This window comes from Balaenoptera physalus, assembly GCF_965194825.1.
Source record: "Balaenoptera physalus genome assembly, chromosome: 10".
Classification (NCBI taxonomy): Eukaryota; Metazoa; Chordata; class Mammalia; order Artiodactyla; family Balaenopteridae; genus Balaenoptera; species Balaenoptera physalus.
In genome coordinates this window covers 14,845,034-14,901,415 of record NC_138889.1, presented here as the reverse complement: position 1 = coordinate 14,901,415, position 56,382 = coordinate 14,845,034, and the positions used below count along the sequence as shown (strand labels likewise).

Sequence of the window (56,382 nt, the reverse complement as noted above, 5' to 3'; positions counted from 1 at the left end):
GGGCCTGGAGGCGAAGAGAGGTGGAGCCTGAAGAGACAGCTTGTGAGACAATCAGCTATTGCAGATACAGCCATCTTACAGACTTTACGTAGAGAAAAGTTTACTCCTTGGCAGGTGGGATTGAGCAGGGTTGGGAAAGTTGGAGGTGATGTATTGAGGGGAATTTGGAGCCTCAGAGGTTTACTTCAGACACTAAGAAACTTTATTCGCCCTACAACATTAGAATCTGCAAACGTCCCCAGCCCAACCTAATTCCAAGAGAGACATTAGTTTCAATAAATGAAACTAATGTTTTTACCGTTCTATAACTTTATTGGACAACCAGCAGTTAGTTCTCATCCACATTAACTGTAGATTTTTGAAAGTGGTGACAGGTACATCGGTACCAATGTACAGAGCTTGTTTGAATCTTCATTACATTTTCTCGACAACCGCACATGGATAAGGTATGGGGCATTCCTTATTCCTTTGGTCCAGACAGCTTTGAGCCTGACGTCAATGCGTACATCTGGAGTTCCCATCTCCTTCCAGATTTCTCTGAGTGCCGGAGGGGCATCATTCTTGAAACCCACTCCGTGGACATGCTTGTGAATGTTGATAGTGTATTCTCTGGTTACCACCTTGTTGATGGCGGACCGGCCCTTCTTCTTCTTGTCACACTTCTTTGCAGGAGCCATCCTGCCGGGCCATAAAACAGACTTTTTACTTTAGAATAGATTTAGTTAGTTCTTTAGCTATGCTGTGCGGCATGCAGGATCTTAGTTCCCAGACCAGGGATCGAACCCAGGCCCTCTGCAGTGGAGGCGTAGAGTCCTAACCACTGGACCGCCAGGGAATTCCCTAGAATAGTTTTAGATTTACAGAAAAGTTGCAAAGATAGTACAGAGAGTTTTCATGTACCCCACACCCAGTTTCCCCTCTAATTAATAACTTATTGTGTTGGCCAAAAAGTTCATTTGGGTTTTTCCATTGCAGAAAAACCCAATCGAACTTTTTGGCCAACCCAATACATTTGTATGGCACATTGGTTGCAGTTGATGAACCAACGTTGATACATTATTAGTAACTAAAGTCCACCCTTTAGTTACTAAAAGATTTCCTCAGTTTTTCACTTACGCCCTTCTTTGTTCCACGAGCCCACATTGCATTTAACACCTCCTTAGGCTCCTCTTGGCTGTGACAGTTTCTCAGATTTTTCTTGTTTTTGAGGCCCTTGATAGTTTTGAGGAGTATTGGCCAGACATTTTTAGAATGTCCCTCAATTTGGGGTGTCTGATGTTCTTCTCATGGTTGTATTGGAGTTGTGGATTTGGGGGAGGAAGACCACAGAGGTAAAGTGCTGTTCTCATTACATCATATCAAGGATACATACTGTCATCATGACTTTTTACTGTTGATCTTGACCAGGATCACCTGGCTGAGTCATGTTTGTCAGGTTTCTCTGCCATCAAACGATTCTTTTCCTCTCCCCTTTCCATACCGTCCTCTTTGGAAGGAAGTCACTATGTACGGCCCACACTTAGAAGAGTGGAGAAGGTTCAAGGTTTTTAGCCTGGTTTATGTATGCTCAAATGCCCCATCCCATATCTCAGGGACTCCTCCCTCCCTCCCAGTTTTCTGTAATGTGAGAGACCTGGTAGGTTGTGCATTCCAACTGGTGCTGTGGTTCTATAATCCTTACCATCAGACCCAGGTCTTGGTCTTCAGCTGTCTGTGCCCTATGACTACTATATGACTCCTTCAAAGCTTCCCTTAAGGCCTTCTGGTTCTCTCTGCATGCTCTATTTTTTCTTAAGAGCTTTACTTAGGTATAACTGACCTCCAATAAGTTGCACATATTTAGAGTATGTAATTTAATGTTTTAACATGTATACACCTGTGAAACCATCATCACAATCAAGATAATGAACACATCTATCACTCCCAGAAGTTTCCTCATGTAACTTTATAACCTTCCGCTCCTTCCCACCTCTTCCCCAATAGGCAACCACTGACCTGCTTCTTGTCCCTGTAAGAGTGCATTTTCCAGAATTTTATTTTTTAGTTTATTATTTTTTAAAAATTAAAATATAGTTGATGTACAATATTGTCAGTCTCATGTGTACTACATGATTATCTGACATTTGCATACATTAGGAAATGATCACCATTGTAGGTCTAGTAACCATCTGTCCCCATACAATGTAATTACAATATTATTGACCATATTCCTTATGCTGTATATTCCATCCCATGGCTTGTTTATTTTATAAGTAAAGATTTGTATCACTTACTTCCCTTCACCTATTTCACCCTCACCACCTTCCCCTCTGGCAGCCACCAGTTTGTTCTCTGTACCTATGAGTCTGTTTCCATTTTGTTTTGTTTGTTTTGTTTTTCAAACCATGAGCACAGTATATTTTTCCCTCTGTTTGTATCCTCTTCACTTTCTTTCATCAACATCTTATAATTTTCAGAGTTAGATTTATTCCTAGGTACTTCATTCTCTTTGATGCAACTATAAATGGGGCTGTTTTCTTAATTTCTCTTTCTTTTTTTTTTTTGGCCGCACTGGGTCTTCGTTGTGGCATGCAGTCTTCTCTCTAGTTGTGGCACGAGGGCTGCTCTCTAGTTGTGGTGCATGGGCTTCTCTAGTTGTGGCGTGTGGGCTTCTCATTGCAGCGCGTGGACTTAATATCCCACATGCTGCGGGGCAACTAGTTCCCCCACTAGGGATTGAACCCGCAACCCCTGCGTTGGAAGGAGAATTCTTAACCTCTGGACCATGGGGGAAGTCTCTTAATTTCTCTTTCTGATAGTACATTATTAGTGTATAGAAATACAACAGCTTTCTGTATAATTTTGTATCCTGCAACTTTACCGAATTCATTTTTGTTCTAATAGTTTTTTGATAGCATCTTGAGGATTTTCTATGTCTTGTCACCTGCAAACAGTAACAGTTTTACTTCTTCCTTTCTAACTTGGATTCCTTTAATTTCTTGTGTGATTGCTGTGGCTATGACTTCCAATACTACGTTGAATAAAATTGGCGAGAGTGGGCATCTTTGTCTTGTTACTGATTTTAGAGGAAATGACCATTAAGTATGATGTTGGATATGGGTTTGTCATATATGGCATTTATTATGTTGATATGTATTCCTTCTATACTCACTTTGTTGAGGGTTTTTATCATAAATAGATGTTGAATTTTGTCAAAAGATTTTTCTGCTCTATTGAGATGATCATATGATTTTTATTCTTCAGTTTCTTAATGTGGTGTATCACATGGACTGATTTGCAGATTTTGGGTCTTTTTAATTGAGGTATAGTTGATTTACAATGTTGCATTAGTTTCAGGTGTTCAGCAAAGTGATTCAGTTATACATATATATGTATGTCTATTCTTTTTCAGATTCTTTTCTCTTATAGGTTATTACAAAATATTGAGTATAGTTCCCTGTGCTATACAGTAGGACCTTGTTGGTTATCTATTTTATGTATAATAGTGTGTATATGTTAATCCCAAACTCCTCATTTATCCCTCCCCCCGATTTGCAGATTTTGAACCATCCTTGCATCCTGGGATAAATCCCACTTGATCATGGTGTTTGATCCTTTTAATGTATTGTTGAATTTGATTTGCTAATATTTCGTGGAGAATTTTTGAATCTATGTTCATCAGTGATATTGGCCTGTAATTTTCTTCATTGTGGTATCTTCAGAATTTTATTTTTTATATGGATCATATAGTATGTACTCTTTTTGTCTAGCTACTTTTACTCATCACTGCTATTTTGAGATTTGTTCAGGTTGTTTTGTGTATCAATAATTCATTCTTTTTTATTGCTGAAAAGTATTCCATTGTTTGGGTATATCACAATTTGTTTATCTATTTACCCATCGATGAATACTTAGGTTGTTCCCACTTTTTGGCTATTACCAATAAAGCTGCTGTGAACATTCATATACAAGACTTCATATGGACAAACACTTTTGTTTTCCTTGTGTAAACATGTAAGAGTAAAATGGCTGGATCATATGGTAGGTGTATGTTTAACTATTTTTGAAAACAGACTGGCAATTTCTTAAATATTTGTACAACTATACATTCCCACAAGCAGTGTAAGAGAGTTCCAACTGTCTTTTAGATATTAATATTAGTCATTCTAATAGATGTGTAGTAGTAACACATTTAATGTGATTAATGAAAATGTTAGGTTTACATCTGTCATTTTGCTACATATTTTCTATTGTTCCATCTGTACTTTTGCACATTTTAAAAATTTTCAGCCTTCTTTTGAATGAACTGAGTCTTTATGATTCCATTTTATTTCCTTTTTTGGCTTATTAGCTATAACTCTTTGGTTATTTTAGTGGCTGCTTTAGTGTTTACAGCATGCATCATTAAAATGATCACAGTCTACTTTCAAGTGATATTATACCACTGTAAGTATTGAATAAGAATCTTACAATAGTATGCTTCCATTTCTTCTGTTCTGACTTTCTGCTATTATTAGCATATGTTTTCCTTTTACATGTGTTATAAATCCCACACTATATTTTTATTATCTTTGTTTAACAATCAATTACCTTTTAAAAGTATTAAAATAATAATTAAAATATCTTATATGTTTACCCATGTAATTACCCTTTTCAGTGCTTTTTATTTCCTTTGTGTAGATCCATATTTCCACATGATATTTCATTTTGGCTTTTCCCTTTAACATTTCCTACAATGTGGGTCTGATGATGATGAATTCTTTCAGTTTTTTATGTATAAAAATTTCTTAAGCCTTTATTTATTTATTTTTTCTTTTTTTTTTTCTGTTCCTAAGCGCGTGAGTTTTTCCTCTGATGTGAGGAGGGGTTTTGGAACTAAGTATTGTATAGGCTGTGTTCTCAGCTCCAGTTACATTTCTTGTGAGAATTTTTTTTATTTATTTATTTTTGACTGCGTTGGGTCTTCGTTGCTGCATGCGGGCTTTCTCTAGTTGCGGCGAGTGGGGGCTACTCTTTGCTGTAGTGCGCAGGCTTCTCATTGCGGTGGCTTCTCTTGTTGCGGAGCACGGGCTCCAGGCAGACGGGCTTCAGTAGTTGTGGCTCACGGGCTCTAGAGCGCAGGCTCAGTAGTTGCAGCGCCCAGGCTCAGTAGCTGTGGCGCACGGGCTTAGTTGCTCCGCGGCATGTGGTATGTTCCTGGACCAGGGCTCAAACCCGTGTCCCTGCACTGGCAGGCGGATTCTTAACCACTGTGCCACCAGGGGAGCCAAGCCTTTATTTTTGAAATGTATTTTAATGGGTATAGAATTCTAGATTGACATTTTCTTTTCTTTCAGTGCTTTAAAGGTGTTGCCCTACTGTCTTCTGTCAACAATTCTTTCTACTAAGAAATCTACATCATTTTTATCTTTGTTCCCCTGTACATAATGTGTCTTTTTTTCTGGTTGCTTTTGAGATTTTCTCTTTATCATCAGTTTTGAGCAATTTGATTATGATATACCCTGTGGTTTTCTTCATATTTCTTGTGCTCGGAGTTCATTAAGCTTCTTGAATCTGCGGGTTTATAGTTTTAATCAAATTAAAGATTTGGGGACCATTATTTCTTCAAAAAAATTTTCCATCCCTCCCTCCTCATCTTCTTTGGAGACACCTATTACACAGATATTAGGTCACTTGAAATTGTCCTATAGCTCACTGAAACTCTGTTCATTAAAATGTTTTTTCATTTTGGATAGTTTCTATTGCTATATCTTCAAGTTCATTAATCTTTCAAATCTGCCATCAATCCCCTCCAGTATGTTTTTCACCTCAGTCATTGTAGTTTTCATCTCTAGAAGTTTAATTTGATTTTTTTTAAATGTTCTTGTCTAGCTAATTCTAATATCTGGGTCAGTTCTGACTTACTGATTATTCTCTATATTATGGGTCTTATTTTCCCTGCTTCTTTGCGTGCTTTCTTGTTGTTAATCAGCTGCCAGACATTATGAATTTTACTTTGGGTGCTGGATTTTTTATATTTTTATAAATATTATTGAACTTTTTTTCTGGGAAGCAGTTAGTTGGAAAGAGTTTGATCCTTTTGGGTCTTGCTTTTTAAGGTGTGTTAGGTGGGAGCATATCAGTACTCTTTCTAAGTCTAATTATTCTCCATTACTGAGGCAAGACCTTTCTGAGTACTCTACCCAATGCCTCATGAATCATGAGATATTCCAGTCTGCCTGGTGGGCACAGGCAGTATTCCCAACCCTGTGTGAGCTCTGGGCACTGTTCCCACTAATCCTTTTGGGTGGTTCTTTCCCTGGTCTCAAGTATTTTCTGCACGTGCTTGGGCAAATCAATACTCAGCTAAATACTCAAGGGGGACCCTCTGCATCTCTGGAGTTCTCTTTCTGTGCAGCTCTCTCCTCTCTGGCACTCTGTCCTGTGGTCTCCATCCTCTTGCTCCTCTCAGAATCTTAGCTCTGTTTCCTCAACTCAGGTAGTTTGCTGGGCTCCACTTGGCTTCCCTTCCCTGCATGGTGGCTGGAAAACTCTCTCAAGGCAGTAAGTTGGGTGATCGTAATCACAGGGCTCATCTTGTCTTTCTCATCTTCAAGTTTCACTGTCTTTCATTGCCTGGTGTCTAGTGTCTTAAACTGTTGCTTCATATATTGTCCATTGTTGGCTGCTTTAGGAAAGGGAGTAGATTTGGTCACCATTACTCTGTCTTGGCAGGAAGTGAAAGGCAGAAGTCCTCTTCTCCCACCCCCACTGGCAAGCTCCTAATTGCATGTTTATAACTTTTAATTTTTCTTCCCCCATATGGTCTATGGCCCTATATTAGCCAGAGTTAAATCAAGGAAGCAGAACTACAATGGATATTACAGAATGAGGAATTATTAGAGGAATTAGGCTTTACTCCAGTGGTTCCCAGTGTATGCTCCCTGGACCGACAGCATCAAGCATCAGCATTACCTGGGGATTTGTTAGAAATGCAAATATCTAGGCCCCACCACAGACCTAGAAGCCTGGGGGTAAGACTCAGAAAGTTGGTTTTAGTAAACCCTCTAGGTAATCCAGATGCCTGTTGAAGTTTGAGAGCCACTGCTTTACATAATTGGAGGAGAGACTGGGGAAGTAATGGTCCAAATGAGGGTGTTAAAAAGCCAGGGGAAAAATCACTAATTGGCTTTCTTAATCACTAGTTTGGGTGAACTAGTTAGTGCTTTCAGGGAAGTCTGGAAGTGAGGCACATCAGCTGCTGGAACGGGATCACACAGGGAACTGGGATAGAAGACCATGGAAGGCTGTTGTCTCTTCATAGCTATGCTCTGTGAATTCACAGCCAAGTGGTCTGGCAATAGGTCTGGGTTGCTACTGGTCAGCAGAGCTAGCAAAAAAGAAAAAGAGCTGGACATAGAGCAAGAACAAGGATGTGCAGCAAAAAAAAAAAAGAGCAAGGGAAAACTGGAACTTTCTGGCACCTCTCTGTCTCTCCTCATCTCTGACCATGATGACCTTCAGATTGTAATGCCTGCTGCTTCAGTTTCACCTCCCAAATCTTGTGCAAATTTTCTTTTGGCCAACTCTGATCCCGAGCCAAACAGGGAAGGGGATTGTGGGAAATTTAATTTTAGCTTAGCCAAGTTAATACACTACAAATCTACCAAAGTCAACTTAACAAGACAGGAGAGTCTAGGAAACGTAGTTCCAGGTTAGCTAAATGGACAATTAAAAAACCCACAACATTCCGTCCCATGTTAATATGACATTCAGTCACACCTCTTTTACACCATATTTAACTTCCAAAGTAAAAAGTCCGCAAAATCATGCATCTGATTAACATACTCCTGTCCATCAAAAAATAAAAAGCATGCTAACCATCTCCCAAAAGAGGATACAAATTCCTATATGTCACTTTATTTTCAGGTGATGTTCAAGCCTTTTCTAGTGGGTCAAAACCCTCTTTGATATCTATAATATATCTTATCTTAGACGGTAGGAGAATGAGATGAGAAAAAAAGAGAAGAACTAGTTGATACATACCTGACAGATTTATAATAAAATAAGGAAGAAATACTCATAACTATTATAGTCCTCATTTCTACAACTAGTCATGTGGCCATAAATGTTATCTATAAATTCCTTCTTCCTTCTTCTACTACCCATTCCATATTTCCTTTGCCCTCTGCAAGTACCTTGGATAGTCCTGATTCCTTGCCTGATGGAATGACTCAAACCTTCATTCCTGAAGAGTCTGGACTATTACTAATCCAGCCTGTGCTAAATTGTTGTAATTTTCCGTTAACTTTTATCACTTTATATGGTAGTATTAAGAGCAGCCCCAGGAGATCTACTGCACTCCAGACAAAGTCTTACTTACCTCTTTGTGTAATCACAACCCAATTTCCCCTTTCAAATTAGGATCAATAGTCACAAAGCAGCCCAATGGTTGGTTAGCATGAGAAGCCCAAAGTAGGCAGAAGCCTGGTGTGGCAGGCTCAGTTTCGAGTTTAATAGAACTTCTGAGTTCTCTGGAGGAAGCATTTCTCTCTTGGGAATTAAGACCTCTGGGCCAGCAGAACCCAAATTTGCCTTATGACTTGATGAGTCAGGCAATGTCCAATTCATCAGGGGTAACTTAGGTTGCACGGTGACTTGGTAATGCCTGGTGGTCAAGAGTTCAGTCTCTACTAAGGCCCAAGAGCAAGCCAGAAGCTGTTTGTTTTTTTTGTTTTTTTTTTAAAATAAATTTATTTATTTATTTTTGGCTGCATTGGGTCTTCGTTGCTGAGCGCGGGCTTCCTCTAGTTGTGGTGAGCAGGGGCTACTCTTCGTTGCGGTGCACGGGCTTCTCATTGCTGTGGCTTCTCTTGTTGCAGAGCATGGGCTCTAGGTGCGTGGGCTCAGTAGCTGTGGCATGCGGACTCTAGAGTGCAGGCTCAGTAGTTGTGGCGCACGGGCTTAGTTGCTCCGCGGCATGTGGGATCTTCCCGGACCAGGGATTGAACCTGTGTCCCCTGCATTGGCAGGTGGATTCTTAACCACTGTGCCACCAGGGATGTCCACAGAAGCTGTCTTTCAAAAGGGGAATAGTTTTCTGCAGAGGATAGCGTAGCTTTTCTCAAAATCCTAAACATCTGTGCTGTCATTCACCTACAGGAGCCTGCCAAAAGCTTTATACAAGCATCACTATCTGCCACAGACACTTTGAGATCATTGGATCTGCTGGATCATAAGGCCTAAGTGGCAGAGCAAACTGTACTGCAGCTTGGACCTGCTGCAGAGCCTTCTCTTGTTCTGGGCCATTGTTAAAAAAGACAAAAATTCAGATTTCTCAGCAAACGACTTGAAGTAATACACCCAAATAAAGTATCTATTGCCTTCAAAATGCAAAGAGGCCCACTAGGCATTGTACCTCTTTCTTAGTGGTAGAAGGAGCCAGATGTGGCAATCTGCCCTTTACCTAGAAAGGGATATTGCAACATGCCCCAGTTTACTGGACCCCTAGGATTTCACTGGGGCGGGCAGGTCCATGATTTTTTGGTGGAATCTATTTCCTATCCTCTGGCATGCTTGAATTTTACCAAAGTATCCAAGGTAGATACCGTACCCTGCTATAATGTAGTGGGCCAGCGTGATGATAGCCTGTAGAATTCAGTGATGATCCGTCTCTGTAGACCAGCTAGAGAGGTAATAGAGCCCTGACACAGACCAATAAAGTGTGTTGCTGGTCCTGCCTGCTGAAAACCAACTATTTCATACAGTCTTTGCTAGCAGGTCTAGAGAAAGAAAGTGTTCACTACATCAGTAGCTGTATACCAGGTGGCAGGGAATGTGTTGATTTGTTCCAGCAAAGAACACACACATCTGGAACAGCAGTTGCAACTGGTATCATCACTTAAGTTTATGATAATCCACTGTCATTTCCCACAATCCATTTGTCTCCTGCACAAACCAGATATGTGTGTTGAAGGAAGATGTAGTAAAAACCACCAATCTTTTTTTTGTTTTTTAAAATATTTATTTATTTATTTTGGCTGCGCCGGGTCTTAGTTGCAGCATGCGAACTTAGTTGCGGCATGCACGTGGGATCTAGTTCCCCAACTAGACGCAGGATCGAACCTGGGCCCCCTGCACTGGGAGCGCGGAGTCTCACCCACTGGACCACCAGGGAAGGCCTATAAACCACCAATCTTGCATCTTCTAAATCTTCATTGGTGGAACTAATCTCTGCAGTCTCTTCAGGAATGTGGTATTGGTTTTGGTTCACTACTTTGGTAGTTAGAGGCAGTTCTAGTGGCTTCTACATAGCATTTTCTACCATAATATTTATTATTCCATGGGTCAGGGAACTAATTTGGTGATTTTGCCTGTTGCTGAGGATGTCAATTCCCACTACGCAATCTAGACCTGGGTTTGGGGACCCAATATGTCAACTGTGAGATGGACCTAAGCCAAAACTCCATGGATCACTTGACCTCCATAAGCCTTTACTCTGACCTGTAGCATTTTGGGCCCCCAGTAGTCCTCAAAAGTCTAGTTAGTCCCTCTTCCCCAATATATAGTCACACTAGCAAATGGTCACAAGTCCTTTTGAGAAGGACTTCGCTTTTATTCAAGAGGCTCTGTGTCAGCTAACTGTCTCGCATCTGGAAACTTCAGAGGACATCAACAGACTGGCTCAAGTCAGAATTCTGTTCATCAGATCCAGAGATTTTCTGTGTATACAAATCAAGTAAAACTTTAGAAGGCTGCCATCTATTTCAGTCCTAGGGACACAGTAACCAATTAGCTAAGGACAAAGCTATCTACAGATAAGGGACCCTCTTCAAAACTCCCAGGGAGGCCTTCTTGTTCTGTTTGTATGTTAATTGCATGTTCATATTTTTAATCTTATGTATGCAATTGAGGCCTTTTCTTTTTTTTTTTTACCCCGTGCCAAAGAACAAGTTTTAAAAGGCCTACCACTTTTATGTGTGTGTGTGGTTGGTGGAGGAAAGGTACAAGGAAGTTATTATTTTTTTTATTGAAGTATAGTTGATTTACGATGTTGTGTTTCAGGTATACAGCACAGTGATTCAGTGATATATATATCTATAGATATAGATATGTAGATAGATACACTTTTCCAGACTCTTTTCCCTTATAGGTTATTACAGAATATTGAGTATAGTTCCCAGTGCTATACAGTAGGTCCTTGTTGGTTATCTATTTTATATATAGTAGTGAGTATATGTTAATCCCATCCTCCTAATGTATCCCTCCCCACCTTTCCCCTTTGGTAACCATAAATTTGTTTTCTATGTCTGTGGGTCTATTTCTGTTTTGTAAATAAGTTCATTTTTCTCTCTTTTTTTTAAGTTCCACATATAAGCATATCATATGATATTTGTCTTTGTCTGGCTTACTTCACTTAGTATGATAATCTCTAGGTCCTTCCATGTTGCTGCAAATGGCATTATTTCATTCTTTTTTATGGCTGAGTAATATTCCATTGTATATATGTATCACATCTTCTTTATCCATTCATCTGTTGATGGACACTTAGGTTGCTTCTGTGTCTTGGCTATCGTAAATAGTGCTGCTATGAACATAGGGATGCATGTATCTTTTCTAATTATAGTTTTCTCCAGATATATGCCCAGGAGTGGGGTTGCAGGATCATATGGTAACTCTATTTTTAGTTTTTTAAGGAAACTCCATACTGTTCTCCATAGTGGCTGCACCAATTTACACTTGCACCAACAGTGTAGGAGGGTTCCTCCTTCTCCACACCCTCTCCAGCATTTATTATTTGTAGACTTTTTGATGGTGGCCATTCTGACCGGAGTGAGGTGATACCTCATTGTAATTTTGATTTGCATTTCTCTAATAATTAGTGATATTGAGCATTTTTTCATGTGCCTTTTGGCCGTCTGTATGTCTTCTTTGGAGAAATATTTAGATCATCCGCCCACTTTTTGATTGGGTTGTTTTTCTGTTGTTGAGTTGTGTGAGCTGTTTGCATATTTTGGAAATTAATCCCTTGTTGGTCATAACATTTGCAAATATTTTCTCCCAGTCCGTAGGTTGTATTATTGCTGATTGTCACAGCCCCTTGATTTCCCTATGCCTCGTCCTTTACCTGCACTTAATCCCATGGCACTACCAGTGAAAATCTGAATTGTGATGCCACTGTATACCATGAAGTATTCATGTTCCATCCGATCCACCAACCCCCATAAGGAGGTTATCATTGAGCTCATCAAATATAACTAACCCAATCCCAGAATCTCGTTTTAAGAGTCTGTTTCCTGGGGCCACTTCTGGTACCAATTACTCTGTCTGGGTCCCAACAAGAAACAGATGGCATAGGAAAATTTGAGGAGAGTTTATTTACATCTGGCCTATTTACAAAAGCATGGGTGTAGGGAAAATCTACCAAGGGGAGAGGATGGTTACCAGAAAATGGAGGGAGAGAGTGACAGACTCAGCTGCAGAGATCTTCAGTTGAGAAACAAAGCAGCTAGAGGCATCTTATCGGAAGGGAATTAAAGGAATACAAACTCCTACCTCACTCTTTTTCTAATTTCCTGAGGGGGAATCCCCGGTGAGCAAACCCAAATGGGAGCCGGAGAGCAGAGGAAATATTTATGCGGTTCATACAGGTCAATCTCTGGAGACAGTAAACTGAGGGAGGGTGGGACAAATCCAGAGGCAGAGAGAGAGCCGGTACGCTGTTCCGCGATTAGATTAACAGGATAATGGAAATGCACCTAATGAACTAGGAACAAACAACTGCCCACACAGCATCTACAAGAAAAATTGATCTTCGGCCAGACTGTACACATCCATTCTTTGCTCCTTAGATGAAAATGTTGATGGCATGTCTTCCTACATTTCTTCAGTGTATTGTAGTGAAAGAACTGAATTTACAAATTTCTTGACTGCTGTAGCTTCCTATAATTTGAAATCAGGTAATGAGTCCTCCAATTTTGTTCTTTTCCAAAACTGTTATGGCGGTTTGCCTTTCCATATGAATTTTAGAATTATCTTGGTGGCTATCTTGTCAATAAGCTTGCTGGGACTGACTGGAAGGAAATACTCTGAACCTACAGATGAAACTGGGGAACTGACAAAAATAGAGGTGTCACGTCCATGGATTGGAAGACTATGTCTTCAGGCCTGATTTCTCTCATCAGCATATTTTGCAGTTTTCAGCATACATGTCAGGAACATTATTTTGTTATACTGAAGTATTTCTTTTGGGGTGGGGGGCAAGGATGCTGTGTCCAGCTTTGTGTCTGGATTTCTCCAATTATTTAGGTCTTCTGATTTCTTTCATTAGTACTTCTCGGTCTCAGAATACAAATTCCATTCATATTGTTAATTCCTAAGTAATTTTTGTTCAACTTTCTAAAACATCTGAACAATTCTAGGTGACTGACCACCGGCAGTCCCCCGGACATACTGTGGACCAACATCTCTCTCCTTTCCGACTGATTTATCTGTTCTGTGTTTAGGCTATGAAAACAGAGTGAAATGCGAACGGTGGGACAAAGAATAAGGCTGGACAAAGGCGCTCACATATTTTATTCAGAGGAGTAGTGCTGAGAATCTTACTGCTTTACCAGAATGTGAGTTATTTAAGTAAAAATGATTTCAAAGGCAAGTATTCCTAAACCGCACAGCCTGCTGCTATAGACACACCACACACACATCTGAAGTTCCAGTGGGCTTTTATTGAGATAAAGTAACAAAAATCAAGATTTTATCAACCAGCTTTTCTTAACTTTATAAACTCAGCAGACACTCTGGTCCATATATGTGTACATACAACATAACACATTCCAACAAAAACAGAGCCCCACTGGAACATTTGCCAATTAACAGAAAGCCAATTTTCCCTTTCCCCAAATGTTTTCAAAATTGAATCCCCACTGTTCACTTCTCAGTGGAACTGGTCCCTTGTGGCTAGGGACATTAAATTCTATCCCATTTTGTACTGAACAAAAAATTTTTTTCAAGTTTTAATTTTGTTTCAAAAAAGGGACTAGCGACTTGGTTTTCTCCAGGGACCCTCCCTCACAACCACTGGGTAAAGTACAGCAGCCTGTACCTTAGCAACCCAACCCTACCCCCCCTCCCCCCCAACCCAGTATTGTCTACTGGAGAATTTAAACACACTTCTGTTGGAATCTGTCAGCAACGGAGGGGCAGAATCCAGGTGCCAAGCTAGCGCCCTCTTACCTCATGAACTGTTACAACCTTTGGACACTTAACTCTTTACCCCAAAGATGAGTTTTTAGATCAGAAAGGAGAGTGGGTTTTCTTTGGAAGTTTTAAAAAACTACCTTTAAGGATATAAAGTACAACTATAAGCTCACCAAAGTCCACTTAAATTCACCAGTTGACTGACGTCAGCTCCCACGAGGCCAATAATTTTGCTTGACAAAGGTATTTTGCCAGAAAATGATTCCACAATAACGGCTTAAGAGACACAGAACGTTGAAAAAGGAGCAAATTAAAATAACATGGCTTAATTCCCAAGAACTTATTTCATCTTTTTGTTACTCATCTATAAGGTCAGGAGTGTGACTAAAGGCAGTTTCTGATGAGGTTATGAGCTTCCAAAGTGTTTCTAAATCCTTAGTGCAGATACCCTCCCTTTTGGGGCAAAGTAACCTCCCTCCCACCCCTATTAAAAAAAAAAAAAAATCAAGTGATCAGAATGAGATGTTTTGATTCCAACAATTTACACTCAAGGCTTTGTGCTGGGTTGTCTGGTTCTAACCCAAGCATGACGGTCTCTAACACAAAGCACATGGCAAAGGAAAGATGCTCCCATCTCATTCTGAAAACAAATATTGATAACCAATTGCCTCCCCCCTCCCCCCGCAGTCTTTGGGGCCAACCCATATTATGATGCTGGAACCAACTTGAAAATAATTTAGAGATTATATTTAGGTTTCTCTCTCCCTTACTTCTTCCCATGGAAGATCATTTTAGAATAAATTTATTCCATTCCATTCCTAAGGGAAAAGGCAAGGAAGTTTCTCCATCGGAATGTAAGGAAAAGAGAAAGACAGAGGCAGCAAGCTGTGTAACAGTCCACAACCCATTACACAACTATACAACCACTGGTTAAACCAGGTGCTGAATGTAATTTAAATATTAAAAATAAGGCAAATAGTTTTCATCCAAATGAACCAGTGGAAAAATATTATCATTACTTAAAATAAACACCCAGTACTGCAAGGAACACAAAAACAACTTCCAATAGTAACAATGCTCCTTATTGTAAGGGCAATTAAAAAAAAAAAAAAAAAAAAAAAAGACTAGGCTTTGACCTAGTCCTTAGAGCATCTTTCCATTTAACAATTCCTATTCAAGAGACAAGCACCAAAACTGGACAGCTGCCTCTACAAGACTGTGTCCAATAGTGGTGTCCCAGATAGTTTTAAGTGCCACTCCTCATCAGAGGCTGTACTTCATTAATACTTTCAATTTAAAGTCTGTGCTTTTAGAGGGACCCACAGGCATGTGGCACCAGGCAGAGCACAGTCTGAGGATGGCAAAAAAGACTGCGCTGCTTAGTCACCCACACACTCTCTAGCGAGACACAAAATTGCATTTATGAGCATTCCTTGTTTTTCTTCTATAATGAATGATCCCTCTTATCTCGCCAGAGGTGGGGGAGAAAGAGAGCTGCACCAGTACAAGGGCAAGATTTTTGGTCAAAAGTTGATGCCTTTTAAATTCCCTCCCCCCACCCCTCCCCGGAAAAAGGTTACTTCCTTAAGTAGGCCTTGTATTTAGTAACCAACATTGGCTGGATAGACACATGTGGCTTGGCTACCAGATAGATAAATGAGTTATTCTTTTTGGGGTTTGTACTGTGCAGCTCTTGCTACAGTTTTAAGGAGTTAGGGCTATGTCTGATCAGGAGGCATCTACAGGATTTTGATCCTCAAGGAATTTTGGGTGAGTCACAATTTTGCTTAGAACTAGGCAGAGTCAAAAAGCAACTTTGAATAACTGATTTCTTTTTCCAGATGAGTTAAGCATTAAAGTTTATGCAGGACACATCTTGCAATATTTTAGGGTTTTGGAAAACAATGGCATATGGAAATCAAATTTTTTTAATTTTATTTTTTCCTTTTTTTTAAAAAAAATCCTAGATGCCTCCTAATTGACCTAGTACACTGGGTTAAAAGGGAATTAAAAACATTAAAAAAAAAAGTTCACTGGTTTTGCTTCATCTCACTCCTTTTGCCTGGAGATCAGGCCAAACATCAAGCATGTTGGGAGGGGCACAATTTAAAGCAACACTATTGACTGTAACGCATTTGCCAGCAATTTACAATGCAAAATGACAGATAATTCTTGTCACAAAGCAAGAGGATGGCAAGCAGCTTTCTGTGGCATCAAAGTTAACAGCTCTCAGGGGTTGCCCATTCCTGCAAGTTTATGTATCAAGGTGGGCAGAGGGCAATACACTTACACAGTACAGAAGATCCACGGAAAGTAAGCCCCAGAACTGCTAATGTTACCACAGCTGGTACTGGCTAATATTCTGAAATGCAAATCCATGCTTTATACATATACTGCTCAAAGAAACTGCCACTCAAACTGCCACACTGCAAGGCAAATTATTCTTTGTCCCCTTTTGCTGAGCTTGAAAAGTTTCTCAAACTTTTAAAAAGGGGGGAAGAAACATTATCAGAGAGAGCGTCTCAAAAATAACATCTTGAATTACAGGTTTCTGAAGCTTCCTTGCTCTCTCTGTCAGGCCTCCTCCAAAGGTACTATATGAGACAAAGTGTGGCAGCAGTGAATCCCAGACTTCTGGGTCCCTTTTCCAACAGAGGGTGTCCCTGTAGAGGTCTGCTCTCTACAGTAAGAAGCCAAAGTACTTTTTTAGAATTTAGTGTTGCGGAAAACTGAGCCCCTCTCATCTTTAGCTGCTCCCATAATCACTCTAATCCCCTTAATCCCAGCAACCTTCATCCAAAAAAAAAAAAAATATATATATATATATGTATATATATATATGAACCCAGAAAAAAACCTATTTACAAAGTTTATACAAGTATACACACCCAATTTTCTATGGGACACGCTTTGCCACAGAGGAAAGAGGGTCAAAGGCTCTGACACGTCTACACATCAAGTGCCATAACTGCTAATGGAGGCGTACGTAAACCAGTCTTTAGTGTTCTGCTATAGAGCACAAAAGGCTTGTCATATGGCTCCTGCAATGATAGACTGCTCTTTCCTTTGGGAGCGATGATGTTGCATCTACTCAGCCCAGAAGAAATTTTTACTTGGGATTGTTTTTTTTTTTAAATACATGTATTTACAGTGCGGATGAACTGCAGTTGCATATCAACTCCTCCACATAAAGAAAAAGAAAATGGTGTTTAACATTACTAATACGTTTCATCTTCCAGCCCTGGGCTTGAGTATCGGGTAGAAAGGGAAGAGAGAGACTTCAACTTGAAACCAAAATGGAAAGACAAAAATTTTAAAAAGAAAGAAAAAAGAAAAAAACACTACTACTGTTGATTCCTTGGGCTGTGTCTAAAAGATGATATTCTGAATGGTCTCATAGCATAAGGCACTTTGCACAAATAAGTAATAAGCTCTTCAGGCTTAAAAAACGGATGAGTAACCAGGGAGAAGTTGAAATGCACTCAAGAGTCAGCTGTTGGAGAATTCTGAAATCGCAGACAAGCTTGTGTTCATCAAGATTCTTCTCTTTTTAGGGTTTCTCCCCTTCTCTTCTTTCTCCTCCTTCCTTGTCCCCCTTCCCCAGAAAACATTTTTAAAAAACCAGCAGTTAGTGCAACTAATGTTCAGTCAGCACACAGTGCAAACAAGTGGAACAAAAAAGGTAAATTCCTTTTCAGCTTTTTTCTCTTCACCAATTAAAAAAAAGAAAAAATGTCTGAGCTCTTTTAAGTCTTCATAGTTCCAAAATAAAAGAAGATGAAAAACCCACAAAGAGAAGAGCATCCCCCCAAAATCGATGTGTCACAGATCCAAACGAGCCTTCTGTAGTTTGTCAAAACCTAAAAAAAAAAGAAGCCTGAAATTAATGTCCTGAAAGCAATATGAACTAAGACACACAGGTGTTCACAATCCCCGTGCCACTGCTCTCTATCACAGCTTCTACTGAGCCTGTCTGCCTACTATAGAATCCACTCAGGATTAAGGAATTTCTGCTATGTATCCCAGAGACAGAATGAAACCCTGAAAGTTCTAGTAACAGGCAGCAGTCTCTGTGACAATTAAAAAAAAAAAATTTTTTTAAAACCGTACATGAACTCAACAGCCTGCCACTGTATTAGCAAACATGGGCTAGTTTTATATTTGTCCAAGGGTTTTGTGTTTGACATTTAAATTAGGATAAAAAGGTTAAAGTGAAGAAAGTAATTTGAAAAATCTAAAAATAGCAACAGGTAGGATGTTCACTGCTGATTTGGAAACTATCAGCTCTCAAATCAGATTTTCCTTAGAGGAATGTAGGCTGTTTTAGAGGTTTTTCCCTACGTTAAGCCTTGTTTTAAGCATTTCTACCAGAGCCCAACAGTCACCAAAAGATGAGAAACCATCTGCAGGAAACCAGAGTGGGCATTTAAAATAAGACAGTTATCCTCATAACCTGATTACACCTTTAGCAATAAAATTTTACAGGTAATTTAACATAGTTTATTAAGGTACCCATTAGAAATTAAGAGTGAACGCTAACAAAGATGACCGAGTGATAAAGGAAAAGAGCAAAAATATTTTCATATTCAATATCGCTAAGATTCTTTTCTGCTTCCATTATTTTAGAAGTCTGAACTTGTCTTAAGTAATGCTCACATACTACATTACTTAGGAAGACTGTATTCAAGTGAACCGCATTTATGGATTTGCCAATAAGATCACAACTTCAACAGAGATACTTCCTGTTTACTGTCATTTATGCCAAGAGGTATTTCATCCTTTATTGCTAATTATATACCGTGGAACATCAAATTTCCCCCAGGAAAGAGGACCTTGATTTCCTTTCTTTAAACATTATGCTCACTTTGCTATTTTGTCGGGTACACACATGCTTGTTAAGGTTTCTCATCTTCTACAGGCTCACTGTGGTATTCTGCCACATACAGGCTCTTGTCAATGTTACTCGGGATAGGTTTGATTTCTGTTCCCAGCTGCTCCTCAATACTTTTCAGGTTGAAGCGATCATCATATGTGATCAAGTTGATGGCTAAGCCAAGATGACCAAAGCGACCTAACAAAAACCAATTTTAATTAATAAAACAGTTAAATATGGGAATCAATGTGCAAGCACTAGTGTGTAAGTGGCAAATCCATAAAGGATTTATGTTTTTGTTCACTACCATTCTGAGTATATGAACCCATACACACGTTACAACTTCAGGTTTCACAGCCTGAAGTAGTGCTTCTATTTTACCTTTTTCAAATGAAAAAACGGGTGCTCGTTTCTGTCAGAAGTTGCCAGAATATACATACTAAACAGTACAGTTACAGAAGTGAGGTTCTCATTTGTGAATCTTAAGTTAAGCATAAAGTTATTTTAACCTTTTAAAATAAGTGTTCTGGAAGAATTGGAAATTAATTTCATATATCAAACAACTAAATTAGTTTTAATTCACTGTTCTAACTGCTACCACACTCTACAAAGGAACAAAATTTAGTGATTAAACTTCTCAAACAACTTCCACGAAGAACATCTCCTTCCTTTTCCTCACCTGATCTTCCAATACGATGGAGATAGGTCTCTGCCAGCTTTGGGAAGTCAAAGTTTATTACCACATTCACAGCTTGTATATCAATACCTCGGGTAAACAAATCTTTAAAAAAAACAAAAACAAAAACTCCATTATATCCTTCAATTTGGTGCCATAATACTCTTTAACATATATTTCTAATGTAACCTAAGCTTCATTCACCTCATCAGTAATTCAAAAGCATTTGCAAATTACTGGCATTATCTGTCATGCACATTACCATAAGCAGCTTTCTGCTCAACAAGTTACCTTTTCCCAGTCCTGTAACAAAGTTTTAAAAAATGGTCTAAGGTGACTGTGCAAGTCAAGGATGACTGATAAGCTATACACTCATAAATGAGTCTCAGGAGTATAATTTTCTTCCGTCTATTTTTGAGTATTTAATCCAAGGCTAACAGTAAATTATTTTTAAAAATTTTGTTGTGTAACGTAGAATACTTCTAAAAAGACATAATCCTCTAGCAGTAATTATTTATGCTTTGTTTAGAATTCATTCATCCCGTTCTGCTAAATGATTTATAACAGGTCTGAGGTAAGCTAATATGCAAGGCTGCTATCCCTTCTCTTTTCTAGTCCCACAATTATTATGCTAATTTAGGCTTTGAAAAATACAGGTAGAAGTAATTATTATAGGCTAATAACTAGTTCTCCCTGCATCTATCAGCTCCACACTTCAAAATAATCCATGGTCAAATATTTCTAAAATACTGCTTTGAATTTGTAACTCATTATTTTAAATTGCCTCCAGATAAAATTTAAAACTGATATTCAAGGTCCTCCACTCTATACTTGGGTCCTAACATACTTCGCTAACACATCTCAAACCTTCCTCTCCACCAAACTTGTCCACTATACTTCTTTAAACATATCTTCTTAGCCGTCTATGGATTACTTTTTATACCAGTCCCCTAACTTAAAATTCCTTCTTCTCCAAGTCTGAAACTCACCTATAGCTTAAATTACAATTTCATCTCTTCTCAGATCATCTCAGCTAGTCACCTTCCCTCTCTTACGAAAATTTATTATTATTTACTGTACATACCTCCCACTTGCAAATTACCTTTACTCCCTTGTAGATCCAGCCCAATGCCTGTTTTTGTAAATAAAGTTTTACTGCCATGTGGCCATGCCCATTTGTTTATATACTGCCACAAGTTTATAACTTGTAACAGAGACCATATGGTGTGCAAAGTCTAAGGTATTTACTATATGACACTTCACAGAATAAGTCTGCAGGCCCTGCCTTAGGTTCTTAATGTTATCTTTTTATCTCTGATTAAACAACTACTCCTTGAAGAGGAGTGGTACTTTGCATATACTTATTTATACATTTTACACATAAATGTTATTCAGTACTTATTTAACGACATATTACCCACTGTTCTGAAAAATCAGAAAGAAGAAAGCATCGGCACTTCAAAAACTTATCTGAAGGCAGCCTTGCAAGTAATGCTTAAAAATAAAACCATGTAACCACAGCAGTAATTCATATCAATGGGTGAGTTCTATAAGTACTAAGAACTCTTTCTAGAAAACAAAAAAGTATTTTTCATTCTCAAATAAGGAAATGGTTAATGGCAAATGGCACTTTCTGTTTGTCTATACAGTTGACCCCTGAACAACTCAGGGGTTAGGGTCTCACAGTTGAAAATCTGCATATAACTTTACAGTCGGCCTTCAGAACCCATGCAGTTCTGTATTTATCTGTGTGTATACCTCAAAAATTAAAAAAAAAAAAAAAAATCCAGGTTCTTCCCTCTATCCAGAAGCCTAGTTTAGATTATTAATCTAGTATCAATACTAAGACTATATTCCCAATGTAGAGATGGGAGGCTACTGAATCCATTTGTTTTGTCTGCTCTGACTGTCCACCTGCCCCGCCGCAGTTTGTTTTTCTTCACAGTGAAATATACCAAAATATAAATTGGTCTGATTCTGGCAAAAACCCCCAAAAAGGCCATGATAAACACTTCTAAAACATAGTTTCTTAATTCATTTTGTGTATGCTATATATAATTCATTCCTGTATGCTAAAACTATTCAGAAAATACACAAACCCCAAAACTGGTTCAAAAGGCAGAGATGAGGTATGAGTGCCAGAACAAGTCTTCTGCAGTTTCAGGTATGGAACCTAATTTCAAAAGTTAACTACAGCTCATTCTCAACTTCAGAAATTCTAGAAATGATAGTAGAGCAAGCTGGACTATGTCACAGGCCTCACTGCGTGATACGATAGAGAAAGAGCAAAACTAAGAAGAAAAACTACGGGTAAACAAAACAAAATACTTACCAGTGCAAACAAGATTGCGGCATAAGCCATTTCGGAAATCATGAAATACACGATTCCGATGTTCCTAGGAACAAAGTAATGCATTTGATTTGATTAAAACTCACACAAGCCCCCAAACTGCCATGATTTTTTCTCCTACCCAAAGTTCTTTATACCCCAAAATTTTTTTTACATGAATGAGAAAGGAGCCAAATTCAATACACATAAATTAAAAATAAAACGTGAAAATAATTAACCATAAATTAGTTTCCCATGGGAATTAATACGAATACGTGTGTATATGTTGCTTATTATCTCAATTCTTAAAGGTATTTTTCTTTTTTGCTGGAGTGGATTTTTAGTGATAATTTTCACCATACTTCTAAAATATTTCAAACAAAAGATGTCAGAAGTTTGGCTTGACCAAAACATCTACTATTTACCTTTTCAGTTATTATATACAAAAGCTAAAAATAACTACTTTCCAATTAAAAAACAAAAATGAAAACATACACTGACTAGCAAAAAGCAATAAATCTAGCATCTGGCAAACTGGTCTTTCTTTTCAACACAATGTTCTTCCATTCTGAAATATTCTCTTCAATTTAATACATTCATTTCCTGTGATAATTTTAATATTAGGGGCCTACATGAAGGTATCTGATCCATGACACTAAGCTTCTTTGAAAACCATATGTGAGTTGATTAAGTTCTTAGCCCGTTAGCCTACAGAAACTACTTTCTTATGAAATTTCACAACGTCAGCACAAACACAAAATGTTGTCTTGTGATGGTGTTGAATCTATTTTCTGTTGAATTAAGTTCTGAAATACAGATTGCATCCTTTTCTAAAGGCAAATAGTAAAAACAGATGTACCTGAGGAGGTACACAGAAAAATCAGAACCTTCTGCAATGATGGAAATGTTCTCTATCTGTACTTTCCAAAACTGTGACTGCTAGTCACATGTAATGCGGCACTTCAAACGTGGTTAGTGTGACTGAAGAACTAAATTTTATTTTTTTAACATCTTTATTGGAGTATAATTGCTTTACATTGTTGTTAGTTGCTGCTGTATAACAAAGTGAATCAGCTATATGTATACATATATCCCCATATCCCCTCCCTCTTGCATCTCCCTCCCACCCTCCCTATCCCACCCCTCTAGGTGATCACAAAGCATGAGGTGATCTCCCTGTGCTACTTGGCTGCTTCCCACTAGCTATCTATTTTACATTTGGTAGTATATATATGTCAGTGCTACTCTATTTCGTCTCAGCTTACCCTTCCCCCTCCCCATGTCCTACAGTCCATTCTCTACGTCTAGGTCTTTATTCCTGTCCTGCCCCTAGGTTCTTCAGAATCATTTTTTTTTTTTTTTTAGATTCCATATATGCGTGTTAGCATACGGTATTTGTTTTTCTCTGACTTACTTAACTCTGTAAGACAGACTCTCAGTCCATCCACCTCACTACAAATAACTCAATTTCGTTTCTTTTTATGGCTAATATTCCATTGTATATATGTGCCACATCTTCTTTATCCATTCACCTGTTGATGGACACTTAGGGTGCTTCCATGTCCTGGATATTGTAAATAGTGCTGCAATGAACACTGTGGTACATGATTCTTTTTGAATTATGGTTTTCTCATGGTATATGCCCCGTAGTAAGATTGCTGGGTCATATGGTACTTCTATTTTTAGTTTCTTAAGGAACCTCTATACTGTTCTCCATTGTGGCTGTATCAGTTTACAGTCCCACCAACAGTGCAAGAGGGTTCCTTTTCTCCACACCCTCTCCAGCATTTATTTATTGTTTGTAGATTTTTTGATGATGGCCATTCCGACCGGTGTGAGGTGATACCTCAGTGTAGTTTTCATTTGCATTTCTCTAATGATTAGTGATGTTGAGCATCCTTTCATGTGTTGCTGGCCATCTGTATATCTTCTTTGGAGAAATGTCTACTTAGGTCTTCTGCCCATTTTTGGATTGGGTTTTTGTTTTTTTTGATATTGAGCTGCATGAGCTGCTTGTGTATTTTGGAGATTAATCCTTTGTCAGTTGCTTCATTTGCAAATATTTTCTCCCTTTCTGAGGGTTGTCTTTTCGTCTTGTTTATGGTTCCCTTTGCTGTGCAAAAGCTTTTAAGTTTCATTAGATCCCATTTGTTTATTTTTATTTCCATTTCTCTAGGAGGTGGGTCAAAAAGGATCTTGCTGTGATTTATGTCATAGTGTGTTCTGCCTATGTTTCCCTCTAAGAATTTTATAGTGTCTGGCCTTACATTTAGGTCTTTAATCCATTTTGAGTTTATTTTTGTGTACGGTGTTAGGAAGTGTTCTAATTTCATTCTTTTACATGTAGCTGTCCAGTTTTCCCAGCATCACTTATTGAAGAGGCTGTCTTTTCTCCACTGTATATTCTTGCCTCCTTTATCAAAGATAAGGTGACCATATGTGAGTGGGTTTATCTGTGGGCTTTCTATACTGTTCCATTGATCTATATTTCTGTTTTTGTGCCAGTACCATACTGTCTTGATTACTGTAACTTTGTAGTATAGTCTGAAGTCAGGGAGCCTGATTCCTCCAGCTCCGTTTTTCTTTCTCAAGATTGCTTTGGCTATTCGGGGTCTTCTGTGTTTCCATACAAACTGTGAAATTTTTTGTTCTAGTTCTGTGAAAAATGCCATTGGTAGTTTGATAGGGATTGCACTGAATCTAAATTTTAAATATTGTTTAATTTTAACTTACTTATTTAAATTTTAACTCTTTTAAATTGCCACGTGTAGCTAGTGATTACTGTATTAAATACTAGCCCAAATCTAAGAATACGGGGAAGGAAGGGAATAAAATCTCACATTTCTATTATGTTTGGCAACTTACAAACTATTCATTCCTACATAATCTCAATCTTCCTGACAACCTTGTGAGGTAAGAATTTGTACTATTACCCCTGTTTGCAGTTAGAAAACCTAATGCCAGAGAGGTTAAAATGAATGGTCCTTTGCCTGCTAAGGAATAATTTATTCTTAAACTCAGGGCATTTGGAAGAGCATTAAAACAAAACAAAATCCAAGAAATACTAAGAAAAAGGTTTTTTAAAAAATCTATGCAAGTTCAAGATTTACACTCACCTGCCTCATTTTAGCATGGATATAGAAGCAAGAATAACCCAGTTGAGAAATCTTCTTGGCTAGCAATTCAACTCTCTGAGAGGAGTTACAGAAAATGATCGACTGGTTTATCTGAAGCTGAGCACAGGGGGTAAACAAAACAAAACAAAACGATGACATAAGGAAGGAAAACAAAAACCTTCATTAACTTTGCCAAATCTTGAAAATATTAACCCTAATGTTTAAAATATCATCTAAGACTTAGAATCTCATGATACAAGAGAGATGCAAAACTAAAAATTTTAAGTACTATTCATTTACATAGTAGTTGAAGATAATTTTTATTGTAGAGTAAGTTTTATTGTAGCAGAGTATTTTTCATAAGGGCCGCATAATTGCCAACAGGAGTAAAACACAGCCAATTCTCATTACTTGAGGTAGTTATGTTCTATACAGTTACTGGAAACACTGAATTACTGAATATAGGACCACTGCTTCCAGGGGAAATACAGGGTTAGGTTCCTGTGAGGAACACTTAACTTCTTCATCAACGGGTCAACAGATAACCTTGTTTTATGTGTGTTACTGGTTTTTTTTTTTGGGCCCTGCCACACAGCTTGCAGGATCCTAGTTCCCTGACCAGGGATCGAACCCATGCCCCCTGCAGTGGAGGCATGGAGTCCTAACCACTGGACCACCAAGGAATTTGGTTTAAACAGTGTTACTGTTTAAAGACACCTTATTTACTCATGGCCCACAGCTCTGTAACTCATGCCTTAATGAAGTTTATCTAATACATTATCTCTGCAAGGCACATCAGTCTTCTTGTACTTAGGAGCACTGGACAACACTTCAGCACTATGCCTAGGGGCCATTTGAAAGAGTGAAATCAACAGAAAAGCACAGAAATGTGGGAAATGTGGCACTAAATAGACTGTGAAAAGGGTGTTCATTTATAGTATGAGCTGAAACAAGAAAGCAGGGGGAAACCGCATGAGGTCTCAAATTTTTCACGTATGTCTGCAAATGACCTCAAGAGCACCTGAGTACTGACTTCGGGGTGACAAGGAAATTTTGGCAAGTAGGCAAATTTGCAAAAACAGAATCTGCCTACAACGGAACAATTATAATTACTGAGAATAATGAGGATTATCTGTAATTAAGGTCAAATTATTTTAGAATCAAATTAGAAGTGCCTGTGACTTGTCAATCATACAGTATCAGCTTCAGATCAACAACTCAAACTACCTTTCAGGAAATACTAAGGAATTTTTTTTACACTGAAAATGCTGAGAGGGACTTCCCTGGTGGTCCAGTGGTTAAGACTCCGTGCTCCCAGTGCAGGGTGCCCGGGTTCGATCCCTGGTCAGGGAACTAGATCCCGCATGCCGCAACTAAGAGCCCACATGCTGCAACTTAAGAGATCCCGCATGCCACAACTAAGACCTGGAGCAGCCAAATAAATAAGTATTTAAAAAAAAAGAAAAGAAAAAGAAAATGGTGAGAAAACTGATACAACTGTTTGTTTTACTGAGGTTAAGTAGTAAGTAACGGACAACATGCAGCTGCTGAAGCCTAACAGACTTACCCTGGAGAAAAGTGTGTTGAGGCAGTGTACTTTTTGGCGCTCAGTTACATATGCGTAGTACTGGGTTACTCCCTTCAAAGTTAGTTCCTCCATCAGGTTAATCTCATAGGGTTTCTGCAAATGGGAATTCTGAAAAAAAAGAAGAGTCTCATATTTAAATGAAAGCAGAGTCTATTTCTTAAACTCAGAATATATCCTCATACATTTCTGTCTGATAAACTCTTACTTTAAGGGATGGAGCCCTCTTTAAAATGTTATTATCTGTCATGAAAGAAGTAAATTACCATAAAATGGAAGATATAACATTCAGATATACAGCTAAGTTACTATTTTGTACTTTAAATATAGAATTATGCTGTAATCAATTTATCTAGCATCAATGGCTATGTCAGTCTGACAACAAAAGCTAAATGAACAAATAAGAATCAAATTACTTTTGTATCTTAAAAAAATCAGTTAATTTATGCACAACAAACCTTAATTGATCAGCTAAAGAAAAAGCCCAAAACTTGAAATCAGCGTTAATATATAGACTAGTAGTAAGATGTAATCATGGATAAAGATATACTCATGAACAACAGGATAGTACTGCTTCCAAGTACAGGTTTATACTCACCATGAACTTCTGTACACTAAGAGGGAAGGTAGCAGAATATAATAAAATCTGTCTGTTTTTAGGTAGCGTGAGAATAATATCCTCCATTATCTGCACAAAATCCTGTGACAGCAACTTATCTGCCTGCAGTACAAAGAGAAGACGATCTTAAACACAATGAAATAATGTCTAAGGTCTTTGGTTAATAAGGCATCATCCAGCAAGTTCATGGAATGCTCCTGGTCGTAAACAGTAAGTCCTCTACAACACTGCATAGTCCAAAGGCACCAAGACACATTACCAGTGATTCAGAAGGGGAAAAGTCTGTAATACTCATCTTCCAAGGAAAAAAAGTCCTAGACAGATATAATCCTTGTTCCCATAACAAAATTTTAATGTGACTCCCATTACAGAGACATTATGGTATAGTGATTAAAAGTACAGGCTGCAGAGTCAAACTACCTGGGTTTAAAACTTGTCTCCTTCGCTTATTAGCTATGTTGGGAGGCTTCTTAACCACTGACTATTTCAGTTTCCACAATTTAAAAATTAAGGTGTCTTCTTACTGTAGTAACTACTTTATAGGATACCTACCTTATAGGATTCTTGCAAAAATTAAATGAAAAAACATGTAAAGCACTTAGTGCTAGCACGCAGTAACTAATAAATGTGCTCTCTCATTACTCAAAGATAAAAACCCGTTCCAAATTAGATCATGACGAAACTGCTCTAGTAATCTAAAACACAGACCAAACAGGAAAATAACTTTAAAAACATCAACACTGATTTCATATACATATAAAACACTGCTAGGTCCCAAGGATGCAGAGCTGAATAAGTTCTTAAAAGGCACTTATAACCTGGTGAGATAACACATTATAACAGAGACGAAAAACCAAACAATACAAAGTTGTATGTTAAATGAGGGGTTAGAGACATTACATGCTTCTTAAGATGAATCACAGAATGGAAAGAGACTTAGAATGAACTTGGCTTTGAGATTATTCAACAACTTCTCTTATTGAAAAATAAAAACCTGGCTTTACTAAGAAAAAGACACAAGGCTGATTTACTCCTATAAATTCCTATCATCTATTGTTTTTAAAGGGTAAAACATGTTTTATAAGCAAATTAGTTTGAACCGACAAGAGTCATGCATTTATTAAAAGGTCATAGGGACTTCCCTGGTGGCAGAGTGATTAAGAATTCGCCTGCCAATGCAGGGGACATGGGTTCGAGCCCTGGTCCGGGAAGATCCCACATGCCGCAGAGCAACTAAGCCCATGTACCACAACTACTGAGCCTGCGAGCCACAACTACTGAGCCTGCGTGCCACAACTACTGAAGCCCGTGTGCCTAGAGCCTGTGTTCTGCAACGAGAAGCCACCGCAATGAGAAGCCCACCCACTGCAACGAAGAGCAGCCCCCGCTCGCCACAACTAGAGAAAGCCTGCACGCAGCAACGAAGACCCAATGCAGCCAAAAACTAAAAATAAATAAATAAATAAATAAAAGCTCATAAACACGAAGAGGTTATGCTTCACTCACTGGCAGTTATGAACAAAGCCAGAGTAGTACAGAATAGTATGTTTCCAAATGAAGAGACATTACCTCATCCAATACTATCATCTGGACATGATCAACTTTTGCTACTCCTTTCTTGATAAGATCCAGGATTCTCCCAGGGGTAGCTATCACGACATGCACTACACAAGATTAGAAAACATATTTTCGTTAATTTTAGTTGGGGCAAAAAGGATATAGTAAAGGTTTATATCATATATTTTATCAGAAATACTGCTGTAGAGGTAGGAATAATACAAAGAGGCAAAGGTGTGTTTTAGAATATGGATTTCCATTTCATCTTTGGTTGGCTAGAGAATACCTGTTAGTTTCACTGCTACATGGGGTGGGGCTACAACTTTCCAAATCACCTGCTCCAAATAAGGGGCATACTTGTCTTGGGGAAACCCCCAAGGAAAAACAAAAGGTATGCCAAGCTTCTGATACAGTAGCTTGCCTTTAATCTAGATCAATGGTCTTCTGAAGACTGTAATAAGGATCAAATAATCATTTTAAATAACAGGACAGCACAAAGAATATAGTAATTAAACTTATCAAATGATAATCATATATAAAATTTTGACTAAAATTCTATATATAATTTTATATAAGTGGATTTCATTCTTGCTGTTTTCTTTTTTCACTAAATAATGTATCATGGAGAACTCTTCATTAAAAAATGAATACAGGTCAGCTTCACTCTTTAATGGCCGTGTGGAATTCCCTTCAGACTATACCCAATGTATTTTAGCCAAACTCCCCTGACATTCATGTTGCTCCAATTTTTTCAGTACTACAAACCATGCTGTAGTAAACCACCTTGCATTTGTCCACTTATTTCTTCAAAAAAAGATTCTTAAAAATATACATTTATAATTCTGAAATATAATGCCAAATTTCCCACCATAGAGATTATATCAATTTATACCTCCATGTTGCAAGACAGCCAATTTCTCCACAAACTCACATTACTGGTTACTAATTAGCCTTGCCAATATGAATTAACCTTGTCAATCAGAAAGGTACAATATCACTTTACTGTTTTTATGTGTAATTTAAAAAATTACTAGTAAGGTTGAATATTCTTTCAATTACTAAAACAATTTGTTTTTATGCTTGAATGAAATGGTCATTTCCTTTATTCATTTTTCTACTGCAATGTTTGTTCCTTATTAATTTTAAAAACAACTTTAATAAGTTACTGAAAGGAAACACCTGTGTGTGGAATTACAGAGAGCCAGCCACCTTACATCAATCATTTCCTACCTGTATCATCAAGCCTCATTATGTCATCTCGTAAATTGGTTCCTCCTGTGGTTGCCATCACTTTAGCCCCTCCCATGTGTTTGCTGACCTGGATGCAAATTTGACTGACCTGTAGAGCAAGTTCTCTAGTGGGAACAATCACCATTGCTGGAAAATAACAAATAACAGAGAAAACAGAAAAAAAACAGCATATATTAAGAGTTTAAGAAGCTACAGAAATATTTCCCCTTTTAATTAAGACACTCAGATGAATAAATTTCTTAAAAAAAGAAAAAAAAAAAAAAAAAGAGAACCTATTATAGTGTTCCAGATTTAGACTTTTCCTCAGTAACAATGCTATACAATTCTTGTACTCTTCTTAGTTACAACCCCTTAAAGGGTTCTTCGAGTTGTCAATTATTAGCCCAAAGTTCATTAATATTTTAGTAAGAGATTCACTAGTCAAAATACCCAAATAAGAAACTCTTGCCGCCCAGTTCTATTTATATCACATGAAAGTTAGTAACAGAGAGATGGCAGAAATAATAATTATAGATCAAGAAAGCTGGGGAGGGCTTCCCTGGTGGCGCAGTGGTTGAGAATCTGCCTGCCAATGCAGGAGACACGGGTTCAAGCCCTGGTCTGGGAAGATCCCACGTGCCGCGGAGCAACTAGGCCCGTGAGCCACAACTACTGAGCCTGCGCGTCTGGAGCCCGTGCTCTGCAACGAGAGGCCACGATAGTGAGAGGCCCGCGCACCGCGATGAAGAGTGGGCTCCGCTCGCCGCAACTAGAGAAAGCCCTCGCACAGAAACGAAGACCCAACACAGCCAAAAATAAATAAAGAAAGAAAGAAAGAAAGAAAGAAAGCTGGGGAAAAAAATAGCTGAAAATTTAAGAAAAAGCTTCAGAGATGAAAACTTAACTCTATTAGCTTACTCTGGGTACAGTTATGGAAATTTGTTTCTTCCCTACTGCCTAAGCTCTTAAAATCCCCAAACCACAAGGCTTTAAAGAGAAAAAGTTCATGTTTCTACAAGGAACTCTACAAACACAGGGCTGTCACAAGAAACATTTCAGTTCCATAGTTTGTAAGTATCTATGTCAGATAATTTAACTTCTCAAGATCTTAGCTTTTCCTATCTATAGGACAATAATACTTATTTTGCCTATCTCACTGGAATGTTGTCATAGCTGTGTAATATGTAAAAGAACTTTGAAAACTAGAAATCTCTTTAAAAAGTTAGGGATCATTTTTACAAGACAACCAGGCCAAAAACTGTGAAAAGGATAAATACGAATTCCAGATTATTTAAGTTCTGACTAAAAAACAGATGGTAATAGCTCCAAGATTTAAATCGCCATTTACAATTTAAACAAACAACTAACCTTGTATATTGTCCTTCTTCAGGTCTAGCCGTTCAAGTAAGGGAATGAGGTAGGCACCGCTCTTGCCTGTTCCGTTTTTTGCTCTAGCTAAAATATCCCTACCAGATAAAGCAATGGGAATGCTCTCCTCCTAGAAGAGATAAGACAATGCAAATTATTTGTGAATAAATACAGTACATAAGCAAATTCTTCTCTAAAACACACTGAAAGTATACATAGCTCTTTGGTATTATGAAGTATTTTACAAGAATAAGTAGAGACCAAATAAATTAGCAGGACCAGTCCACATCACCATCAGTATCAACTGACATTTACCAGAACTGCTTATAAAATACATACTCAAGTAATAAAAAAAACTGTATATGTAAGTCTGCATGTGCAAATGTGTTGTCTAAGGAAGCTGAGCATCAACAACCAAGAAGAGTAACTTGGGCTAACATCATGAATACGTAGAGGAAAAAAAAGCAAAGGACATTTCACAATTAAAAACTGGAGGAAAAGACAGCACAAACAATATTCAAAGAAAAGACTGTAATAAGATATTCTGAGACTAGTAAACCAATTTGACCACAATGAAAAATTGTAGGTTGGACAATTTATCCCTACACAAAACAGGAATCAGCTGGGAAAGTTTAACCTCAGGTCCTATTTGATTTTTTTAAAAATCGTATTACATAATGTCCAATGTCTGTCTCACAGCCAACTTCTGTCCTGAGATGTGCTCAACTGGAGTCTCAACTCTATTCCAGTTATCTTGATCCATGGTCACATTACCAAGGCTGACTTCTCATTTTCATATTTGGCTTAGTTTGTCTTATGTGTTTTGCAGAAGACAATATTTCTTATTATAATATTTCCTAGACAATAGCAAAGGATTCCTAACAATTACTAAATATTAAATACACATAAACGAAGAGAAATTTAAAAAGTAAAACAGGTATAAACAGAGAGGAAGCAGAACATTTCGATTTCTAAAACTAAACATTTTAATTTCTAAAACTAGAAAATTAGGAAAATAAATTAGGAAAAGAGATTCACAATCACTAAAATAATTAGTTCTTTCTATGCTTGAGCTAATCAGCAAAAACAAGTATCTCTAGCACTTTAAAACTGTTACTGAAGGACTTCCCTGGTGGCGCCGTGGTTAGGAATCCACCTGCCAATGCAGGGGACACGGGTTCGAGCCCTGGGCCGGGAAGATCCCACATGCCTCGGAGCAACTAAGCCTGTGTGCCACAACTACTGAGCCCTTGTGCCCCAACTACTGAGCCCCAACTACTGAGCCCTTGTGCCACAACTACTGAAGCCCACGCGCCTAGAGCCCAGGCTCTGCAACAGGAGAAGCCACTGCAATGAGAAGCCTGCACAACGCAACAAAAAGCAGCCCCTGCTTGCCGCAACTAGAGAAAGCCCACGCACAGCAACAAAGACCCAACGCAGCCAAAACAAAAACAAAAACAAAAACAAAAACCGTTACTGGAGAAATATCTAAATCATAAGCATCATGACTTTCATTTCCCACCATGACTCTTATTCTAGAACCCCAATCACAGGGGTCAGATGGGTTCCATATGGTCAGAATAACTAACATAGCTGCCAGAACAACTGCGAAAATGATCCAGTGACAATACTCTATTATCTTGTTCCTACAGCCAGCATTAAACAGTCTGCTTATTATGTATGGTAAAGCAGGTCAAAGAAGAAAACCTTGGTTTTGACCCTTTGGTCTTAATCTCTTCCCCCCTACTTTGAGTCAACTCTATTAATCTTTTGTTGTCCTGAAGGCCCATTATCCCCATGGGTTCATTCTCTTCTATGGTTTTTAAACAGGCTACCTGCATACTACTCAGTTCTACAGCAGAAAAAAAGGCTAGGTAGTCTCCCAGTGACTTCCTGAATCAGGTTCTTTAAAAGGATAAGACTTCTGGAAACCATAAACAAGACGAAAAGACAACCCTCAGAATGGAGAAAATATCTGCAAACAAAGCAACTGACAAAGATTAATCTCCAAAATATACAAGCAGCTCACACAGCTCAATATCAAAAAAACAACCCAATCCAAAAATGGGCAGAAGACCTAAATAGACATTTCTCCAAAGAAGACATACACATGGCCAACAAACACATGAAAGGATGCTCAACATCACTATTAGACAAATGCAAATCAAAACTACAATGAGGTATCACCTCACACCGGTCAGAATGGCCATCATCAAAAAATCTACAAACAATAAATGCTGGAGAGGGCGCGGAGAAAAGGGAACCCTCATACACTGTTGGTGGGAATGTAAATTTATACAGCCACTATGGAGAACAGTATGGCGTTTCCTTAGAAAACTAAAAATAGAACTACAATATGATCCAACAATCCCACTACTGGGCATATACCCAGAGAAAACCATAATTCAAAAAAAACACATGCACCCCAATGTTCACAGCAGCACTATTTACAATAGCCAGGACATGGAAGCAATCTAAATGTCCATCAACAGAGGAATGGATAAAGAAGATGTGGTACATATATACAATGGAATATTACTCAGCCATAAGAAGGAACGAAATTGGGTCATTTGTAGAGGCACGGATGAACTGAGAGTCATACAGGGTGAAGTCAGAAAGAGAAAAGCAAATGTCGTATAATAACGTGTATATATGGAATCTAGAAAAATGGTATACATGATCTTACTTGCAAAGCAGAAAGAGATTTGGACGTAGAGAACAAATGTATGGATACCAAGGGGGAAAGGGGCGGGGAAAGAGGGACTGGGATTGACACATATACATTATTCAAACTATGTACAAAATAGACAACTGATGGGAACATACTGTAGAGCACAGGGAACTCTACCTAATGCACTGTGGTACCTAAATGGGAGGGAAGTCCAAAAGGGAGGGGCTACCTGTATGTGTATGGCTGATTCATTTTGTTGTGCAGTGGAGGCTAACACAACATTGTAAAGCAACCGTACTCCAATAAAAATTAATAATAATAAAAAAAGATAAGACTTCTGAATGAAGTAAGACAGGATAGAATTAGATTGGGGGTATCCTAATTCCTATTTGGGGTTTATCTTTTGACTTAAAAGCCATTCACTGACTTCTATTCCTCTACTCTGACAGGACTTATGCTCTACAGAAACTGTTTAAGGATAGGACTTTAACAAAGTAAGCTAGTCTGTAAGTTAAGATGCACTGTATTTCATCTCATATGGTGATCATTATGATTAGCAGTCAGGAAATCCAGTATATCCACACCATCTCTTACCACTGTTTGCTAGGAAGATTAAGGAATATGAAGCAAGAGAATTCAAGTCCAACTCAGACAGCTTTGAAACCCAAGAGGAAGTCATGGGGAGCTGCCAGGGAGAAGAGAAAGGAGGAAGGAAGCTAAATAATTTTTAAAAACTTACTGTGGTGGACACTATGCTTAGATACTTAACGTTAATTATATCCTTTCAAGTTAGGTACTTTTTGTTTTACAACTGACAAATGGATCCTCAGACTGTTTTACCAAAGGTCACAAAGCAAGAAATGCCAGAACCAGGATTTGAACTTCGGTTTGCAAACAGAGAAATCAGTACCTCATATACCACTAAGTACAATGTACAGCCATTTTGGAAAACAGTCTGGCAGTTCCTCAGAAGGTTAAAGAGTTACCATATGAACCAGCAATTCTACTCCTAGGTATATACCCAAGAGAAATGAAAATATCTCCACACAAAAATTCATACACCAGTGTTCAAAGGAGCATTATTCATAACAGCTAACAGTGGAAACAACCCTACCAACTGAAGAATGGATAAACCAACGTGGTGTAGCTATACAGTGGAATATTATTCAACAATAAAAAGGAATGCAGTACTGACACATGCTACAACATGGATGAGCCCTAAAAACATGCTAAGTCAAAAAAGCCAGTCACAAAAGAGCATATATTGTATGATTCCATTTACGTGAAATTGTCCAGAATAAGCCAATCCATACAGACAGAAAGTAGATTAGTGGTTGCTTAGAGCTAGTAGAAGATGAAGGGTGTTTATTAAAGAAGTTTCTTTTTGGGGTGATGAAAATGTTCTAAAACTGACTGTTTTAGTTGTGTGACTGCACAACTGTGAATATACTAAAAAACAATGAATTGTATACTTAAAATGTGTGAATTGTGTGCTGTGTGATTTATACCCTAAAGCCACCAAAAACAAAACAAAGCAACCAAAAACAAAACCAAAACCCACCAAAAACCAAAACAAACAAACACAAAAAAACAGAAACAACCCCACGACCTTAAGGTCCGATCCTGCCACTTTAGCTCTCCAAAGTCCATGTTCCACTGTAAGGTCTAGGGACTGAGTAAGTATGTATTTATTGTGTTTTTATAACCCTGCTATCCATTTCCCTTTCTTAGTAGCACCCTAACTTTCCTTTTGAGGAATTACATCCTCCCCACCCCAATGGATAGTCTAGCCAACTTCCTCAGCTAAATGGAGGACACTGACTGAAGTCAGGCTGGCTGAATGCTCCCTGCTAAGAATCGAAATTGCTATAGTGCATCCTATAACAATTTACAGCTTCCTGAGCCCTTTAGGGCTGCCTTGGTTCTTGGCCAATGCCAAGTGTGTTTCTCCAGACTTCTCCCTAATCTTGTGAATTCCTTATATTCAATAAATTTCCTTTTGCTTAAGTTAACCCAAGTTGGTTTCTGTTGCCTACAACCAAAGAATGGGATACCTTCCAATTTCCTAGTACTGAGAGGCATTTTACAAAAGTACAGTACCTGAAAAGGCTCCAAATTGCCCAGCTAGCTGCTTTTAGAGTAGCTGCTGCTTTTTACTTCCTAGGACCAGTTGAATTTAAGAACCTTAATTTCAGGGGGAAAAAAATATGGGTACTGTGGAGGAGGTAAGCAATAGTTAAGACATCTACTGCTACCCAGAAAAAAAGCAGATGGAAGATAGTAATTTCAAAAAGAACATCTCCAGCTTAAGGAACACACCCCAATTTTACCATAGTAACCAATGAAGACATGCATTTAAAGACTTTTTTGAGAATTTAGGAAAATAATTCTTTTGGCAATAAATCCATGTCAGCAGGAGGAATGAATTACAAAAGAATTAAGAATGCTCTAATTCTTAACTATAAATTTAATAAACGACCAATTAGACTTGGTTAACAAAATAATTTCTCAAAATAATTTGAGATTCCCGACTTGATATGAAATTTGGTTGCCAAAAGAAGAACTTCCATTTTTCCCTCAATAATGAACTACTTGCCATTCCATCACCTTCTTACCTAAAAAGTCTTCAAAAGTTGTGCCTAAGGTCTGGAAGCAGCAAGAGCTGTCACCAATCATCCCCAAGTTAATATAAGGTTTCTCAATGTTAAGCAGAATAACAGACTCTTAGGTCCTCCAAAGAAGTCTCTACTCCTGTAAAGCTAGGCCTTAGAATGGCATGGTTATGCTACTGGGCACAGCATTCAGACCTAGAACTAGAATCACAGATGGCTGTACCAAAGAAAGATGTGTGGAAGCAATCTGTAGTATATCCGGTTCCAGCCTGTCAGTGTAAAATTATATCATCTCAAAAGATTTTAAGTGCCTCATTTTCCAATAATCTTATAGCCAAAATGCAACTAAGTCAGATCTCTTAAAAAAGATTCAAATGCATATGACACCCATCTGATCAAGAGGATTTTATATCTGGAGAGAAAAAAAAAACCTGAATAAAACTGTAAAACTAAGTACTATAAAGACAATAGACATGTTTTAGGAAAAGAAAAAAAATAACAAAAAAAAAAGTGAGGAGAGAAGGTAGACAAGAAGAGAATAGAAGAATGTCAGTCACGAGGTTGGATTTTACTAGAGGTCTTCTAGATTTCTTTTGGTTCTAAAGTCCTAGTATTTATGGTTTGTTACACTGAATGATTCTAAGAAGTATGTTATCTTGTGTTTTCCATGGATTCTCAGGCAAAACAATAGTGTAGGAAAAAGCAATGCGAATGATAGTCTCAGGTATATAGAATAATATTTTATATTCATACTCTGCTTGCTATTTCAAAATACACCTTGGAGCATTGCGGATTCGGTTCTAGATCAGTGCAATCAAGTGAGTCACACAAATATTTCTGTTTCCCAGTGCATATAAAAGTTATGTTTACACTATACTATAGTCTATTAAGTGTGCAGTAGCACTGTGTAAAAAAACAATATACACACCTTAATTTAAAAATAATAACCATCATGTGACAACACAGGGTTGCCACAAACCTTCGATTTGTTTTAAAAAAAAAACCAATAAAAACCCAAACGCAGTATCTGCAAAATACAGTGAAGCAAAGCACAGTAAAACGAGGTATGCCTGTACACTACCTCTGGTCCTCACAATAAAAACCCTGTGAGGGAGATCATTTCTACTTTACAGAAAAAGCTAGATGATAGACTGGCTAAGTGGCTGGAGAGTTAATTATCTATATGCTATACCAAACTGAGAATGCAAATAACAAAGTGAATTTTAAAATTTAATACAAAGGTGTGAAACAGGAGTCAGCAAGCGTCCGTTGAGAATTAACTCTGCTAAATGAACCAATCTCCTTTTTTGATAAAACTACTACATAAAATAAAACCCCATAACATTTATTGGGCATTTGTCACCTACTAGCCACTGTAGTTAGGATACTAACATGAATTACCTCATTTAATCTTTACAACAACTAAACGGTATATACTATTTTATCAATTTTATAGGTCAGAAAGCGGAAGCTTCGAGACATTTAAATAATCTCCTTAGGAGTGGAGTTGGGATTCAACCTGCGCAGCCTCACCGCAAAGACAGTGCTCTCAAACACTTCTCTAGACGAAGTTCGCTTACAGATATCCATTAACCATTAATTCCAACAAAGCAATACAACTGAGGGCCTATTTCCTGCCATGCACCTTGCTAAGTACTAGAGATACAAAGTTGAATGATACAGTAGAAAAGTGCCCATAAAGTGTTTCACTCCTATAGATAAAATAGATTAACATGAACTATATTATAGAAAAGTAGATTCCTAAATATTTTTGATATCTGCACTCAAACTGCCTGATGAGGTATAACTTTATCTTGATACTTTCTCTAACCACAACAAACTCCTTTCAGTTTGTCCACAAAGGCACACTCTCATCCCCAGGCAATCACCATTCCAGTGTTCCCCACTTGGAACATGGATCACTTCTTCCATGTTGTTCCATCTTCCCTAGTGGCTACATACATGTGCAATTTCAACTACATATATGTGCCCATTACATTACACTGAAATTACCTGTACAATAAGCTGTCCTTATTGAGTGCAGGAACCCTATTTATCTTGTTCATCATAACACCCTCAGGGTCTAACACTTTCTAGGTCACTTGATACATGTTTGTTCAATGAAAAAGTACTCAATGATGTCACAGAGTTTGTCCCGAGTACAGCTTGGATTCAACAGCTTCAATTTATGTGAAGAGAACAAACACATTTATCAAATCTGTGTATGTATAATGCATGTTTAGGTCTACAGACATGTATGTGTATACATACATATATTTCCTTGCTCTTTCCACTCAAAGAGTGCACCTAGTGCTTAGATCTTGGTCCCTAATACTACTCCCCACTAATTGGAATCAGAGTTCCTTGGAGAAATAGCTGATTCTGAGGCTAGGGAAGGGTAGCTCTACAGATAAGCTTGACATCATGATATACCAAAAAGGAAGTGCTCAAGAAAAACGAAGTGGGAAGGGAAGGGTGAATAGGTGGAGCACAGAGGTCAGTGAAACTACTCTGTATGATACTATAATGGTGGATACATGTCATTATACATTTGTTCAAACTCACAGAATGTACAATACCAAGAATGAACCCTAATGCAAACTATGGACTTCGGGTGATAATGTGTCAACACAGGTTCATCAGTTGTAACAAATATTGCTCTTGTGGGGAATGCTGATAATGGGGGAGGCTATGCATGAGTGTGGGCAGGGATTTATGAAAAATCTCTTTTGCTCAATTGCTATGAACTTAAAACTGCTTTATAAAATAGTCTATCAGAGGAAAAAAATGAAAGAGGAACATTACAAACACAAAGGAACTGGCTTGAAGGAGCTCACACTGGCCAAATATGGGACAATTCGAGCACAAAAATACCATTAAAGGGACTTCTCTGGTGGCACAGTGGTTAAGAGTCTGCCTGCGAATGCCGCAGAGCAACTAAGCCCATGCTCCACAACTACTGAGCCTGAGCTCTAGAGCCCGTGTGCCACAACTACTGAAGCCCGTGCGCCTAGAGCCCGTGCTCTGCAATGAGAAGCCCGTGCACCGCAATGAAGAGTAGCCTCCCCTCACCACAACTAGAGAAAGCCCACACACAGCAACGAAGACCCAACGCAGCCAAAAATAATAAATAAATAAATAAATAAATCTATATACATAAAAAAATACCATTAAAAAAAAAAGTAATTCATGAGTCCACATTGATAATATATAGATACATAAGGAGGAGCTAGGGGGAAATTTTTATGAAGAGTAGTATATCTGCATTGCCTTAAAATGCTCCCCAAAGACTGTTTATTAGTTTCAAGGTGGTGGGGGGGAGCAATAATTATACAGTAGAAAAATCAAGACACCACTTCAAAAGTGTAATCAAAATTAAAATCACCCTTGAGGAACAGATGAACACTATCCCTTCAAATGTGACTTCTGCAGTATTCTGGCTAAGAATGCATAACTTGAATCTAATCACATGGAAACATGAGACAAACCCAAAATGAGGAATGTTCTACTGGAGGAAAAAAAAAAAAGGAAGGGGGCCATATTTTTAACATGTCAATGTCATAAAAGACAAAAAAAGAATAGGGAAATGCTCACTACTAAAAGAGATGTAACCATTATATGCAATACCTGATCCTAGGATGGGCCCTATACAGAAGAGAAAAAACATGCTTTAAGACAAAATCTGGGGGCCAATTAAAAATAATACTATAAATGACAGATGAGATAGAAATATTGCATTAAAGTTAAATTGACTGAACATAACCGTACTATGATTATTCAAGAGACTATCCCTATTCTTAGGAAATACACACTGAAATATTTAGAAATAAAGGGCCATGATTTTGTAACTTACCATTTAAAGGTTCGGAAAGTGTGTATGCCTGTGTGTACATATATATATATGTGTGTGTATACAAACTGGAGAGAATTGTTGTTTCACTGTACCATTCCCGCAGATCAAAAAGTGTTAACGCTTAACTCATAACATTATACATATGATAAAAAAGGGGAACATACCTGAATAGGAGATGGCTTTTCCCAGCCCATTTCAAAAATTCCCATCAGCAACTCCCGTTTCAAACAGTAATCTTCAAACTCATTTCCTTTTGTGGAGGTCACATCCTGGTCAAACAAAAACAGACAAACATCAGAAGAATGAAGTACAACTGGGTTCCTTTGGTAATTAGCATGCTTAATAAAGTGTTTGAGAGACTAATTCTTTACCCCATTTAAAATATAAATATATGCAGATTAGTTCTCTGTCTTGATCTATAGTTCAACTGAAAAATAACCACTCTCTTTAACACACACAAGCCATTTAAAAACTATGTTTTGGGGAAAGACCAGCCACCCTGTGGTCATTTTTCTCTAAGGACTGATGGAATACTGTTATTTCTATATAAGTATCAAACCACAAGATGTGAAGTCAAACCCTAGCTCCACCATGCACTGCCTACAAATATCCTAGTCTAAACCAGGGTTTCTCAAGCCCAGCACTACTGACATTTGGGCCAGAAAATTCTTTGCTGTAAGGGGCTGTTCTGTAGCATCCCTTCAGCTGTAATAACCAAAAATGTCTCCAGCTATTGCTAAATGCTTCCTAGGGGACAAAAATTGCCCTTGGTTGAGAACACTGGGCTAAGAGAACTAACCTCTCAACTTCAGTTTTCTCATCCACAAAATGTGGACAATACCTACCCTGAAACTTACTGTGCTGCTGGAAACAAGAGAATTTTGAGAAAATGCCTTGAAAACCATAAAAGCATTCCACAAATGAGATAAGATATATATACGTATAAACACAATATTCAATATATAAATTATATATTAAATACTCTATATATAGTGATAATTATTGTATACTGTATATTAAATATTACATTATATACTACAATAATGTGTATACATACACATTATTACTAATTCCTCCAAATAGTGGAAATTTTGGGCAACTCATCATACATGAGTTATACAATTTCAACCACTTCAACTTACTTAAGAGTAAACACAGTGCCTGTTATCATTAAATAACTACTTCACTTTCCACATCATTTTTCCACTTGAATGTTACAACCAACTTACCGAAGTTTTGATTCTTAGATCCTTTGGAGGGAGTTTTAAAGTCTTTTTCCAGTCATCACCAGGTCTAGAGAGAATACAGTAAAATTGAAGTATCAGAATTCACAGCATTAGTATTCTAAAATACAAAGATAATTCATCTCGATTATAATTCTAAAAACCACACTAAGTTTAACATACTGCCATTTACTTAAGAATACAGGTAACAAAAGAGATAAACAATTTTAGAAAAACTGTTCTCTCTTACAAAGCACAACAATCTAGGGAGAATTTTAAAAAATCAAGAATAGAAGGGAGTAAGGTATCCATCCTCTTAAGAGAAGCAGTGCTGTATACAGTCCAACCATTTTCAAAACTGGTAACCCATATGTTTTGTTTGACCTATATAGTGTGTGTTTTAATTTAAATTAGTGGCCAACATTAAAAAATTAGGAGATTTTGTGTAAAAGTCCAGATTCTGGATTTTCTTGAAAAAACCTGGAAGCTTTAGCAACACTGGTTTCAAATTTCTGCATGGCAATAGTTTGACAGAGCTTAGTAAATGGAGTTTAAAATCAAGTGGTTGATGCCTTTTAATAGGGCAAGTACCCTCTAATCTGGCAGTCCCCTATAGGCATCTGAGTTTGTAACTCTTGGTGACTAGTTAAAGCCAAGGAATCTATAAAGTTTCAGACTTGAGTTCAAGCCCTGACTCTTCTACATATTAGTTCTGTGACCTTGGAACAGTTACTTTTCTAAACCTCCATTCTCTCACATAAAAAATGGGATAAAAATTACATAAAATAATTTCTATAAAGCACTCAGCACAGTGCCTGGCAAAAGAAGAACTCGACATTAGCTGCTAGTAAACATCTCTCTTTATCTTTTTTACTGGGGATGCCTGAAACCATGAAAGAAAACAACAAAGAAAACGTAATAAAAAATTTTCTTTTTGGTCAGGTAAAAACTTCAAATAATGCAATACCCAAAGCATCTAACAGAAAAAAGACTGTCAATAAAGCAGACAATGCTTTCAACTGTGTCTTTAAAATAAGTAGGCTTTCACTGATTTAACTGCAATAACTGATACAATTAGAGCACCCCAAACATCTCAAGAGTCTTGATTTAGAAAGATAAGCATATATTTTACTTAAAGCTCGGTCCCACATAATCCCAGATACTGTAACACAGGGAACTATTTGCTACCAATCCAAGGGTACTAAAGCCTTTCACCCCAGTCCATACCATAGCAAAGTTTGGTATAAACAAAAATGTCAGTTGAACATCCTAGTAAGCCAGCTTGCCACATTGCCAAATTCACTAAATAGTGGATAAAAATGCGGGAAGATACAACGCAAAATCTGCCTACAAAAAAAATGTATAATCTTAGGAGGTTAAAAAAAATTTTTAATGAGAAAATAAGTGATAGAGATAGGTATTAGAAGAGCTCTGAGCCATGGGATCTAGAAGTCTTCATAGAAGAGATGACATTTAAACTGAGATTTAAAGATTCACGGAATTGAAAAGAAACCATTAATCCTAGGAAAAGCAAAAAAAAAAAAAAGGCAAAATCCACTGCTGTCTCAAATCTGAGTTCAAGTAGAAAATACTCTCAAAATGAAACAGTGTAGCTTTATGTTTCTATGATTAAGGATTAAAAGTAGCCTAAATATTGCTAGCCTATTCATATTTTGTCAAGACAAACTGCAATTTAGAAAATATTCTTGATTTCTATACTAATTAAAATATTCATCTCAAAAATAATACGCATTAATGCCAATTCTCCTAGTGACCAAACCAATTCTGTTGGAAGTTAGGACTATTTTTCTTTAGTAAGTACTTTTTAAGCATGGAAAAGATCTAGGTTGTAATAAAACACAAGCTTTGGTTCCTTGAAAGAGTTTTATCATCTTACGAAGATTTCTAGAGGTTAAATCAACTTACATGGCTAGATTTTTAACAAAGACAAATCTCAAATGGGTCAAGATTCTTGAATGTTTTCTATTAACTGATTCTTTGGAGTCATAGTTACCAAATACTTTAAAGTGTACACCTAAAGATGATAGCCTACACACTTCCAAATTTAAAAGAAAAAATATTCTGTAGTAAGATGAGGCTCTTACGTTTTTAAAAGTTGTCAAACGGGTTTGGGACTATTCAGAGATGTGTTTACAAGAGTTCAAAATCCTGAGTTCCCTATGACATAAACTGCTTGTTATTTTGTGTGTAAGAGGAGGAGAAAGTGTATTTGAAAAGTAAATAAATAGGGCAGAAAAGCAAAGTGTCATAAACTAAAAAAAAATTATGGATAAATTTTCTATGAGTATGTTTGAAGTTCAGAAGGCTGGGCAAGTCTTTAAATTTAAAACGTGAAACTGGCTATAACTGCCATTCAAACTAGGATAAGGTCAAGTTCCAACACTAGGGAAAAAGCCATACTGGCAAAAACAAGATGAATCTGAGCTCATTATGAAAGCCAGAAATGTTTCGAAAAATAGTCTACACAAAATTAATATATATTAATCTGTGCCTGTTAAGTTACTTAATAAACCTGAATTAGTTATGACAGAAATACATTCTTCTACTGCAAATACCTGCTGGCCATAAAACAAAGGCATCTGTCCTCTATTTGCTATCAAAATGGTTAAACTAAGGTATACACAAAGTAGTCAACAACAAACTAACAAAATAAATCTCCTTGGTCCCCCAAGTGTGTTTATTATTTATTCTAACACTTACTTAATAGTGGTGGTCATACTCTGTGCTTGCTGCTGAGTGCCATTATTGATTGTGTTGGTGTTTTTCAGCTGGTTCATCTGTTGCTGTGTCTGTGTGCCCCCTCCTCCGGGGCCACCACTGGGCTTCACAGGGCCCCTCAGCTGACCATTTTGACTGGATAGACCCATTATAACAGGGTTCTCTGTTCTGGCCGTGCTCATGCTGTATTAATTGCAAAGATGTCTCTTTCAAACTTCAAAACTTTTGAAAGTCAGTAGAGAAACTGTAATAACAGTTTATTAGGCTCTCCAAAACGAAGAGATAAATATAAGTCTTGCTCAATATATGAGTCCTTTATTGCAATGCAGGCAAGCACCTGTAAGTCTCTGAACGGTAAGCAGCAGTAACTTGCTCTCATGCACAGAATCAACTCTTTATTTTTTAATAAAGCCCTCTAACAAGGTTGAGTTATATATCTGAATTCGCTCACTTCAGTCTGAAACAAAGAAAAAAGTTAAATTAGCAAACAGAGTAAAATTAGAAAAAAAAATTTTGTTTCCCTTTTAAAGAACTCCTTTAGAAGCACTCTCTTCTTTTAAATTAAAGAATTAAGAATATAGCTGCACTGAGACCAAATCACTAGCCAAGCTAGGAAAGACACAAAAAGATGAACTGCCTCAAAAACCAAACCTGCACCAAGACCGATCTCAAACATTTTAAACTGTCAGTTCAAAGCAACCCAGAGAATACCAAGTAGAAAGATACTGTGATTAAGTTAGCATTAGTTGTCAAATGACAATCTCTTCCCTTATTTCCTCCCTGATGAATTCTCTGAAGTCCCTGCCACCTCTTAAAGTCAATGAGTCATTACACTCAATTGCATTACAACTCAATGAAGTATCACACAACTTAATGTAAATCTACAAATGAACAAGGCAAGACAATTCATTAATTTTTTTTCTATTTCTGACAACTGAGAATCCTTGAAGAGTTGAGCTTTTGACTTCACCTTATGCTTTCAGAAGAACACATTTATGCCCTTATGAATTTCAACGACATAAGTTAAACTTTATAAAGAAAAATATTTTTTTTCCCTTAAGTTTTTGCCCTTTAAAAGAGTAACGGAAGCAGTCAAGGGATATAACTATGTCTACATGTCAAAATCTTTTGCTTGAAAAACAGCCAAGAAAACCTTTAGCTACCTTAATTAAAACTGAATACTAAAAAAACTTCTACGTTTTTAAATATAACACTTTTCAAAAAGTATATCCCAACTTGAAGTAGCATTTTTTTAAATTACAAAAACACAAAAAGGAAATTACCTGTGTTAAAAAAAAAAAAATCTGTGAAAGGCTAAAGATACTAGTAACTTTAATCAAACTTTCCAGGAAACCCAGAGTACTAATTAAATTAATTTAAAAAATTTTTAAATTATTCCCCAAATAAAATTATTTTTAAAGGAAGTAAATGAAAACATAATTTAAAAGCCAGAGGGAAAAAGGCCAGAAAATAAAAGGCTACTCTGTTTGCTTTGTTCTTTGACTCCTTTACATTTCTTACCAAATATACACTAGCTTATTAATTAGCGTTTCTGCCATACACCAAGGTTTCTCAAACAATAAAATTAAAAAAAAAAACTCTTTGATGTCTTTTTTTTAATTGAAAATAAAGTTGCTCACAAGCAAATCCTGATTATCACGTACACAAAGCTGTATATTTCCAAGTCTCCCAGAAGCTGAGTGACCTCTTAAGCAGAGGGTGGTTAAGAGCCACCCAATTTCAGTGCAAGGTAGTAATTGGTTTCCTGTATTGACAGGTTTATATTATGATCAGCGATATCACCTACTTCATACCAGAAGACTTACTTATTTGCAAGCACTAAGAGGATGAAAGTGACAACTTCTAAAAATTAAATGATATCATTACTGTCCATCATGCACGTAAGACCTCATACCTCCCTGCATCCAAAATGTGACTATGTGATAACTGCTCCCCTCTTAATTAAGCTAAAACCAGCACTGCAGCTCTACGTCTCAGGAAAAGAAATATTCCTCCTACCCCTTCCCAATTTAGATTTGCAAGTTATATTTCTACATTTTCAAAAATACGAACGAAACAGAGACGAGTTGGGAGGAACCCCTAGCGGAGTTAATTACAGCACTTCCCAGATTGTAGTTAGCAATGGACAGTTTCACACCCAAAACAGTATCGTCATCTCCAAAAAGACCTTTTGTGTGCGAATGCAGCGCAGTTTCTCTAAGCTCGGTCTGCAAGTTGGAGTGACCGTTCTATTTTGAAGGGGCGAGGGGACTGTGGAAGAGAAAGGGGAGTGAGCGATAAGGGAAAGAAACAAGCCAATGATTTGAGCCCCATAACTGTAGGCAAATAATTTGTTTCCCTCCCCTTCAACACCCCCCCCCCAAACCCACACACTTCGAGTCAGCTCCCTGGGCCCATAAACACAAAAGGGTTGGGGCCCTGCAATCGTATCTGCGCAACAAGAGCAGGGAACCAGCTCCGCGGGTAGGAAACAATAGGGGCTCCCCCAAAAGGCCCCGAAGAGAAACCCTTAAGTCAGACGGCCCCTCCTTTCCTCCATGACTCTGGGGCTCCATAATCACCCCCTTGTTATCGACCTGCAAGGCCTTACTCCGTCAAGCAGCCGGTCCTCTTCGAAACCCAGCCCTCCGCTACTGCATATCCCTGCCGCCCCCTATAGGGCCGCCTCGTATCCTGTAACCTCCACGATCTCCCTAAGTCCTTGCCACCCCCTACGATCCCACCTTCCCTCGTCTCCCACAAAGCTCCTCCGAGGAATTCTCCCGCTCCTCCTCCGGACCCCGTCGGGCACAACAGTGCTCTATCCCACTCCTCCCGGGCGCCCCCGCCCCACAACTGCCGCCCGCCTTCCTCCCCCGGGCCCGACCAGGCCTCAGTCCTCCGCCTCAGAGCGCCCTCCACGCCGGCCGGGGCGGGGGGGGGACTCCCCGCAGCCCCCGCTGCACCGCCGACCTCCACCCCCTCACCTCACCCCACTCCTCGCGGCTCGGGCCCGAGTCCTACCACTGAGGCCACTCCCGCTCTGTACCCTCGGTCCTTTATTGTTGACTCGAAGCTCCCAAAATGGCGGCGGCTCCTTCCTCCTCGGAAACCTCCGCCCGCCCCCACCCGGCCCCTCGCTTCGGCCGCCCCCCGCCCCGCCCCACGCCCCGCTCCACGCCGGGGGCCAGTGGGCCAGTCTGCCGGCGCTCGCCCGCTCCATGGGCCGCCCAGCCCTACCTCCGCCGCTGCCCGCTCTCAAGGCGCCGCCGAAGCCGCCGCCCGGGCCGAGCTAACTCGGCTCCCCCGCCCCCTCCCTCGCCCGCAGCGCCCCCGCCCCTTAGCTCTCCGCATGGCGGCCGCCGCGGCTCCTCCTCCGCGCAAGATGGCGAGGGCCCAGCTGCAGCCGCTGAGCCCGCCGCGGCGCCTCGGCCTCTCCTGATTCGTGGCAGGAGAGATCCGGGCCGAGGAACCTCCCTGAGGCGAAAATGGAGGGTAGTGCTTTCCCACCGACTGGGGGCCCGCGGGGGCCCAAGTTGATGGAAGTTGAAGGGAAAATACGGGTCCCTTTCTGAAGAGAAAGGAGGGCTGCTTTTTCCACAGCTGAGGAGAAATGATCGGGGAATGGTGGCTGGGGAGAGTCCCCCCAGAATGGATGTCGGGGGCTTGGGACCCGAGAAGGATCTGCTTATTCCTGACCAAGGACCTGGTAGCGACTCGGGGACAGGAGAGCTGACCTGACATCTCCCGCGGGCCGGGGAGGCTGCTGCGGGACCAAGGGGGTCGCGTCCGTTCGAGCCCCTCCGGGGCGCGCCTCCGTGCAGGAACGCGCGGAACCAGTGGTCCGGAGGCGCCGGCACGCGTCCGGGTGTGGGAACCGGAAGGGGGGCCGGCCGGGACCGGTGCGGTGGGGAGCACCGGGGAGGGCGCGGGGCGGGGGACAGGGGGCGCTGTGCGCGGGCGGGCGGGGGCGGGGGTGGAGGACGCTGTAAGAGGACTGGACGGGGGTGGGGTGCTGGGTAGCGGGGGTGCGACCCGGGCCGGAACCCGGAAAGCGAGCTTCGGGAAGGGGAGTGGGAGACTGGAGCAGCGATCCTCCTCTTTCGGCCCCAAAGGGCAGTCCTCAAAGAGAGGGAACCAAGGAGGCCGAGCCTCCCCCGAAGGAAGGAAACGCTACTAAGGAGTCAGTTATAATGGTAATAGGAGTTCTGTACGGAAATGGGGAATCAGAGGACCGAGGGTGATTCTTTCTCCAGCCTGACCCTCATCAGAAAGACACTTATGTATTTGTTCCCATAAATACTTTCCATATCCTAATGTCTCCGTTTATCCTTAACAGAAATAATAGGAATGCAATCTTGTTCCAGGTAAAACAAAAATCGGAAGCTAGAAAGTTATCTAGGTCAAGGGAAAATAAAAACCTGGGTCTCACCCAGTTGACAGACAATATACAGGGCAATGACGGGACCATATGTTGACAACAGAACTACGACCTACAACCTCTGCTGCAACCAACACGGGAAGCCAAACCACAGCCTCTGCAGTGATCAGCTTAGAACGGGCAGGAGTCGGTCATTGACTGCCAGCTTCCCAAATTTTTGCCCCTGTTACCAACTCGGGACCAATCAGAGAAAGCCAAATATGTTTTCCACCCCCCCAACCAATCACGTTAGATGCCCGGCTTCTAGTTAACCCGCCTCCAGCTTCCCCGAGTTAACCTCCAATCAGAGCATACCCTGAAGCCTACTCCGCCCACCCCCTGTTTTTTTTTTTTTTTTTTTTTTTACTGCCGGCCTGTAAGTCCCAAGCTGAGTGAAGGTGGCTGTCTCCCTTGCTGTAGCAAGCTTTGAATAAATAGCCTGTTCTCACTTGGTGGTCTTTGTTTATTTACACACAGCCAATGGAAAGGTGGTAGAGAAGTGTGAAAAGGCTGTTCTTGAGATTTAAAAAAAGGTTCCTTTAACAGTTTTTAAATTAAATTTGTAGCATGGGGTCTCCCACCCAGCTTTTTAAAAACCCACTCATCTAAGGGAATAACCAGCATCTTGTGCCCATCCTGGTGAGAGAATGGCTAAGTGGTTCTTTAATAAAATGTTGAGGTATGAGGCCCCACTGCCTTTCCATGTAGCAGGAATGTGGAGGGGAGGAGGGCAAGGAGTGGGAGGGAAGGGAACCTAAGGATTTAAAATAGGCCACAGCTTGCCTCGGTCTCTTTCCCTAGACCACTAAAAAAATGAGACCAGCCAAAGGAGAAAGGTTTGTGTTCACAAATAAACCTTCAAAGGGGGCCTGGTTGAGGTCATGACAAAAACCAAAAGTGAGGAGGCCACCAAAAGTAGAATATGGTATAGCTGCCTATTCTCACCTAGGAATCCTGCCAGGGCTAACACCTTTAAAGTTTCTGCATAATGTTTTTATAAGGTAGTCAGATATCCTTCCAACTGAGTTATTTATGTCAGCCCTTATCAGTTTTCTGGTGAGAAGTATGGATGGTATAGAATTAAACTATGAAAACTTGGATCTTTTCTTGGTTCAATTTTAGTGATTGATGGATCCAATATTCAACTATCTCAATACCTTTTGTTCTCCCTAGTTCAAACAGATTAACAAGAACGATAGAAAATATGACACTTTAGAAATACAAATGAATTATTTGATAATACACACAGTATCCTTATATTTATAAAATGTAAATTTAAAAATATTACATAAATCAGCCCTTTGACCTTATTGAATATAATAGTTTGGGTGATTCGTGGTAAATACGGTTTCTGGAGGGCGTGCTATCCCCAGTGAGGTCACCTAATAACTGTAGTAAAGTGTTTCCCAAAACATACTGGTCATTTTCATTTTGTTTTTACTCACTCTCACTTCCCCCACCCTACTTTTTTTGAACCATGAAGCTGTTAGCTAAAGTGTTAGGCCTGGATTGTTGGCTGGCTGCTAGAGATTCTGTCTGTAGGAAAGATATCTTAAAAAAGAAAAAGATTCACAAATAGAGTTGAGGTTTTCAGTATCTGTTAAAAAACACAACAGGATTCGTGTGTGTGTGTAAGAATGAGATGTGACAATAAGGGTCCTCCCAGCGAATATTGTTTGCCAGCCTCACATCCTATCCTCAGTTATTTACCTAAAAATAACTAGAAGAAAAAAAAAAAATCACAGGTTAATTTACATTTGATTTCAACTTCAGTTTATAATATTTAGAATCTAGAATTCTGAGTAATTTGAACCTGGAATATATACATCTGTGATGCTATCTTAAAAACCCAAATATTTTCAACAGGCTAAAATGGATTTCACACTTTTGACGGTCTACACTTTTTTTAAAGGAAACATAATAGCTTTTTTTTTTAATAGTAATCTTTTATTTATTTATATATTTTATTTTTGGCTGTGTTGGGTCTTCGTTTCTGTGCAAGGGCTTTCTCCAGCTGCGGCAAGCGGGGGCCACTCTTCATGGCGGTGCGCAGGCCTCTTCACTATCGCGGCCTCTCTTGCTGCGGAGCACAGACTCCAGACGCGTAAGCTCAGTACTTGTGGCTCACGGGCCTAGTTGCTCCGCGGCATGTGGGATCTTCCCAGACCAGGGCTCGAACCCATGTCCCCTGCGTTGGCAGGCAGATTCTCAACCACTGCGCCACCAGGGAAGCCCCAGCTTTTTTTTTTTTAAACTCAAACTACAAGCAAATGTGTTCATTACCTAGAAGAAAAAAAGTTTGCCACACCACATCCTCAAGAAAATGATTATGTCACACCTGGCTAAGCTTTCTAGTACAGCATTTCCCCTCCTTCACAATTTGCAGTATAATGTTCTGATTTTCCAAAAGAAAGTTACACAGATAAAGTTTTTTTCCAAATATGCCTGAGCAACATCTGGTAATAACTAACTAAGACTAAAGGCTAATGAGCCCAAGGAGCCAAGTACCATTTTCTTTGGACTTTAGAGCAGGTAAAATTTGCCTCTTCAGTTTACATACCTGAAGAAAATGAAGCAGCCTCAGCCTACTGAGGGCTTAGTAAGACATCCTCAGAGAGGTGCAAGTACTACACTGAAGTTAATGCCTACTAAGCAGATGTCTTTAATCTCTGAGAGACCACACCGGGCACATTTTGTTGGAATAAATGTTCCACTTCCAGAGTAAACTCAAGTTGAAAAGTAGGAAAGCAACATTACAAATAAGGAGGGAAGTGAGTGGGTTAAACACATTTTCCCCAAACTGCCAGGTTTGGTTTGCAGGATTTATCTTCCCTTTGACAGATAACATCTCCCCCTTCCCAGGTTACCACAACCAGCTAGCTAAGCTCACTAGGTGTCTTTTGGCCTCATCAGGTCCCAGCATTATTTGTGCTCTGGTCATCACTCAGAGAATTCTAGCTATTCATTTTGCCTCTTCAGTTTTCCTTACTGTGCACCAGCAATTTTAATTTTCATTAATTTGAAAACAACGTGGGCTGGGAAGACACTGAAATCTGGAAACTAGTTCTTTAGGTATAAATTTAATTTGGTCTACTCAAATCAAGAAAGAACTGACACCGTCCGCATCGAAGATGGCTTGGTGCTCTTGGGTACTTTCTGAGTTAGGTCAGGGGCAGTTGCTAATTAGTGATGTTGATGGAGGTCCCTGGCAATCCTGTGGAATTCTCGTGGTGTTGGGATGTGTACGGTGCCTCCTTTGTACCCAGCACCTTGTAACAACATTATATTTCTGAATAACCTTCTCTGCAGGGGTAGCAACAAACATGACAAAGTGCCCAGCCCCGCTTTCCAGCCACTAGTCAATCTGCAGAGCCTTCTATTAATCCTTGAACATAGAACTGTGATCTTAGGTACGAGCCCTGGAAAGATAGCTTAGAGCTGAGGAGTGGGCAGTCTGCAGTCCTGAGTGCCATGGGTGGGTTAAGTCACATCTGTGGCTACCAGGACAAGACAGGGAACAAAGGAAGAAAAAAGTATTTCAGTGCAGAGCTCTCCTCAGTGACCTTCCTAGCTCTTTATCTGCTTGATAAATTTTAAGGTTACTCTTTATCACGTCAACCACCTCCTAAATAACCCCTTAGTGTCGCCCAGTTCCTTTTTGCCACATGGAGTCTACATTCCATTGACAGATTGGGCCTGTCAGTGTGCCTATCCAATCTGATTTCCCACTCTCCCTCCAATGCTCAGGACCCATTCCCTCACCTTCCATTGTTTCCCTCAGAAACCCTCTCATCTCCTTTCCTCGAGGCCAATCTCAAGCCCATTCAAACCCAGCAGATTCCTACAGGCTCTTATCTTCCCTCCTTCCCACTCCCTTGTTCCTGCCCAACCAGAGCTCAGGTTCTATAGTCAGTCAGATCTGGGTTCAAATCCCAGTTCTGCCACTTATTAACTCCATAAACTTGGGAACCTTTCTTAACTTCTGAGCTTCCGTTTCCCCGTTTATAAAATGAGGATAATAAATGAGGACCTAGAGCTCGGTGAGAGTAAATGAGAATTTGTATAAATCATTTTATTTTTGCAGCTGGTAGATAGCACTCGAAAAAATTATGTGGTGTTGCTATTATTATTTTATCGACTTTCATCTGAACCTCTGCTTTTTCTGTCAGATTAGACAATCTGTGATTGGCCAATTCTTTTCCCCCAACCTCTATCACCTCTTACTTCTTCAGCCTAGTGCTTTACCAACCTCAGTAAACAAGAACCATGCTCTAATTTCACAGCTTCTGCTCCAGAAAAGTTGGTGCTGGAGAGAGCCCTGTAACCAGACTGATTGGCTCAACAACAAATCCCTGCTCCCATACCTGAGCCATTTCTGAGGCCCTCGAACCTCTTTCTGATGGTTCTCAATCAGGGCTGTTCATTAACAGCAACACAGGCACTTTTTAAAACACCAGTGCCTGGGCCCCATCCCAGAGGAATTAAATCAGAATCTTTGGGGCTGGGGGTCCAGCATCATTTTTTGTTTTAAGGCTCCCAGGAAGAGCCTAACATTCAACCAAGGGTGAGAGCAGCTGTTGGACAAATTGTTTCCCACGGAAGCGTTCCAAATATTTTCTTCTATCCATAAGCCCACCTTCAAATCAAAGATGTTCCATAGAAGCTTCACTGACTTTCCACCTCCCTCGACAGACTTCTGTTGATCCTGTCTTGGAGGATGAAGTATCACACCTCCTATCTAAGACTATATTCACCTTTACATCTATCCCTTTTTAAATAAAACATGCTATCGGTAACCCCCTTTCCCTTACATTTTTGATATCTCCCTCTCTACTGGTTCTTCCCCTTAACCTGAAACTGGATTCCTGCCCAGGTTTTTCTCGATTCTAAACAACAAACAGAAACAATCTTCCCTCACTCCCATTACCTGCTGAGTGAGGGAGGGGAGGAGCTAGCATTTACTGAGGGCTTCCTAGGGACTGGCACTATGATAGGTGACATCCTAGCATAAATCCTACACGTTCTTGCTCTGGGGTATCACTTCCATCTCTATTTCTCCAATGTTACTGCCACTGTCCCAATCCAGGAGTTTTTTTCTCTTGCTTGGACTATTTCAATAGCTGCCTGGCTTTCCTGCTTCAACCTCTTCGCCTCTCTAACCCACCCTATACACTAGTGCCAGAGTAATTTTTCCACTCATATCACTGTTCTGTTCAAGACTCTTTAATGATTCTCTATTACCTACAGAATAAAACTGAAACCCCCTCATCTCTCTTCACACTAAGTAGGAGGCCCCTAAACCTCCTCACCCCAAACCCCAGGAGTGGGAGGTTGGGACTACTGACCTTCAGATCACTGCTGAGATAAGACCATTCTTGTGATTTTTTTTTCTTTTTGTCTTTCAATTTCTTGATTCTTCTCATCATTCAAGTTTCAGCTTAAATGTTACTGCCTCTGAAATGTCTTCCCACTAAACATGCTTCTTTTTTTTTTTTTCTTTTTTGGCCGTGCCGTGTGGCTTGTGGAATCTTAGTTCCCCAAGCAGGGACTGAACCTGGCCCTCGGCAGTGAAAGCGTGGAGTCCTAACCACTGGACTGCCAGGGAATTCCCCTGGCCATGCCTTTTAAAGTAGTCCCCTTCCCCCCTCTCTTTACCCCCTTAAGCTACCTGAAATTATGTTGTTTACATGCTTATTGCCTGTGCCCTCCCAAGCAGCAAGCCCAAATGACCCATTTCTAGCACTGGGTTTTGCTGATTCAGCCCCCTGGCTCCTTTGTGCTTGGCCACCACTTCAAGCTCTCTCCTTGCCGAGGTGATAACAACCTGGATTGTTCAGAGCAGTCTGGGTTTAATGCCTGGGTTGTTCCACAGTAATTATTAATAGTGCTCTTATTTATTCTCAAAAGCATCCCAATTTGGACAATAAATTATACAGTCACTGTTGTTTAAAGCCCTGTATCATAGCCATTTGTACACATGTCTTATTTCTAAGCTCAATGAGGACAGAAACAAAGTCATGTTCCTATTTCTTTCATCAATAACACCTAGTATTTTGTATAAATATAGTAAAAGCTCAGGAAGTGTTTGTTGAATAAAACTGGATGATACATTAAAATGAGATCACGTATGTGAAGAGTCTAGCACAATATCTAACACATTGTAAGTGTGTTAGGCTAAAAAAAAGTCCAATAAATGTTACTTTCCTTTGCCCCCAGTTGACTCCAAATGTCATGTCTCCCAAGCTCTTTGATTATAGACTGTGCCACACCATTTAGTACCCAGGTACATACTAGCTAGTTTGCTTTTGTTGAGTTTTTTGTGATCTTATTTCTTCTAGATTGGAAGCCCTTTCAAGGCAAGTATCATGTCTAATAATTCTCCATTCCACATAACAAAACTAGTTCATATTTATAAATTGGTTGATAACTGAGATGCTCAATACTTACTGGCTGGTAATTTGTAGGAAAGAGTGAAGTGATGACAATGGTAGGAAATATCAGGTTAGGTGCCCACAGTTGGTGGCACCAGGGTCAAAGATCACCTTCCCTATTTGTAGATGCATGCCTCTGTGTTCTTCCAGCCAGCAAAAGGAGGAGCTTCAGATATCTCCATCCTAACAATTTCAGTAATGTTTTCAGGGTACAGGTTCAAAAGATCAAGTAATGGTTATGCAAAAGCATAGTGTCTTTTGGAAGTAGGGGAAGAGTGAAAACTATGCATAGTGTTGAGATCTAACTTTGGAATAAAAAGACCTTGAATTCCTAAGCTATTTAACCTCCCTAAACCTGTTTTCTTATCTGTAAAATCAGGATGATACCTCTGCCTCTGGGGTGATTATGAGAAGAGTAAATGAGAAATACATGTAAACTGCTTAGCATAGGGCCTAACTCATTGCAAGCCTCAATAAACAATAGCTATTTTTATAGTGAGTGATCTAGGCAGCTAAAGGTTTCGATGCTAAAGGTGGGGTAGCTAAAGATATAATTGCTATCAGATTTTTAGTTAAATCTTGTTTCTAGTGTCAATGACAAGCTGTAATTCTTTACTTGTTCATTCATTCAACCATTTATTCTTTTGTTCATTTATTCACCATTCATTCATTTATTCTATACCAGATACACAATAAATGCTTATTAAATGCTGTTGAATAAGGGTAAGGGGAAGAAAGAAATCGGCGGGGAGATTAAGAGGTACAAACTTCCAGTTGCAAAATAAATGAGTCATGGGTGTGAAATGTACAGTGTGGGGAATATAGTCGATAACGATGTTCTTTGTATGGTGACATATTGTAACTAGACTTACTGTGATCATTTTGAAATGTATAGAAATACCAAATAACTATGTTGTGTAACAGGA

At 39.1% G+C, this 56,382-nt stretch overlaps 1 protein-coding gene and 1 pseudogene across 9 annotated transcripts; both read right to left on the bottom strand.

Moving 5' to 3' along the window:
* Positions 1–287: 287 nt before the first annotated feature.
* LOC309637092 (large ribosomal subunit protein eL31 pseudogene) lies at positions 288–12,265 on the bottom strand (annotated as a pseudogene). Its single transcript, XR_014268494.1, has 2 exons — positions 8,342–12,265; positions 288–678 (listed from the first exon to the last, which is right to left on the bottom strand). The product of XR_014268494.1 is annotated as a large ribosomal subunit protein eL31 pseudogene (transcript).
* Positions 12,266–13,662: 1,397 nt separating this feature from the next.
* DDX6 (DEAD-box helicase 6) lies at positions 13,663–48,535 on the bottom strand. Of its 8 annotated transcripts, XM_082411110.1 has the most exons (15): positions 47,630–47,685; positions 46,794–46,876; positions 44,588–45,062; positions 41,873–41,936; positions 40,808–40,912; positions 31,508–31,637; positions 30,140–30,286; positions 28,922–29,016; positions 27,332–27,454; positions 26,716–26,844; positions 25,149–25,265; positions 22,036–22,099; positions 19,707–19,808; positions 19,019–19,225; positions 13,663–18,014 (listed from the first exon to the last, which is right to left on the bottom strand). In XM_082411110.1, exons 3-14 carry the CDS (start codon positions 44,785–44,787, stop codon positions 19,050–19,052), a joined length of 1,452 nt encoding a protein of 483 aa, XP_082267236.1. In that variant the 5' UTR covers positions 44,788–45,062; positions 46,794–46,876; positions 47,630–47,685; the 3' UTR covers positions 13,663–18,014; positions 19,019–19,049. The 8 variants fall into 8 exon arrangements, with proteins under 8 accessions (XP_082267236.1, XP_082267235.1, XP_082267234.1 ...); XM_082411109.1 differs by lacking the exons at positions 46,794–46,876; positions 47,630–47,685 and adding an exon at positions 48,343–48,535; XM_082411108.1 differs by lacking the exons at positions 46,794–46,876; positions 47,630–47,685 and adding an exon at positions 47,846–47,942.
* Positions 48,536–56,382: the final 7,847 nt, after the last annotated feature.

Bases quoted from the DNA above. Each gene is read 5' to 3' on its own strand.
- DDX6 (XM_082411109.1), bottom strand. From the start codon at position 44,787: ATGAGCACGGCCAGAACAGAGAACCCTGTTATAATGGGTCTATCCAGT. The intron at 30,287-31,507 runs GTTAGTTGTTTG...GTTATTTTCCAG, and splicing joins GAAGAAGGACAATATACAAG to CAATGGTGATTGTTCCCACT. The intron at 19,809-22,035 runs GTAAGTATTTTG...TTTTTTTTAAAG, and splicing joins CCGCAATCTTGTTTGCACTG to ATTTGTTTACCCGAGGTATT.